The sequence below is a fragment of the Lepisma saccharinum genome, chromosome 22, assembly GCF_977018435.1.
Source record: "Lepisma saccharinum chromosome 22, izLepSacc3.1, whole genome shotgun sequence".
Lineage (NCBI taxonomy): Eukaryota > Metazoa > Arthropoda > Insecta > Zygentoma > Lepismatidae > Lepisma > Lepisma saccharinum.
Genome location: NC_139250.1, coordinates 13,332,889 through 13,404,977, shown reverse-complemented (window position 1 = coordinate 13,404,977; position 72,089 = coordinate 13,332,889). Strand labels below are relative to the sequence as shown.

Here is a 72,089-nt window from a genome sequence, read left to right as displayed (position 1 = left end):
GTGCTTGTATGGAAATAATGTACCAAGGAGGACAAAACAAAATAAGTAATTAGACTTGACCTGTGAAAAAGAGAATATAAAATATATTGCCAATACAGCAGTGATTGACAGATAACATTTTTATAAAAAGGAAGAAAATCCAACAATCCTGAGTAGAGCTTGGAAGATGAGGAAAAATCCTTCTTTTTCCTAGTGTCCGAAGACGAGGCCCAACATAATATATGTTCATTTTGGTTCATTGTAGGTCAGAAAAAGGTGGGTTTTATTTGTCCTTTTTTGCCTTTCTCGGCGTTTTTTTTGGCTTATTGGTCCTATTGTAGCCTTTTTTAGGTCTTAACGGCTTTTTTTTTGCAACTTCACCTTCTTTCGACTACGTTTTCACTGCCCATTCTCAATTCGAATCATCATCAGTACATCACCTCGTAAACATCCTTTCTGTAGTAAAGAAATAAAAAAAAGGAAATAAATAAATATATTTGAACCATCCCTGAAACGAGAGAGAAACATTTTTGGACGACTGAAATAGGATCCGAAGTCCTATTTCTGTAACCCTAGTGTGGTTAGGCCAAATATGATTCTTCAAATATGATTTTTCAAATTATGTTAATCTAAAAAATATATAATGTCTGAAAGAAGATGCATTTCATTCATATAGTTTTTTCGCACTGTGTGTTCCATACCACCAGAATTTTTATTTTTTTTATTCATTAAATATGTAATTAAAACTGAAGTTATTAATTAATTTGGATCACATTTATACGTCCTTTTTTCCGTTTTTAGGTCTTTTTTGATATTTTTAGGTTTTTCTATAGGTCTTTTTTTGTTGCCAATTTATAGGTCCGAGCCATAGTCATGAGCATTAATTAGAAAGGATTAATGTACATATGACATTTGACTTGCCGTGATATCAGATTTCATTGACATTTTGAAATTAAAAACTCAAATTAAAATCTTTCTATTTCATAATATTATTCACTACAAGGGACCACATTTGAGTAAAAGATTATTAACTAAATGATCTCGTCCAAAGGGGTGTAAGATGTGGCCCTTGATTGATTCAGGTTATTTTACTTCACTCTTCTGCTACTTTTGGCTGCTTGCGAAGACGAGGATGAAGGGTGATAGATTAGATTGATGAAGGGACAATCACAGATATTTACGGACGACGCAACACGAGCCCCTCAAGAGGATTACACTGGCAATAAGTCCAGTCGCCAGAGCCTCGCTAGTCTGCAAAATCCAGTCCAGGGTGTACTATTTGTTTATTTGCCATCTACAGAGATAAGATATCTCCAATTACAGAGGCATTGAAACAACATAAATAATGTAAATATAAGTATAAATGAAATTAAATACCACGCTCACATATTACATGGATATAACTACGTGAGTCAAAAGTCCCCGACCACCCCTTATAAAATGAAAGGGAGTGTACATTGCAGCAATTGATCGTGGGGAAACTTTTTGGTGCATATCATGACAACGTCCGCCATCTTGGTGACCGCCATCTTGCATCCAACTTCATTTTTTTTTAATAGGAAGGGGGGCATGTGGGGTATGGTTTTGGGCTAGAATTTCATCAGGAAGTCAGTGCTGAAGTAAATATATTTACACAGAGTACTGACGTGCTAATATATCCATAAATCCACAACTAATTAGGGGACTACAGAGTACATACATAGATAAGATGTGTCCAGAATAAATATAATCATAATAGGAAAGAAATAACAATGAAATATTAATATTAATGGACATACATCCAAACATACATATATCTAAATTATACAGATACACACAATGTATTAATCAATTGTGAAAGTGTCTCTGTCAAGTGTTTCCTTTAGGGCATTTTTATAATCCAAAATATCAAAATTAAAATCAATATTTCGAAGGAAGGTTGATATTGGAGTATCTTTGGAAAGGGTCACGTTTACGAAGCTCAAAACGATTCGATATAGTGGACTGTAACACTACAGATGTTTATGTATATTTAAGTAGAAAATGCTGGCTTGACCAGGACTCGAACCTATGCTTAAACTGCACGTACCGAGAGATGAAGTGCGATGGGACTGAATGCCTTGAGCACGCGCCACCCAGCGAAAATTCACTTAGGGTCCAGTGTTCGAAACCCGCTCCAGGCATGGGTGATCTTTGTTGGCGTTCCTGGATAAAAAAAATAATCATCTCATCAATGATAATCATCGTCGCGCATAGCCAAAAGTGTAAGAAAAGCGACGCTAAATAACAATCATTAAATCAAATCAACAACCCGCATGGAAAGTATAGGTCCTCAAATGGTTGTTGGCTCACGGAGTTCGTTTGCCAAAAGTGTTTAATCGCTATTCATCCTCATCGTCGCGATTAACCTAATTGGATAGGAGAAAGAGACGCCTATAACCAAATTTCAACGGATCAGTTGCATCAGTTAAAACAGGGTTTCTCAACACTGAGGTTTCTCCTGAAATTTTGTTCCTGCAGCAATTTTCATCAAGATATATTTTGCAGTGGAAATACGTATTCTGATTAGTTGGGATTTTTCAGTGTTCCAAATGGAACATGCCAGTGAAAATCAGAACTTACAAAATTAATTTATTGATGTTGGCCTCAGGAAACTTCAATATTTCATTAGACCCAGCGATTGCAATTAATTTAAACCTAATTAAATATTTGTCTACAAGCCTAGACATAAACGAACTATTACGCTTTATGATTATCTTATAATTTATTTGCCGGCCTCCGTGACAGAGTGGTTAGCACAGTGGGCTACGACGTCAGAGGTTCCGGGTTCGATTCCCGGCGTGGCCATGGGTGTTATTTGTGAGTGTCCCTTCATCATATCGTCACCCATCCTCACCTCCGCGATTAACCAAAAGTGGCAGAAAAGCGGAGTAAAATAAATCAAATCAATATCAATCAATCATTTTTTAGTAACTTTTTTTTCTAATTTCAGAGGTACATATTAATATATGCAGTTAAAGGTACTTAGGCCTACGACTAAAGTTGTTGGAATCGGGGAATTTCTAGGCTGCGGAACCCTTTGTGATGTCAACCTTCCTTCCACGCAGTAAACCCTGGGCTGCATTTAGCAGACCAACGAGGCTGTGACGTCAAGACCCGTGGCCAGTATAATCCTCTGTGGTACTTGTGTCGTATACTCTCCATAAGTGTTTGTGATTGTCCTTTATTTATTTCATCTTCTTTCACATAGCGACAGTGGCGGCGATTAGGGGGGTAACTGCCCCTCTACTTTTTGCCACTTTTGCCCCCGCACAGTGCTAAACCTTATCTACAATGGGAAATATACCGCCTTCTCCCCCCCAGGTTTGGCACCTTGCCCCCATAGCCCAACCTTGAACCCAATAGCCGCCACTGCATAGCTTGAGTTTGAGTTGCTGCTTTAAGTCCACTTTATGCACAGTAAGGCTAATCGGGACTGGACCTACAGTATAAAGTGGGATCCGAACCACTTGTGCCTCCAGCGGGTATCGAACCCGGGACCCCTTGATTACAAGGCAACGACGCTACCACTGTGCCATCGGGGAGGCCTAAAAAGTATGAATGAGAACCACTGCTCTAAAATGTTGTCATTTCCCTCCGTGAAGAATGTTGTCATCACTTGTAAAAACATCGTGTGTGCGGACGACAGGTAAAAACGATATATATATAACTAATTTTGTCGCCCTCCGTGGCAGAGTTCTTAGCACAGGGCGACGTCAGGGGCACCGGGTTCGAATCCTAGCCTGGGAATGATATTCCATGTGAGTGTCTCTTCCTCAATTTCATCACATCATCACTCATCGTCATCTTCGCGATTATCCAAAAGTGGTAGAAAAGCTAAGTAAAACAAACCAAATCAAACAATAAATAAAAACCAATTTAGCCCTAGAATCAAGAGCGTAAATACGCCACTGCATCAAGGTGACAGAAATGAACGCCCCCAGTGTCATTCCGAAGACGGTAGACGTCCGCTGGGTGCGCTAATAGTCGTCATAATTTTACAACCGCCGAGAGAACTGTTGGAACCATGGGACAAAGATTTGCCACCAGTCCAATCCGAGGGTCCGCATCGGAAGACAATCAGACGAATTTGCATACCCAGCTTTCGCCGAAAGGTGAAAAATAAAAGAAAGATTGCCAATTCTTTCAAGCCAGCCAGCTGCAGGTACGTACTCATGATGGCTTCGGGTTTCATCAACCCTTTTTTCCTTCGAAGGCGGAACCGGGTATCCTTAAGGATGTCCCAGGACAATGCGGGAATCGGGAAGCAACCCTCCCTCCTAGCTGACCCCTCAGAACGTGAACCCGATTTGCATAAACGCTTCAAATGAAAGACATCTGGGACCATTCCCAAGTGGAAGGGTGATGCTCGGGATGAAACAAAAAAAGAAGTAGTCGTAGAGAGAAAGAGACCTCGCGAAGCAAAGGGTGCGGAAGACGGGTGGGTAAAAAGGGAGGAGGGGGTTGCACAAAAGGGAACGAAGGAATATGCAAATGCGCGGATGACAAGGAAAAGAAGTGGGAAGGGTAGAAAGGATCCAGAAAGGGAGGACACGCTAAGAAAAGGGTGGAGGAAGAAGACGCGAGGGGTCGCTCGTGATAAATATGTACCGAGCCTGTCACCAGCATGCATGACATGTACGCTTCGGTAAGGACTCTGACGGAGAACTTCATGCAGCGTCTCCCCCTAAAACATTTGGGAAAAGTCCAACGATTCTGGACCGTAGCAGAGAATCTTTCTTGGTAGTCTGGAGTCAGGGTGTCTACCAAAACAACAAATCCAAAATTCTTGACTTTTCCTTTACCTATCTTTTCATTCTGTTGACCATTTTTTTCGCTTTTTCTTAACATTTATATAATCTCCCCCTACTTACACACAGTGGCAAAATTAAGAAAATAAAATATTTTTCTTCAATCAAAAGCTCCTACCACAAGGCCGGTGAAGATGAAGACCAGTGATGTGCGTCTACGCGTAAACAACGATAGTCTACATTATACACGTAGACTATTTTATACACGTAGATGACGTAATCTATGTAAACAATATGGCGAAAGGTGATAACTTAGCAAAGGACGTCTTGAAATTAAAAGAAAATTATACTACGTATCAGTTGCTGATGTGTGAGGAGAACTTTTCATACTCTTTCTTCCAAATCCGAACAATTTCTCACCTAGGAAAAACCTAATATAGGAAATATTCTACTGTTTTATGGGGGAAAACAACTTTTTCCTCACGACTGCCATCTGTTGTTTTTTTTGCAAACTATTTATCTTCTTCCATTGTTCATGATAGAAGAGAAGATAAATTCTGTTGTGAATAGGATTCTTGTCAGTTCGTTAAGAACAAATATAGTTAAAAATGTTACTTTCCTTTCGTGAAAGCCTTGAAAATGTAATTTAATGCTCTTTAGATTGTCTACGTAGTCTATGTAAACTACAACCCAATGTAATCTACGCGTAGATTACGTGTAGACAATGCATGTAGACGTAAACTTATAGTGTACGGCACATCACTGATGAAGACTGAAGATTTAATTTGATTTAATTTGTATGTATAAATTAATGCTTCAGACTTCATCCTGGATGGTAAATGTCCACCTTATTTAATATTTAAAGACTAAAATTGATAAACGCTTTAAGTGCCACAAGAATTCAAACACCGTTTTCTACGTTAAACTGTGAAATGAGCCATGCTTTATAATGTGGTAAACGTGAAATGTGGCTGGTAGCCCTCTAAGTAGTTCAAAGGGCGTGTAAAGAGGTCACTAGTGTGCACGTTCTTACGGGCTGATGTGCGGAACGATGCGATTTCCCAACAATTTCGCTTTTGGCACTTACAACGTTTACCACGTCTTTGCAAATCTTCAAGCATACAAGAATGTAATTCTTAAGAAACGTATTGAACAAATCTCAACCACAACTCCATACAATTTAAGATTTCCAATTATTCAATTTTATCAAATCCCAGTACATGTGTATAACAAAATAATTACTATACTGAAAAAAAAACAGCAAAAATTCTTGACCACATGTATTGTTTGTCGATTTTTTCTTCACCTATCTGTTGATTTCTTTACTTTGTTGACATTCTTAACTGTTAGACACCCTACTGTTATGATTTATCAAATGAAAAATAACCTCAAAGATTTATTACACAAAATATTACGCTAGGTAGAGTTATGTCGTTTTTTTTTGGAGATGGAACGAAACTCAAAAAATTTTATTGTTTCGTTAGGTACAGACAGGTTGTGCACACACAACCCAAAACGTGTCAAGCCACAGAAATGCATAAAGGATACTTTTATTAGATTCTGTTCCTTGTGATGCATTAAAATGCATCAATTGGGAAGATCTGACCGGATCATTTCATAGATATCAAAATCACACATTACACTGAAAATTACACTTTTGATTTGTGTATTTTGACACACTAAAAAGAGCATCATTTGCAGTTCATGCACGTTAATGTGTTATTAGAGTCAAAATAAATGTGGTGCCTTCCCGATGGCGCAGTGGTAGCGTCGTCGCCTTGTAATCAAGGAGTCCCGGGTTCGATACCCTATGGCAGCACATAATGCTTCGGATCCCACTTTAAACTGTAGGCCCAGTCCCGATTAGCCTTACTGTACATAAAGTGGACTTAAAACTCACTCCAAATCAATCAATCATCAAAAAAATGTGTCAATTGCCACGTTTTGGGCGCTCTGTGTGTTTTCGAAATGTCACAGAAATCGCAAGTTTGTTGTGTTATTAATGAACTTTAATGTGTGCGCGCCATTTGTTGGACGGAGAATGTCTGATACAACGTTAACTAGCTATTTGTTTTTAAGTAACGAGGTACGAAATTAACTTAGCTTTCGTCGCGTTTTTTCGCTTCACAGGAAACGTTTTTCCCCCTCAGTTTAATAGTCATTGTATTTTAAATATCTGAATTGATACATTGCTTACATAGCAGTCGGCCCCCTTACATCTGTACTTATGACGTAGTTATGTTTGTGTGTATGGTTATAATTGGTTATGTACGCGAAATGCTACAACATTTCTTCACTTTACACTGTAGAATTCGATCATAGCAGAAATGTTAAGCAAATTTCCAAGGAAAATGCTTTTGTCTCAATTCTTGTCCATGAAATAATGTCTTTCGCGTATTTGAATGATGCGAACCGTTTTCTTTAAATGCCTTTTTCGAGCAGGCCTCATATCCAGGAAGGTATCAATTCGGGGTAAGCCCAGGCACCTACCGACCTGTTGGGTAAGATAAGTCAAGCCAAGGACTTTATAAATCTTTTCCTAGTCCCCCCAAAATAGGCAATAGTTAGGCTGGAGGGTTCACATGAACCAACCGATCCTTGTATGATGCGAACTCTTTCCGTATTCACTTTCATAAAACTGGTAATGATTAGGCTGGAGGGTTCACATGAACCAACCAATCCTTGTATGATGCGAACTCTTTTCGTATTCACTTTCATAAAACTAGTAATAATTAGGCTGGAGTGTTCACATGAACCAACCAATCCTTGTATGATGCGAACTCTTTTCGTATTCACTTTCATAAAACTGGTAATAATTAGGCTGGAGGGTTCACATGAAGCAACCGATCCTTGTATGATGCGAACTCTTTCCGTATTCACTTTCATAAAACTGGTAATAATTAGGCTGGAGGGTTCACATGAAGCAACAGATCCTTATATGATGCGAACTCTTTCCGTATTCACTTTCATAAAACTGGTAATAATTAGGCTGGAGGGTTCACATGAACCAACCGATCCTTGTATGATGCGAACTCTTTCCGTATTCACTTTCATAAAACTGGTAATAATTAGGCTGGAGGGTTCACATGAAGCAACAGATCCTTGTATGATGCGAACTCTTTCCGTATTCACTTTCATAAAACTGGTAATAATTAGGCTGGAGGGTTCACATGAACCAACCGATCCTTGTATGATGCGAACTCTTTCCGTATTCACTTTCATAAAACTGGTAATAATTAGGCTGGAGGGTTCACATGAACCAACCGATCCTTGTATGATGCGAACTCTTTCCGTATTCACTTTCATAAAACTGGTAATAATTAGGCTGGAGGGTTCACATGAACCACCCGATCCTTGTATGATGCGAACTCTTTTCGTATTCACTTTCATAAAACTGGTAATAATTAGGCTGGAGGGTTCACATGAACCAACCGATCTTTGTACGATGCGAAATCTTCGTGTTTACTTTAATAAAAAAACAGAATTGAGGAGTTAGCTCCAATAAGGGCACATACCGGTATGTACCCTTTTTATGGAGAACTACTGTAGTCTGTGTAAAATCTCTTGGGTATTTCAATTTTTGAGTATGGTAGCCCTGTTTGAACAAATGAGTAATGAAAATGATTTTCCATGTTGTGTGTTTTCCAGCAGTGGACGGTATATGTTCGTTGTAGTTAGAAGATTGGTGCAAAAATGAGTAAGCCTACTAGTACTAATTCAGAACAAGCATTAAAGGTTTCCAAACTGGGTGGATAGATGGAAGCAAGAAGTAAACAAGGGAAACAGAAATTTAGGACATGCCATACACCTCTGGTGATTTGATTGCTGCAAAAACATTTTCAGTGGTCAAAGGGTGTTGTTTGAAACAGTCCTGGAAAAGTGTGACAGAAGAACAGCAGTGTACAATGCGTTGGACAGTTTATGGAACTTCAAACAAAGAAGTGCAAGATTCTTGCCTCTCCAATTGCATGAGAAACGAACCTCTGAAAACAATGAGCCCTAAGCCACTGTTGAAGTTCATGAACCAAGAGAGCATTGACTGGTTAGAAGTACTACTAGAGGAAAGTGCACCACATTCCCTAGATGGATCCATTGTTCAGGAAATTAGTGATGAAGACAGTGATGGAAAAGGAAATTGAAAAGTTGGAAAATTACAGAATTATATTTTTTTATAACATGTGTGAGTCAGTAATCGAATGTATTCTTGGACACGAGTAGTTCTTAAGACATTACTTGCTAAAATCATATGTATTTTTTTGGTTTCAGTCGTTCTACATAAGAAGGGCATATAACATGCATGCAAAAATTGTACTCCCTCTGTCCCATAATTATAGTCCGGTATGCCAAAATGGTAACTTTTTATTTAGGTTCTTTTGGATACTTGATCGGCCAATTTGTACTGATCCTTGAGTAATAACGTTGTATGACACATTCCCGTGTTTCATTTACTTCTTCTGTATACACCAATGTCACAGTTTGAATATCGTACAATTATTATGGGACAACAAAAAAAAAAGCGTACCGGACAATAATTATGGGACAGAGGCAGTAACAAATCTTTCACAGCTGATTTACCGAAAACTGCCATTTCCCTATTTTTAGAGCTAACTCCTCAATTAAAGATATACTTAAATGTCAGTAAGTTTACATATACCATGTATTTAAAATAAATAATATTCCACGTTCATGTTAAATTAATGCTAATTATATTATTTAAGAAAAAATAACAGTAATTACTTTAATAATTAGACAATGCCTGTTAATTCGTCTTGCTTCCCTTGTGAGCATTCGTGGCGCCACACCGTGATCAAATGGGGAAATACAGCATGACAGGTTACCCTTAATAGGTAACTGGTCATGCCAATTTCTGCTGTTCGTTTCGTATCTGCTTAATTTCCATTGTGAAAAAAACGTTTTCTGTATAATTTCTTTATTTCCCTCAAGCTTTTGTTCTTTACCTTTGTTCCAAAATCATCCGCCTCCCGCGAACTAGTGGAGATTTCTGGTAGTCCGAAGCAATTAACGAATCCATGAACTGTGCATTATGTCAAATTAGCCTTTGTTTGTGCTAATGGGCCGAATCAGATGATAATAAAGAAAGGGAGAGTCTATTGTGGATTCGAATTTCCTCGAGACGGCGTTATCGCGAGATCTTTATGGTATGTTGCCATTCGCTTACGTGAGGAGGAATGGAGAAGGATGGATGGACTAGAAGGAGGTGCAAGGGAAAGAGGGAGGAGCCGAAATGAAGTGCCCTGTTAACTACTTTATTACCCGCAATTACCACTGTTGCCACATGCAAGTCTTTTTTTTTTAAGGGAGGGGGTTCGTTACTTGAGGCGACGCGGTACCTCCCAGATATGGCATGCGATATGTTTTGCTTGTTTTGCTCCAGCTTACAGTTGAAGTTGTCGAGACTGGCTGCTTCAGAAGCAATTAAACTATTACTCTCTATCTATCTACCTATCTGGGCTTTTCCTATGACGTAGTGGTAATGTTGTCGCTTTGTAATCAAGGGGTCTCGATCCACAGTGGAGGCACGTGGTGGTCCCATATTAAACTGTTAAACCGATTAATCTTTCTGTCCTTAAAGTGGACTTGATAAGCAATGTCTATCTTTGTGTATCTATGAGACTCTTCTCTCTCTCTCTCTCTCTCTCTCTCTCTCTCTCTCTCTCTCTCTCCACGTTTCTCTAGCTCATCTATCTTGTTTCTCTCCTTCAGTTCTTCCCGGGTTCGAATCCCGGTCTAAGCATGGTTGTTCTTTGTGAGTGTCCCTTCATTAATTATATCAGTATTTCAGTTTCTCCCACTCCTTAGTCATCCTCCTTCCATTTTCAATTTCTCTCTTTGATCTTCTCACTGCTTCCCCTTCTCACATTCTTCATGCCTTCCTTCTTCTTTCTCTGCTTTTCTCCTTCTCTTTCCTTCATCCTGCACTCTCTTGTCATCATTCTCTTTTCCACTCCCTCTTTCTCATTATGTGCTGGATTTTCTGCCATTTCTTATTTCTCTATCATTCTATCGTTCTTTCATTTCCACTCTCTGGCCATCTTTCTGGTTGTTTTTCTATCACTTTCTCGCACCCTTCATGTTTCTTTCCTTTCTTTTGAATTGTCTTTCCTATCTCTATCCCTCTCTTATCGCATTACCTGCCTGTCCTAATGTTTCTTCACTCTCTTGTTATCATTCTCTTTCCCACTTCTTCTTTCTCATTATGTGCTTTATTTTCTGCCATTTCTTACTTATCTCTAATTCTATCGTTCTTCCACTCTCTGGCCACCTTTCTGGTTGTTTTCCCATCACTCTCGCACCCTTCATGTTTCTTTCCTTCCTTCTCAATTGTCTTTCCTATCTCTATGCTATCGCATTACCTGTCTGTCCTAATGTTTCTTCACTCTCTTGTTATCATTCTCTTTCCCACTTCTTCTTTCTCATTATGTGCTTTATTTTCTGCCATTTCTTACTTATCTCTAATTCTATCGTTCTTCCACTCTCTGGCCACCTTTCTGGTTGTTTTCCCATCACTCTCGCACCCTTCATGTTTCTTTCCTTCCTTCTCAATTGCCTTTCCTATCTCTATCTCTCTCCTACCTCATTACCTGCCTGTTCTAATGTTTCTTATTTCTCTCGCTCTCTTTTTTCCTTGTTCTCGCACTTCCCCATATGTTTTCCGGGTTTCTCTAATTTTCCCAGTTCTCTATGTCTGTCTCTCACCCTTTTCGTTTTTCCCTTTACTTTTTCCACATCTGTCTTCTTCTTCTTACACTTCCCCACTCCCTCGTTCCTGTTCCTTTCTTAGTGTTTCTCCCAAATCTCAGTACGACCGCGTTTTGATGCTACGGCTGGTATCTGGTCAGCGTGACAGCTTTCTCTCTGCACTGAGACCGGTCAGTTTCACACATTCACCACAAATCTCCTCGCGCATTGAACCCATTGGTGATCGATCACATTATTATCACGTCTTAAAAACATTTCGAACCGCAGCAAACTACTATATTCATGATTTTTTTTACTAACGCGTCAGAAGTATTTACATGTGTCTGTATCGTGAGTTAACGAGAACATTCAAAGTTGCATGTAATTAGATGCAGGAGATGTAAAATTAGAGAAAATCTCAGCCGTTTTATCTCAACTTCCTAAATAAATTGGTCTTCAGTTGCTGTTCATAAAAACTGGTGGATTCATTATACACAAATTACATAACTTTAAAATTGCTATTATTATTTGAAAGGAAGTATTTTTCTACAGGAATGGACGTCAGCAGGATTTGTCCTTGGAGGGGCAAGCAAGATATTTTTCTCCAGGAGGGGACAAAACGAGGCATCTTTTAAACCCATCTCGTGAAGGAGGACAATGGCTGAAGGATAGATGTTAAAGAAACAGATATAAGCAAAGAGAGAACTGGGGACTGCTAGATGGAAAATAATACATAATATATTACATTTACTGATACACCTGTAAGAAATACACAAAAATGAAATCGATACACATATGTATAACTACAAATACAAAAAACAATAATAATAGTATAATGATGGAATTCCCCATAGTGACTTGATAACTCTCAGTGTGTGCCGCGACTCTGCCTTTTACTTTACCACTGGAATACACAGGATTGTTTGTGCATGCTTGATTGATTGATTTGGTGTTTTGAGTCTACTTTATGCACAGTAAGGGTAATCGGGACTGAATCTACAGTTTAAATTGGGATCCGAACCACTATGTGCCTTTACAGGGTATCGAGCCCGGGACCCCTTGATTACAAGGCGACGACGCTACCACTGCACCATCAGGAGGCCATTGTTTATGCATGCAATGTTCACTTTATTTTATTTTCCTTTTCTTCCACTCTCGGCCAGTCGCGAAGATAAGGATGAGTGATGACATTGATGAAGATACACTCACAAAGAACATTCATGCCCAGGCCGGAATTCAAACCAGGGACCCATGGCATCGTGCTAACCAATCCACCACGGAAATCCGATGTAATCCTAACGAGCGAATGAGAAAGTGCATAATATTTATCCTGAATAAACTCTGAATAGCTTGTAGATCTATCACCAGACCAAGGCTGGACAAAAAAACATATATTTTCCTTCTGTTGTCCGCAAAAAAGTTCCCAAACACCTGAACAAGACCGGAATGACTGAGCGCAACGAAAGGAAAAACCGAGGAGAATTACATAACGTAAAATGCCCAATCTTCCCATGGTCAGTGCACAACTGTCTAGTATCCTAATGGCAGGGACCCAACGCAGCGTAGAACACACCTGCAGCAGGGCGTGTACCCAGCCATTAGAATACTGGACATTGCCCAAAGGTGCCATTCTCAATTTAACATATTCAACGTTCACAACAACTTCACCGCGGTGATTAGGAATTCATGCAATATTCAGCCGGCTGGCAACAATTATCCCACCCCCCTTGTCCAGTTTCCACTACCTGTTAAAGATATCCTGTTTGGAAAATTAAATAAGGTAAAAACGGACAAACGGTAACAAAAGAGAGCGGAACGTCTATGTTAAGAATGCAAGTGGTGACATCTGCTGACAAGAAATCGAAAGAGGAGGAAGCCAAAATTGCTGCCAACAGAATAAAAAGCATTTTTTTTCTTCTCAAGCTAAGCAGCAAAGGGAGAAATTTCAGGGAACGCCTCCCAAAAACGCTTTCCACCTGTTTCGGGAGATGGATGTGTTTCCACCTGTAACCGCGGGGTGGAGGGAGGCCAAGCATTTTTTGACAAAAGCATTTCCTGGTAGTCCACCGACAAAGCCGATAACACAGGGTGCTTATGTGTTACTTGTCCCCTTTGTTTTTCTGGTGACAGAGGAATGGGTGAGTACACATTTTCCTGCAGATTATTCGTTATTTTATGTTATTTATAATAGTTAACACATAGAAATTGAATCTTACATTTAATTTCCTTAATTGGCATTAATGCTCAAGCTCTTGTAGTAATGCAAAGACAATGACTTCAATAGAAGTAATGCATGCATACTTCCAAGCAGGTTCCTTCAACCTCCAATCCCTTCTCCCTCTATTCCACTCTGCATCCCTTCCCTCTCACGAACTCGTCTACAATCGTCATATACTACCTCCTATTCAATTTTCTTCCACTACCGTTCTAAGAATTCCTTCCTTTTCTGTCGAAATGACCCACACTGTTCTAAGAATTTCTTCCTTCTCTCTCGAAATAACCCATACCGTTCTAAGAATTCCTTCCTTCGCTCTCCAAATGACCCACACTGTTCTAAGAATTTCTTCCTTCTAACTCAAGATGACCCATACCGTTCTAACAATTTCTTCTCTCTCGAATGACCCATACCGTTCTAAGAATTCCTTCCTTCTCTTTCTAGATGACACATGTAATTTACTTTCATTCCATTGTATATCTCCCTTCTTTGACCAACTACTTATTCACTTCACATCCTACCAATTTACTTAATTCCTTCAACCTTCCACCAAATTCAAGTACGAAACACTTTCCAATCCCTGTTCCGCATTGATCATGTTTCCCCATTCACCTACTTTGTAAGCCACTTCAGTAATTCAATGTCCATTTTGGAATATACTTGATTTCCTTACATTCCAATTTCGTCCTTTAAATTAGGCTCATTCCTGATTAGCATATCTGAGTGTAAAGTGAACTCGAAAAAAAAACAATTTTGTCTTCGAGTAAAATTTTAATATAGTAAAAAGCTCCAAATATCCACCTTTACAATTCCAGCCCCTCCCGAAAAAAAAATTCTGCGTACGACAGTGATTGTCGGTGGAGAGAAATGGGCTCCAGAAGTCTGTAATCTGTAATATTTGGTAGTTTTTGTTTTATAACTATTGATGCAAGGTGACCAGACGACCAGATTTAGTCGGGACAGTCGGACAGTCCATTCCTTTTAATGTTTGTCCCGACTGTTTTCAAACTGCAGTTGTGATGAGAAAATGTCATGTTAGCTCACATTCAGAAATGCACCTTATTGTAATAATCATTGCTAATACGTATCATATAATTTATAAATACCATCTTATTATTTTCTAAACATACAATTATCAAGGCTCGGAATGTAGTACTATTCAAATACTTCTGAAAATTGAACATAAACAATGAACACCAAGCTGTGCGCCGTGTGACCGCCTTTGTTTGTACGCGACTGTGTTGCTGATTGTTTGTCGGGTCAGGCGGTCCATCGGCGAGTTCAATTTTTCGTTACTTTAGACCACAATATTACGACTCTACAATTGTACGTCTAGCTCTAGTTGCAATAGCACCATAGCGTTGGCGGTCACATCTGATACTCCAACAGCATTTCGGATCTTCTTTCTCTTTCCTTCATATATTCGGATTTGACCCCGTCCCCCCAAAAGAAATCCTGAATGAAAATTAAATTTCAGATTGCAACTGCGAACCTTTCCAAACATGAAATTCTATCCAATCTTCAAATACAATTTTTTTCTCTTCACGATCATATTTCAGATTGCAATTGCGAACCTTTCCAAACATGAAATTATATCCAATCTTCAAATACAATTTTTTCTCTTCACGTTCATATTTCAGATTTCAATTGCAAACCTTTCCAAACATGAAATTATATCCAATCTTCAAATACATTTTTTTCTCTTCACGCTCAAATTTCAGATTGCAATTGCGAACCTTCCCAAACATGAAATTATATCCAATCTTCAAATACATTTTTTCTCTTCACGTTCATATTTCAGATTGCAATTGCGAACCTTTCGAAACATGAAATTATATCTAATCTTCAAATACAATTTTTTCTCTTCACGATAATATTTCAGATTGCAATTGCGAACCTTTCCAAACAGGAAATTGTACCCAATCTTGTAATACAAATTTTATCTCTTCACCGTCAAATTTCAGATTGAAATTTTAATTTTCTTAATAATTACTATTTTATTTTTGTTTGCAAACATGTAGACCATACTTGACATTGTAATTGAAGAAATCACTCATTGATCATAGGGTTCCTATTTGATTTTCAAGTAAATGTCAAATAGACGTTTTTGACCAATCAAAAATTAACACAATTCTCATAATGTATACAATATGTTGCAAACTGATATACGTAAATAGTGCAAGAAAAGTCTCCCTTTAAATTGCGAAATTGATCGACCCTCCCAGCATTTCGGATCTTCTCTTTCCTCCATATATTCGGATCTGACCCCGATCCCCCAAAAGAAATCCTGAATGAAATCCAAGGCTTTTGGCCTTGCAGCAGTTTCAATCATAGTAATCTTGAAGCTATCCAGATGCAAGTCATCGTTAGCTACACAAAGATAATCACATAATCAATAATTTTTACTTTACTTTATAAATTGTGTGAAGTATAAATAATCTACAGTAATTGTAAGTTATGAATCTTACATATTACTAGGGAGCGGAAGTTGATGAAATGTCATCTTTTTCTGACATCTCGGACACGATGCCCATTAAATATACACTTCGTCTAGAACCCAAAAAGGTAATTTCAAAGTTCATTTTTTGCCAATTTTCAGGTTTCAGGTAATTTTCCCCGGTATTCGGCATTCTTTCGGCATTTTTCTCAATATTTGGTGTATTGTTTCGTCATATTTTGTCACTTCTTTCATTTTGGTAATATTCTTGAGTCTTTTCACCAAGGTGAACATAGGCCTATATTCTTTTTCTTTACAGTGCCACAGAAACACACCACACTACATCACCAGGCAATGATGCGGGAAATTAATGCACTTTACACCAATTCATTCAGTGTATACGACTTTTTTTGTAAAATTGTTTCAAAATTATTCGGTTGTTTCCATTGGAAATCCTCATTACATATTTTAATTGAATGTGCATGTGGTATCATTTGGTGCCTTTTTCTAAAAGCAAGATTGCATTTTGTTTAATTTCCTTTTCATTTCAATTTTTAACCTGAAACTAACAAATTTAATGGTCATTTTTTGCATTTTTTAAAGTCATTTTTCCAATTTTTGAGGACATTCTATAGGTCATATACCTATATTTTTTAGGTCATCAACTTCCGCTCCCTACATATTACACATATAGTATGTTTGGGAAACAGTTTTTCACCTCCAAAATTTTCAAGTTGGAATTGCAGCCAGGGCATAGATGCCTCATTGTGCCTTTTATTTTATCCAATCATCTTTAACTGAGCTGTTATACAGCATAATACAAGCAAAGCCGATATAATATTTCCAACAAGCTTGACTGGTCTTGCGATTCCCATGATTCAACTTTGTTAAAGGGGGAGGAAATGTAATTTCAACCCCAGAGCAACCTGCCACCTCTCTCTCTCTCTCTCTCTTTCTCTCTCTCTCAAAGCTAAATTCATTTCCACCACGTAGAATACTGGAAAGTCAGTGAAATTACCTGAACATTATTTCATTAATATAATTAGGCTTAAATGTATCACGCCGCTACAAAATAAAATTATAAAATAAATATCATAATAGGCCTAATTTTCGTCATGTAAAAGAAATTTGATTATCATGTTGTTACCGTCAGCAAATCGTTTAAATGTTAATTTCTGTCGTTTAATTCGGTCTTTTTGAATACAGCGTTTTCATCTGAGTGACTTAACCTGCGAAATAATTTATGGGCGAATTGATGTAAACTAATGCAAAATTTTGCATTAATGAAGTGTCCGAAATGAAGCTCCTAGTTATAAAAGTTCCACACAAAGAATAATGTTTTGAATGATGGATTTATTACAACAGACACACAAACAAACACATATGTTGAAGGCGTGGTTAAGCTCCGTGGCACAGCACCCTACACAGCCAAGGGCACCGGGTTCGAATCCGGACATGGGTGTTCTTTGTGAGTGTCCCTTCATGAACTTCATCATATCGTAATTCATCCTCAACGTCGCTATTGGCCAGAAATGGAAGAAAAGCGACGCTAAATGACGAAAATCAAATCAAACGTATCTTGAGGGCGTTTTTTCTCAATTTACTTTGTTTTCCTGTGCCAATTGGGTAATTGCCAGGATGAGGATGAAAATGATGATTGGATGGAAGTGAAGAAGACGCACTAACAGATGAATACTCATGCTTAGGCCGGAACTTGATACTAAGTCTAACTACTAAGATTGCGATGAAAGTAAGCTCCACATTTAAAAAAAAAATATCTCACAAGGAAACAGAGATTTCTGCCGCCTTTTACATTTTTCACGCGCCCTCAGACTATATTCAAGTTGTCAGTACCGACTACAAACATATCGTCCACTGTGAAGGTAAATCTTCTATTTCCAATTTTTCATTTTTTTTTTCAGGAGAGACCTTTAAAGTTTGACATGATATATTTATTGAACCTTGGCCACTATTGCGCTGAAAGTTTGTATCAATGCAAAGGCTGATATGTTGAAGCCTCTCTAAAAAGAAGTAGTTGTTTGGTAAATTATTTATGCTGTAATTATTGAAATTTCAGATAGAACACTCGCACCAACAGTAAATTTGATTTGAGAGTTGTTGTTGAATTTATGTTTTAAGTCCACTTTATGCACAGAAAGGCTAATCGGGACTGGACCTACAGTTTAAAGTGGGATCCGAACCACTCTGTGCCTCCAGCGGGTATCGAAGCCGGGATCCCTTGATTACAAGGCGACGACGCTACCACTGCGCCAGCGGGGAGACCTTTGATTTGAGAGGGCCAGTGTTCTATCAACGATATAGAACATTTTAGAATTGAGTATAAGTAGTTTCTCTGTAATGGAGATGAAACAATTTCATTATAAATTTCCCATTCGGTAGCAAAGTCAAATAAATCAATTCAATCAATCAACTACTTTGATTCCACTATCATTCAGAACTTTGTAAGACAAAGTAAGAACAACAAAAGTATGAGCCGAAGTCTACTATTACTTCTAAGCAGCTGCCGCAAGCGACTGAGGTTAGAATGTATCTCACACTCAGATGTCCCTTGTGGTTGATTGAGGGAAATTGTCGTAAGGTTTCATTGGCTGTTGGAGTTTTCATTCTCGTGGCTTCTTCCAGACTTTATAGATGCAACAAAAACACTCTCAGCTTATCAATATTTGTTGTATGTAGGCATCAGACAATATCATAGATGAAACAATTACATAATAAATAGACCATAGCCAAAATATATTGATCTGTTTACAATTTGGAGATAGAACATTTACATTCTCAATATCACTTGCCCTATAAGCATATTAAGGGTTTTCTGGGAACAGTAATAAGGAATCTTCAAGAGAAACAGTGTAGACAGGTAACAAGACAGTAATCTGCCTTTATCCCGAGGTAAAAGCTGTTAATCCGCCAATAGTTTGCCTTAATGGTGAATCATGATACAATTCGTCTGTAAATATAAAACAGTTCGTCGTGTCAGAACCACAGAGAACTAAATGCATCATATTGATTGATGCAGCAGAACGCATCCATTCATGCACTAAGTGTGTTTCATGGCCTCTGTGAAGAATAAGATTCACATTTGATGCATTTTTGTCTGTCGTAAAAGAAACACCAAAGTGCATCATGTGATGCAAATGAGGATATCTTTCAGTCGAGACGCACTTTAATGCATCCGTTGATGCGTTTTGTTTCACCTTGATGCGTTTTGATGCACTTTTCCTGCATCATTTCTGATGATGCACTTAAACGTTTGGTCTCAGCTACATAAAGTCTGTAGCTCAAACCAAACGTTTAAGTGCATCGTCGATAAAGATGCAGGAAGGTGCATCAAAGTGCATGAACGGATGCATTTAAGTGCATCTCGACTGAAATAAATCCTCATTTGCATCACATGATGCACTTTGGTGTTTCTTTTACGACATACAAAAATGCATCAAAATGCATCAAATGTGAATCTTATTCTTCGCAGAGGCCATAAAACACACTTTAGTGCATCAATGGATGCGTTTTGCTGCATCAATCAATATGATGCATTTAGTTCTCTGTGTGCAGAGGGATGTGACTGTAATTTATCAAATTTACAGGCGAGATGAAATAATGTATTTTTAGGAACATATCTGAATGTTAAAAATAGCCAGTAGATACGTGACTACCCCTTACTGCTAAGGATTAGAAGTGGAGATGTCGATTCCAAATAGACCCTTTCATTGTTTATTTACACAAACCCGAGAACATCATTTGAAGTTACGTTCCCCTGCTTCTCATACGAAACATTTGGCCTTGTGTTATATCATTTAAATCGGTGAAGTCACATACATCTTAAAATTAATTTTAGTAAGAATTAATTTTCTTAAATGACTCAAATTCTTCGATATATTCGTCGTTTCGAAGTACTGCCGTTTATCTTTCCAAGAACTATCAATTCAAAACGTACACACAGAAAACCAAATGCATCATATCGATTGATGCACCAGAATGCATCGATTGATGCACTAAAGTGTGTATTATGGCTTCTTTAAAGAATCAGATTCACATTTGATGCATTTGGGTGCATTTCTGTAGGTCGTGAAAGAAACACAAGTGCATCATTTGATTCAAGTGAGGATTTATTTCATTGGAGATGCACTTCAATGCATCAGGTGATGCGTTTTGATGCACCAGAATGCATCTTTTTGGATGATGCACTTAAACGTTTGGTCTGAGCTACAGAGTTTATGTAGCTCAGACGAAAGGTTTAAGTGAATCATCAAGAAAGATGCATTCTGGTGCATCAAAACGCATCACCTGATGCATTGAAGTGCATCTCCAATGAAATAAATCCTCACTTGAATCAAATGATGCACTTTGGTGTTTCTTTCACGACATACAGAAATGCATCCAAATGCATCAAATGCGAATCTGATTCTCCGAAGAAGCTATAAAACACACTTTAGTGCATCAATCGATGCATTCTGGTGCATCAATCGATATGATGCACTTAGTTCTCTGAGTGTAGGAGAAGCCAAGCGAACAATTCGAAAGAGATTCATGGAGCACATGGATAATATCCGAGATAGTAGATCAACAATTGGTATAAGTTAGCATGCATGTTCTGAAACATAGTACATATGTGTGAAGCAGTGGTGCCAACTTAATAAAAACATTGGGTGGACTGAACTCTGAGATTCGATTGTTTGATTGATTTGTTGGTTTTAAGACCACTTTATGCACAGTAAGGCTAATCGGGACAGGACCTACATCTTAAAGTGGGATCCGAACTACTATGTGCCTCCACCGGGTATCGAACCAGAGAGGATTTTGTTTTATAATTTTACGCAGTTATATACGTCGGCTGAGGATTTGACCTAAAATGTATATTTGGTTCCTTGGACAGAAAATGTAGGCTTTTACGCTTAAAAACAATTTCGACCAGTTTCTGAGAGGAAGACATTAATTTTACAGTGGCTGTTTTTGACTATTTTAATCGTAAGTACCTATTTCGAAGTGCCTAATCCGGGAAAATGATGAAAAGTCTGTGGATGGTCTATTTGAGTGCCTATTTTGTATTTTCGATGCTTTTTTGCCTGTCTATTTTGAGAGTTTTTAGTGCCTATCCTGGTAATAACCATCTATCCTACAATACTTTCCTCTTAACAATGTGGCCACGGATAGTGTATATAAAGTAGGGCACTGAAACGTACCATATTAGGAATATAACAAATTATTATGAAATATTTTGATAACAGTCAGTAATTAAATTGTGAGAATTCTTTAAATGTATAATGATAAAACATTTTGCTTTCTTAAGCGCGGGTGTTTTGTTTCTAAAATAGAACAACAGGCAAAGTGATGTGTGTAAGTAGAAGCACTGCCAATTGGGGAGTACTTAAAGAACTAGGTCTAAACAGAGAGACAGTACAAGCTCGGATGAGAGCTTTAAAGTATTGGCTTCAGCTGGCAAGGGAGGGTAACACGACACTGAAGGGTCATTGTCTGATAATGCAAGTAAGAGAAGAAACTACACGGAACTGGGCGAGGGATATAAAAAACATGTTGTACTCTATTGGGATGGGGTGTGTGTGGGAAACGGGAGGTAGGGTAGATACATCAGTAGAAAACCAAATCAGAGAGAGACTGCTGGACATAGACAGCCACGAAATACTAGCCGACTGCCAGACGAAGACTTCACTAAGGAACCAACTGAAGCAAGGGAGTGGGGCAAAGCATGATACATAAATTTAGTAGGCAAAAAAGAAAGTGTTAGCATGGTTCAGACTGGGGGTTGGAAACAAGTAAAAATGAAGCAGGGGAAACGATATGATATTTGTGCGGGGAGGGAGAGACGGACGAGCATCTGCTATCTGCCTGCCCCTCTATGCGAGACAAGTCGGTTAAGAACGTAACAGGGAGGGAAATAATGGAAGTGGTAGAAGATAGAAGAGGAATCATGAGTGAGATAGTGCAACGAGTGGGGAGATATTTGTGGGAAGTGAGAGAACGACAAGGAAAGGCGATAGCAGATACCGATAAGAGCGAAGAAACCGCACAAAGTAACCTTAGCTTATAATATGTGGACTGTGGAACCAGCATTGTGCAATATATATATGTTTGTTTGTTTTTGTTTCATATTTGCAAACAAGTGTCAAAAGAATAACCAACGTGAATCAACATGTAGTGCGTACAGCCAACGGCTCGCACATAGAAGTTCAAATATATAATTTGGGCCACTGGTGTGGAGCATAGTAACATTCTTTTCTAGATCGATGACGTTTCTTGAGGGGGACTAATCCAGATAATGTCCCCTTCAAATACAGAACTGCCCATTATAACAGTTATCCCGACTTTATTCTGGCTTGTTACAAAAAAAAGTGGAAGTCTCCAAAAAAGTCTTTAAAAAACTTAAAAACAGCTAAAGCGAGATAAACATCTCTTCCAGGAAAAAGCGAGCGATGCTATCAGCTTTCTCCTTCCGACATCTTACGGATTCCTTCCTTTTCCTTCTGCCCCAACCTTGCGGGTGCACTTTTCCTGTCAGGATGTGACAGATCTTGTCCCCCCGCGTCAGTCTCCCTTTTGTTATCAGCGGATAATTCCTGTAAGATTATTACTGATCGCAGACGACAACAAAACGACCGCCTAATCTCTCTCCACGTCACTCAAGTGTCCGGTGTTTACTCGGGTTCGACGTTTTCCCCTCACCTGTAAGTTTCCTCCACCCAAGGTGGTGGCGGGTTCGGTTCCTTGTGAATGCGCATCGTATAGTGGTTCGGGTCACACTTTAAACTCCAGGTCCAGTCCCGATTAGCCTATGTGAACATCAAGTGGACTTGATACAAACTTGTAACAGAATGTGCAATTACATGTGCAGGAAAGATAAATCTGCCAAGATGATCCTACAACAATGACACGAATTTATTGTCAAAGGAAACTTCTTTTCGGTGAAGAAATTAACTCTTAGTGTAAGAAATCTACTGGATGCCCGAAACTTCCAGATCTTTCTAACATGAAATTCTATCCAATCTTCAAATACATTTTTTTCTCTTCACGGTAAAATTTCAGATTGCAATTGCGAACCTTTCCAAACAAATTATATCCGATCTTCAAATACATTTTTCTCTCTTCACGTTCGTATTTCAGATTGCAATTGCGAACCTTTCCAAACATGAAATTATATCCAATCTTCAAATACAATTCTTTTCTCTTCACGGTCAAATTTCAGATTGCAATTGCTAACCTTTCGAAACATGAAATTATATCCAATCTTCAAATACAATTTTTTCTCTTCACGATAATATTTCAGATTGCAATTGCGAACCTTTCCAAACAGGAATTTCTACCCAATCTTGAAATACAAATTTTATCTCTTCACGGTCAAATTTCAGATTGAAATTTTAATTTTCTTAATAATTACTATATTTTTTGTTTGCAAACATGTAGACCATACTTGACATTGTAATTGAAGAAATCATTCATTGATCGTAAGGTTTCTATTTGATTGTCAAGTAAATGTCAAATAGACGTTTTTGACCAATCAAAAATTAACACAATTCTCATTATGTATACAATATGTTGCAAACTGATATACCTAAACAGTACAAGAAGAATCTCCCTTTAAATTGCGAAATTGATCGACCCTCCCAGCCTGGACTATGCTTTTGAATGCATGATATTATTTGTGTGTGTATATATATATATATATATATATATATATATATATATATATATATATATATATATATTGTAACGGTCGGATTGACCATTACTGGTTTTGGTATATTGTAATAATTAATTGCTGGCCAGCTACGAGGGTAGGGTTAAGTAATATGTTTCCATGAGTACTTTTATGTTATTATTGCATGTAAGTGTATATTATTGGATTGTGCTTTGCTGGATGTTAGATTCCCCTGTTTTTTATCTCCCCGGTTGGGGGAGCTAGCTGTCTTACAAAGACCGTTTGCAGTGGAATTTTCCAACGCTACGGGGTCCACGTCCACGGACGTTTACCTCGGCTATAAAAAGGCCAGTGGGCTTTAGCTAAAAAAACAGTGTTTCCCCATTGATCGACGAAAGAGGAACGTCTCCTCAAGTTTAGTCCACTTATGGTGGCTAAACTGGATATAATAATGTAGCATCTGGTTATGCCAGCCCCTGTTGCTGTCCCAAGTCCCCTTTTAGAAAAAGCTTTGATTATGTGGATATTTCCGTATTTGATTAACTGATGCCCAAAAAGAAAGAGAGAAGGCGTAAGGAAACGCATTTGTAACGGAATATCATTTAAGCTGAGGATAGGCCCACCGAGATAGTTTTGCTAACTCGGTGGTAAGGGAAGTGCCGATGGTTATGCCATAGGTGCGCAAATATATTGATTTAGAGATTTGGTAATTTGGTCTATGCAAGACACTCATGGAAACGCTCTGTAAAATATGTATATATATAACTACGTATAATAAACCAATATATCCTACGAGAATGTAATAATTTCAAGAACTACGGTACTGTCCATTTAACCAGTTGTATATTCACTTGCTGTATATGTGTAAACGAACCAGGGACATACAAATATAAATTGTTATGTGAACCCCCCCTTTTGTAATTCCGGCGCAAATATAATCTGCTCGCTTGGCACCCAGGGTGAGGTGAAAGGAGAGATTGAGGGATGAAAGTAGGAAGTAATCCAGAGGGCCGGATAGAAACGAGGGATAGGGGGGCCGACACTTTCACAATATATATATCCTTTATTTCATTGGTGTTAAACATTATGGATGCTTATTGAGGATATTTTGTAACTATTGTAATACCGAATGTCAATCATCATAATGACTATTGTTCCTAAATCTGTACTGAGGTATTCTATTAATTATGTTTCAAATCAAAATTAAATAAATAGCGACGTAGTCAGGAGGTGTGCTCGGGGGACTGAAGCTCCTCCCGAAATCCTTCAAATGTTTCGGTGGTTTATAAGCCGGTCACTCAGATGCCCCCCCCCCCCAAATGAATTCTGGCTACGGGCCTGATATGCTTTATGTATATTTTTACATCTTACTGACTCACGTTTCTACATAAAGGGTCCCTGTTTCTTCGTTTCTCCGATATTCCTCGTAGCTTTATAACGTAAAATTGTGGAGAGTGGAAAGATGTGATAATGATTGAAGAAAATTGGATTTGAATCCAGCCTTCCTATTTTTGCCCCGTGCGCGCTAATCTCTACAGAACACGGAGTAGTGCTATGTATTGTTTACATAAAAACTATGTAAATATTTGTTGGTATGTATTTCCGCCGGAAAATTGCCCATTCCATGTGTCATTCCTGGCTCTGTTACTGAAATCAGGAGCACGAATATACGTAAGCCAGTGGCGTATCAAAGGGGAGGTTGGTGGGGGTCAAACCCCCGTTTTGCCCAGTATCTCTAAAATAAAGAACGTCATAGAATGATGACAAATTGAGGGCTGACTGCTAAAAATAGTATACGTAATCCCCCTTTCAAAAATCCTGGGTTTCAAAAACAACTCGTAGTGAAACAAATAGATTTCAACACCTCTAGCAACGATGACGGAATGAGAGAAATTAAAGTTTAGAAAGGACACATTTATCCTCGTCCGGTATAATGGACTCCTCTACTTTTCAAGGTTCTCACTTTTCGGAATGCTTTTTTACCCCTCCTCTTTGCATTTTTTTCCCTGCGAGAAATTCGAAACGGATATGAAAATAGAGACGCACTCTTGTGCGTGTGGGGGGGGGGGGGAGAGAAGTGTGATATTGTGCATGCCGGACAATGACGCACCATGCGTGTATCGCGGGTGGCTTAGAGGTGGGTAAGAGACGCCAGGGGAAGGGGGGACCACTCCATCAATGTCACCGGTTCATAAGAGTCGCTGTCCTCAGTTTCCTGACAAAAAAACGCAAATGAAAAAAATATTCCGATGAGGTGTTCCCTTGAAAGAACCAACATATAGTGGAAAATTCAACACAATAGAAAAATACACGACCACAAACTCACATGTATACTCACAGTTTCATTTAGAACCTCGCAATTTCAAAAAGCTTCTTATTTAACCTATTACAGTTCTCACTTTTATGGCAGTTAGAAAGTTTCACACGCTTCTCCCCATGGTTTGGTTCGTGTGTTAATTAATGCAGACAGGGTTGGAAACTTACCCTCCATCATCAAGCAAGCTAAAAATTATACAGGACCACAGAAATGGGAGGGAGCCTACCTACCCATTTGCCCACCTCCCACAAAAATCAATACATAAACATTTACAATTTGACAATATACGATATATTATTACACGTTATACAAATTTTTACATAATGAAAATCATGTGACGTCATATTTACGAGTCTTCAGGTAAATAATAGAAAAAAGAACGAACAGAAAGTAGAACATTCAACACAATGGCACAATACACGACCACAACCTCACAAGTATATGAGGACTAAAAGTGGTAAACGTTGTAAGTGCCAAAAGCGAAAGTGTTGGGAAATCGCATCGTTCCGCACATCAGCCCGTAAGAACGTGCACACTAGTGACCTCTTTACACGCCCTTTGAACTACTTAGAGGGCTACCAGACACATTTCACGTTTACCACATTATAAAGCATGGCACATTTCACAGTTTAACGTGGAAAACGGTGTTTGAATTATTGTGGAACTTGCAGCGTTTACCAAATTTTAGTCCTCATTTCACAATTTAAAAAAAAACTTTAGCTACATTTACCTCTGTCCAATTCTCACTTTTATGGAAGTTAGCAAGTATCTTTTACACAAAAGACACGTTTCTTCAATGGTTTGGTTCATGAATAATGTACAGTTCTTCATTGCAGACAAGGTTTGAAACTGGCCATTGATTACCAAGCAAGCTAATATTTTTTTTTATTGATGGCAGAGGTGGCCGGTCACCTGCCAATCCGCTTGCTCATTTATTTATTTTTAAAAATCTACACATTATATATATATATATATATATATATATATATATATATATATATATATATATATATATATATACAGGGTGGGGCAAAAAAATGTTACCACCGAAAGGGAAACATACACATTTAATATACCCCTTCAGCCTGTGAACCAGAAATGTGAATACATTTGAGCATTCTGTCAACCATTGAGTACATGACACTTGAACACATGTCTTGCGGTATAGAGCGTATCACTGTCGAAATTCTTTGTTTAAGGTATTGTATGTCCCGCGGTTTTGTTGCGTAAACACGCTCCTTTACCATCCCCCATAACCAGAAATCGCACGGGCTGAGGTCTGGTGGTCTTGTGGTAACATTATTTTGCCCCACCCTGTGTGTATATATATATATATATATATATAAGTCACAATAGTCCTCACAAAAAGTTTGGAATATTGTTTTATTAGACAATAGGTGATAGACAAGGCCTTGGAATGCAACAACACATGGTATCTGTCTGGTGGACGTTTTCGCCGACATATGCCACCAGGGCTATATTACCTATTGCCTAACATAGTAATATTCCAAACTTGTTGTGCCTAATGTAACAATATTGCAATTTTTTTGTGAGGAGTGTATACAGTAGGCGCCCTCTAGTTCGACCATCTCGGGACCGAACCATAGACCGAACTAAAAAATTGCCGAACGGACCGAAGCAATGCAAAAAGGACCACTAAATCCTATAAACGGTACGGCTATACATTAAAATTACTTATATAGTGGTTTAAACCATGTTTAAGTGCATTTTACTGTACAAAAAACAAACTACATCTGGCCTACTTAGTACCGACAACGTGATGTTTTTCTCGTTGTCAGGTGTCGTCTACTTTCTTTACCTTCACTCACAAATGCAACTGTTGATAGCTGGTTCATTAAGTATGAAAATGAAACGAAAAACACAACGGTAAAAACACTGTCACTAATTTATATGAGACAATAAAAAAAGTAAATGCTGTACAGTATTCCTTTTACTGAGTAGAAAATACGTAGGCCTAAGGTAAAAACCGAACTGTTAAAAGATATTATTAGCCTACAAATCGAAAAAAAACTTGAAATTAATCAGTAAGGGCGGGCCGAACCAGCCGAAACCGAACTAGAGGGCGCCTACTGTATATACATGGAAATTTTTATACAATGGATCGTGTGATGTCACATAAATGAAGGAAATCTTTCTCAGAGAAGCCGACAGACGAAAAAATATAAATAAAAGAAGCTCAATAATGATGGAAAGAGAATAAAGGTGAAACGAAACAAAACGAAAGAGAGAACACAGTGATAGAAATAATCAACGAGAGAGGGGCCAAGAAACGATAGATTCTATGGCAGGAAGAAAGGTGAAATTCTAGAGGAGAGAAAAAGGATTACTAATGTAAGATAATGGTAATATATTTTTTTCATATTGTGGCCAAATTGTGGACGGCTGTTCTGGTTTCAGCCTCGGGGTCTCCATTTGCAAAGGGTCCCTTCACTAGGATGGAATATGGTCTGGTCTTGATAAGCTACTGAAATGTCACTACAATATGCAATAACTAGATCTGATGTCAGTATGAATTTGCATTGTTGTTAATGTGGTTTGTTCATTGTCAAGGGTGTATACGTACATGTTTTTCTTTCTATGTGCGAATCATACCATGATTGACAAAGAGCAGCAGTATCATAGTTGAGTGTAAGACAAAGTATGAGTTGAATCTCCGTCAAAAAAAAGTTTGGAATATTGTTATATTGTAACGAGCGTTTCTGCAAGTTACATAATGGGGCGTTGTCTCTGCCAAGAGTAGGAAAGCAAAACCAGGAAATAGGACTTGCGTCACTATCACTTGTCTCGTCCTCAACACGTGTGATACAGACCAGGCCCTTCCTTCCCCCCAAAAGCTATCAAGGGCAAGGTTCCTGACAAGGCTACCTACAGGAAGTTTGGTGGTTTAGCTCAACAAGGCCAGAGCCTTGACCGTGAATATTCTGGGGGCATCCCGGACGATAAGCTCGAGGTCTACGGACCACAAGCCTTCGTCATGGTCAGCAAGGCCATACCTTCCCCCCCAGAAAGGACTGTCAGCTAAAATAACCACAAGGTTGCGGTATACTAAGTTGGGTTGGGGAATTGAGACAAGGACGCCCATGTTAATAAATACTAGGAGAATCATAGAAAAGGGGCTGAGTCCAGATACTCCGGGAGACGACAAGAGGCCGCGCCATAGCTCGCTGCTCCTATCTTAGAGGGTAAGCCTCAACTTAACCAAGTGGTGACACTTGGGACTTATTACTTATAGGAATAGTTCAAGTCACTAAATGGCCATAGAGATAGGGAGTTAGTCTATAATCAATACTGTTAACCATTAGAATAATAAATAACAGATATATATATTAAACGGATTGTGTGTTAATGTCTACCATCTGAGAAAATAGTCCCCCTCGTAACGCCAGACACCCCGCAAGCGTTACAGAATGGTGGAGGTGCGGTTCTCTGCTTACAGCTGAGGGAAGAACCCAGTACCTTGCTACGTGTTTTTACTCTCTCTGTTTCACAGTGGAGCAAATATCACATGTTTCCTGACGAAGGTTTGTTTGAAATTTTTAGGTTTGGTTTGGTGAGGTTGTTTCTGGTGCTTTCTTGGTGGACTGTTGTCCGAAATGAGGTAGTTTGTCGAAACTTGATTGTAGTGTTTTGTTAAGATGTCCGCTTTGTCATTGTACAAAAATCGAGTTGTTTAATGGTTCTTACGCGTCAACAGACGTCTGGTGAACGCAAACCCCTACTTACTGCGACCGTTACGTGTCCACTTCCTGCTTGCTCTGAGGAAGCAATACGTACACCTCTACCTATCGAAACTGACATACTAGAAATGCCTGACCCTCCATCTGCAGCTACTAATTCGAATCCTACCATGTGTTCTTACGCTAGAACCCCGTCTATTCAACCAGAAAATTTCAACGCGGATCCGGGAGAGAGTATATCTGATTTTTTTAACACATATCGGAGAGTATCCTCGATTTTAGGGTGGACAGACACACAAAAGGTCACATTTTTACCTGCGTATCTAAAAAAAAGTGCGTTAGCGTATTGGGATTTAAACCGTGAAATGCTGGAAAATTTCCAAGGTTTTGCACAAGTTGAAGAAGCGTTAACAAAGGCTTTTCAACCTCTTTTACCGGTAGGACAGGCTTATCTTGATCTAGCTGCACGAAAGAAACAACCCGAAGAGTCAATAGAGAATTACTTTTATGATGTGTTGAAAATGTGTAACAAAGCAGATCCGAATATGAATAACGAAGGGAAAATTAATTTCATTTGTAATGGGTTACAAGCGCAAGACGCCGAGAAATTAGTAACTATGAAAGCGCAAACATTGGACGACTTATTAGCCAACTTGCGACTTTTAGAGCGTGCTAAACGACAAGCTGACATTGCTTCGCGATCTTACGCGCAAGTTGTAAAGGGATCAAATCCCGGAGAGAGAACTTTTTCAGGACCATCGGAAAATCAAAAGCGCTATGTGCATGCGATGGAGCAGTCTCAAATCCCGGAAAATCAGAGACAAGAAATTAGATGGAAATCTCATTCGCAGCGAGGTGTAGGAAGAGGCAGAGACTCTACATCTTTTAGAGGTAGACCTAATAGCAGTAACAATGGTAGAAATGGTGATAGGCTATGTTTTACGTGTGGATCTAAATTTCATTTTGCGCGTTACTGTCCCAACAAAGGATCATACCCCTCAAATAATGGATATTCGACCACCCGAGGACGCGGATCTTTTTCAATACAAGGCCGTGATTCCAGGGGTCATAATCATAGGAATTATGAGCGAAATCCTAACAGAGGGCCACGAAATCCTTCTCCTTTTCCAAGAAACTCAGAAAACCCAAACGCATAATGGGAATGCGCCACAGGGGTCGCCTTCGCCCAAGTCAGACAAAACCCCTGAAAGAACGATCGTATCGTGCAGAAAATTGTTCTTCTTTCTCATTAGGAAACGAAAACTATAACAAAAGACCAATGATAAATGTAAAAATTTTTGGGAAAAAGTTTCCAGCACTTATAGACACAGGTAGTACTTGTAGTTTGTTACATTTTGGTATGTTACCTCGCAATATTAAGATTTCTGCTAGAAGGACAGGTTCAGTAACATTGTCTACACTATCGGGTGTTGCCTCAAGGAACACTCCAGTTTGTAACTTTTATTTTTGGATTGGATCACATAAAATTGGTATGCAAATGGCAGTCTGTGCAAATCCTTCATTAAGAGACCGTATCATTCTAGGCGCAGATTTCTTTAATTGTTTTGTTAGATATTTAAACCCAGCAGGAGTAATGTTACGGAAACCTCATCCATCCTTTGTACCGTACGTTCAGGAAAAACACACAACTAGTGTGAGTAATGAGATTCGAACCCAAATACGGAAAGACGACCAATGCAAAAACACGACTACACGATCGCCAACCGGACAAGACTCAGTATACTTACACAATAAATCTATAAAAATACCATCTATGTTCATACCTCCTAAGAAAATCGTCGCATTTGCTTCCAATACTAATCGCGAACGGAAATTGTCTCGCGTAGTTTGCAAATGCCGACTGGAAGTTAAACCGGAAGAAACATCGAGCGCGGCCAGCGATAACCTTCCTTCGGGTAGGAAAAGTATTTCAATGACACATCCTAGTGACGTAGCAGATAAGACTCTCTTCGACGAACTTCCGCGCTTAGAAACGGAGGACAACACGACAGACAGTGAAGCCACACCTAAATTTAAACTTTTCTCTTCGCATTCTGCAGTACTAAAACCTTACGAATACACAGAATTAACTATAAGTTTTTCTTCGTCAGTTCCCCCTAACAAAGATTTACTTCTTGAAGTAAACAATGGACTTTATGACCAATATCGCTGTTTAGTTCCTAGGCTACTCATAAATTCGCACACCACATCTTGTATACCTATTATTAACATGAATCATTTTCAGGTTACTTTTCCACCAAATTGTGTAATTGGAACTTTGTGCAAGCCGGAGGAAATATTTCCTCCCTCTACTTCTTTCATTCAAAACGATTCGCGGCTTCAATATGTAGACGCGATAAAAGACGAAAATCTGAAAAGTTCTTTCAAGTTTGAAGATAAAGACTTTAATGTAGAAACGGACTTAGATATTTCATCAGATATCACAGAGGTACAAAAACGTGAGTTACTGACATTATTAGAGAAATATAAACATTGCTTTGTATCATCTCCTGAACAATTAGGTGTAACTAATGCTTATGAAGTCACTATTCCGCTTACGGATGATATTCCAGTCAGGCGCACGCCATATAGGGTGTCTCCAAAACAACGGGAATTTATAGAATCAGAATTAAAGAAAATGCTTTCTTTAGGTATTATACAGGAATCGGAATCTGAATATGGAGCACCTATTATCCTTGTAGCGAAAAAAGACGGTTCTTGCCGTATGGTCGTTGACTTTCGCGGAATTAATGCAAAGATGAAGGTTCCAAATTACTGTCTACCAGTAATCTCCGATATAATTCATTACCTGAGTGGTGTAAAATACATTTCTACGCTTGATCTTTTCTCAGCGTACCATCAGTTGAAGATTGCAGAAAAAGATAGGCACAAAACGGCACTGGTTACCCCTTTAGGAACCTTTGAATATACTAGGCTACCTTTTGGCTTGGCTAACGCTCCAGCAGCTTTTCAGAGATGCGTAGATAAAGTTTTTGCAGGTTTGAAGTGGAATAGTTTGTGTGTTTTTTTGGATGACATAATAGTATTTAGTACCACCTGGTCAGAACATTTAGAGAGATTAGAAAAAATGTTTCTAGCTTTAGAGCGTGCTAACTTAAAGGCTAAGCCTAGTAAATGCCATTTTGCCTTTGGAGAAACGGAAATTCTTGGTCATGTGATAGGACGAAATGGAGTCGCCACCGATCCAAAGAAGGTGGAAGCTATCAGGAATATTCCAGTCCCAACGAATCTAAAACAGGTTAGATCCTTTATTGGCTGTGCAAATTTTTTTCGTAGGTTTATAGAAGGCTTTTCATTAATTGCTAAACCGCTCACTGATCTTACGAAGAAAGGCGTACCTTTTCAAATAGGGGAAAAACAATTGGTTGCATTTAATCAGTTGAAAGAACGACTTTCGTCCGCCCCCGTGTTGCGACATTTTGACCCGGCGTTGCCTATAGAGCTTCATTGTGACTCCTCAGACCTTGGATTCGGGTCAATGTTGTGTCACGTGATAACGGACCCACAAAATGAAAGGAAAACCATCACCCAACCAGTATCTTTTTGTTCACGGTTATTCACGGGACCCCAGGTTAACTATAGTATTTGCGAAAAGGAAGTATACTGTCTTGTATTCTCAGTGCTTCACTTTCGTCAATACTTGACAGACACTTTCTTCACAGCAGTAGTAGATAGTGCAGGAGCTTGTTGGTTACGAACAGCGAAGGATCTCACCAATCGTTTGGCTCGCTGGAGCATAAGGCTTTCGGAATTTAAGTTCGCAATAAGACACCGTCCAGGACGTCTTAATTGCGTTCCGGATTGCCTCAGTCGCAGTGCTACAAACCCACTAACAGAAGAAGAGCGAGATTTTATCGACCACGGTGATATAGTAGGTATTATCGATCAACAGGTCGATAAATTGGTGAATGAACGAGCAATTGAAATAAGAACACGTCAATTGCAAGACCTTAACGTAAAAAAGATAATCGAGTTAAAGGAAACTGATCCTACCCATCTTTCCGTCCGATATTTCGAACTAGGAAACGGCGTACTATATAGACGCAACGGCAATAGGAAACTGCTAGTCATCCCTGATAATATGGTAAATGATGTGTTATCAGACATACATGACTCCCCATACACAGGAGGTCACGTAGGTCAAACAAAATGCTTGCAAAAAGTAAATGATAGGTATTATTGGAAAACAGCACGTAAGGATGTAATAGATTATGTACGCTCATGTCAGATTTGCCAGGAGAAAAATACACCTACAGGTAAGAAACAAGGATTTCTTCACCCGCTACCTGTCGGGAATATATGCGAATCCTGGAGTTCGGATGTTTTTGGACCAATAACACCTAGTAATGGATACAAGTACATTATATTCGCTGTCGATATGCTCTCTTCGTGGGTAGTGGCTCAACCCCTTAGGAGCTTAACGGCAAAGAATGTAGCTTCATTTTTCGTCCAGAAAATTTTTACTATCTTTGGGCCGGTTTCTACTATTCTTACCGATAATGCATCAGTGTACAAAGCAACCTTGGTGGAAAATATTTTGAGCGAACTCAAAATCAAGCATCTAAATACAAGTGGGTACCACCCTGAATGCAATGGCAAGGCGGAACGGGTGAACCGTACCTTTGCTAATATTTTGAGCAAGTATGTTGCACGTCATCAGAAAGACTGGGTATCTTATCTGAACCTCATCGTCTATGCCTCAAATTGCAGTGCACTTGACGGCATTGGGCTAAGCCCATACGAAATTATGTTCGGAAGAAAACCGACGTTTCCCCTCGAGGCTGGATTAAATTCAAATCCAACAGACCCATTTACTGAGAAATATCGCACACACGCACGCTCCGTACAGGTTTTAGTCAAGGAATTGCATGATAAACGGCATCACACTGCTAAAAACCGCTACGACAGTAAACGAACAGAACCTTCATACGCGAAAGGTGACTTAGTTATGGTATATATGCCTGCCAGGCAAAAAGGGCTTTCAGATAAGTTGAGACGCAAATATGATGGCCCTTACCATATTGTAAATGTTAGAGGAAAAAATGTTTACGATGTAGAAAGAGTAAAAGGCAAGAAAACATTGCGGGTAAACATATCTCGTTTAAAACGGTATTGGACACGTCCAGCACAGCAACCAGAGTAGAGAAAGTTCGTTTTATGCACCAAAGTTAATCGGGACGCCGATTACACGTAATATTATGATAGAATGATTTAGTGGATATTTTAGTATAAAAAAAATTGATTTAAATACTGAAGAACAATCGCGACTCAAATCAAGTGTTTTGATTACCAGGCAGGTATCATCCAAGTGGTAGTCAAAGTTTGTTATTTTATACTGGCAATCAATCAATGTGCAATTGTAGTTCTAGCTCATAGACGAAATGTATAGGTTTCCTAAGACTATATGTAGATGTATTCTTTTTTTTTTTCCTTCTCTTTTTACACTTGTTGGATTATCGCAACGCATACGATTGGCAGGAGGAAAAGACGAAACTTAAGTCCGGACAAACAAGAACATCAAATAGCTGCAGTCGTCTTCCTTTCCCTTTCCGTAGTGCGTAATCAGTAACAATTTCTCCCCCCCCCCCTTCGTTTCGTCAAACTTCGAGCGATTCGCGGTCACCCAGTTATCTCGTTTCCGGTAAACAATCCTCACCGTAGCGACTTTCTGTGCTGAAACGAGCTGCATAAAATTTGCTTCTTTTTATATAACGCATATCAAGTAGCATACTAAAATATCTATGAGCAGTCGTATTTCTGCCACTACGCAATATGTAACAAAGTTATTATATATTTTTTTTCTCTTTTCTAGTTGCCGTATGATATTCCATTCAAATTGGTCACGTAAGAAATTAAAGTTTTTTTTTTGCGCGTGTACTATACGCAAGCTACACAATACTCGTAAATCAGCAAACAAAACTCAAATACAAATGTAAACTGTGTATCCGCTTAATTCGCTTCGATAATCTTAAGGCTTACATTGCTTTATACACGATCTTTTTTTTCTCTGTTGTAATTGCTACATACCCTTGTAGTTTAATTTGTATTTTCATTTCCGTAGTTCATTAAATTAAGGTCAAGTGGAACTCATTGCGTATTTTCTTTTCTCTTTCTTAAATTCTATGTCTAACGGTTATTTAGGAAAAGTCACCATCGAAGGATTGGATTTAGTAATAACGCCTGCAGGACCTCAATTCCAATCAATCGTCCAAGGAATAGCCTCTCAATTGAATGTTCCGTGCTCTAGAGTTTTAGAACCCCTGAAAATTGAACAAATAAACAAGTATCTAGCTGTTTTGTTCAAAACACAGTCGGCCGACAAATTCTTTTCCGATTGTACAGAAATTGCCAGGAATTTTATTCGAATTCATATGAAAGCAGGAATTTACAGGAATTTTTCGCTTGATTTCGGCGATAGAGATAATTTGGAAGTATTACAATTGTTGCAACAACTAAATGAGTTTTTAATACCAAAGGCGCCTTCAGAAGTCCCCACTTCGGGAAAGATAGATTAATGGTTATAGAGATGCAATTCTAATTGTTTAATGATATTTTTAGTAAAAGTGACGTTTTCTTTGCATAAGAATTATAGTGGTACAATTAGGACCATCAAATGGTGTTAAATATATATGTTTGTACCCTGCATACCCTTCGCCAGATATGGCCATTCATGTTGACCATTGGTTATACAGATTGACCACGGAAGTCTTTGAGATTCCTAGTGTCGGAAATATCCGAAATTCAGTGTGTGAACAAGTAGTGTCTGCAGAAATTTTATTATTTATTAAATTTGTGGATAAATGCTCAGGAGAAGCTGAAGAAAAGGACAATTTCCTGGAGCAGTCCTTTCGGCATATCAAATCTTTCATTTTAAAATGCTATGAAAGTTACCAGCTTGACTTCACCTTTGATTGTGAATTTAGTGTCACCTCACAAACATTAGATTTATTTGCGTACTAAAATGAATGGTTCTCCAGATCACCCAGACATGGACGTTGCAAGTATAGACTCAATTTCTAGTCTCACAACGATTCCTTTTGTTTCATCCCCTCTTGCCATGTCAATATCAGAAGAGGATTATGAGGATGATATTATTAATGTCATTTCTACAGAGGACTTTGAGCGTGACTTTCTGCCGGAAGTCCCATCGCTACCTCTACATTTCTACGTACCACGAGCAGTAGATATTCAGGATGCTTTCATGCCTTCAAACCCGGATGAAGAAATTGAATTACTGATATTCGTTTTTCTTAATGTGGATTTCCCGGGAGCATTTGTCGCTGGTGACAACCCCTATGTTGAGGAAGGTCTCAATGTTTTACCCGCGGTACTTCCGCGTGATTCCGCGGCATATTTGTATGTTGTTCATGACATTATCACCTTTTTGCGAGCAGGATTACATAGGTTACCTACTCAACAATTAAGACTCACCTGGCTCGACGAGCGAGCCCGTGAACTACGATCTTTTATTCATTCTTTATTAGGAATTGCTGGAGATTTGTGGACCTTACATACCTTTTATGATTCTGAGGCTGGACTACTCCATTATGTGCCTTCATTCTTGGAAGCTCGAGTGGGATTATATGAGCCGTAATTTCACTTTCCTTCCGCTATGTACATAATGTATATATTACTTTCTATTATACTCTTTAGTTTTAAGTTTAGTTTAAGTTCGATTTGTTCCTTTTTCATTGTGTTAATGGATTTAATTGCCTAGTTATTTTACATTTCCCTAATGGTCAGTTGAAAAAAAAAAGTTTATATTACCGTTATAGCTCTAGTCATTTCAGTATTAGTCATATATTTTTTTTTTTTGGTGGTAGTATGTTAATCGACGTTATGATCAGAATTCTCTTATTTTTATTTCATTCTTATTATATTATTATTATTATTTTTTATTATTATTCTTATAAATACTAATTCCAAGTTTTTTTTTTCTTTCTTATTTTCCTCGTTCGCTTCGGGACGAAGCTTTTTCTGGTGGGGAGAAAAATTGGATTATTGCCGTCACTCACGCATTCTTTAGTTTCAGAATGATCATCCTAACCCTATTTTTATGCTTGGATGGTGTATGGACCATTCCCACTATTAGGCTTACACCGGGAGCCTACTGGCGACAGTTGCCGAAGGTGATCCTATATGAAGGAAGTGTTCCCCTTACCTACATGGAGGATCTTCCAGTGAACAACGTGGTTGACCATTCATTGGTAACATTGGCAAAAACAGGAAAGGTAAATTATGTGGAAACGAACCACGACGCCGAAATATTCAATGCCTTGGACCATATGGTAAGTGAATTACAACAACTATTTTTATTACATTTAAATGATACTTATGTAGAGTTTCCATCACCTCCTGAGAAGTATGACAGAGTTACGCGTGGACTTGGATTAAATTTTATTGGCAACTTCGCGAACTGGTGTTGCGGAATTTTGAGTGAAAGTCAGTTCCATGACATTTTGGTTAATGAGCATACACTTAATTCGGAAATCCACAAAGTTACATCTAGTCTTAAAAACGAGCATCAGCAGGTACATTTATTGAGATCCCAACTTCGCGAACTAATTCAACAAACGAATAACACTGTGATTAAACTCGAATCTCAAGTAGACATACTAAAATCTAATTTCGGAAATAAACTAGTTGAATTAGCAAATAGTGCAAATCGAACGACTCATAACATGAACATATTGGCTTTGAAATCTGTTGTGTTGCACCAATTATTAATGAGCTCGACAATAAATGCCGAAATAAGGGAACTTAGAACTTCTTGCTTCTCACACAAAATTCCTTTATATCTAATCAGGCCACAAACATTAAAAAGAGATCTTAAACAATTGCAATTTACCTTGGCAAAAAATGGATATCAGTTAGCTATCCCAACATCTCAACTAATGAAATACTACACTGTACCTTTGGCTCATTGCTTGTTCTCTCCTAAACAGGTAGTAGTCACATTAAAGGTTCCAATCACGAAAATAGGCGAGATCCCTATTTTAGAAGAATTCCTCACTGTGCCTTTTAGATGGCAAAACAGCACTTGTAACATAATACATCCACCTTTATTTTCCGCCACTAGTACTAATTCGGTTCGACTCTTGTCAGGTACTTTCCTAGCTACCTGCGACCCGCACAATTCTCCAATGTGTTACCTACCGCGTTTTGGTCACGATGCCACCCTGGGCTCTTCGTGTGCCCAAAAGATACGCCAAGGCGCAACTATTCAGGAATTAGCCGCACACTGTATGTATCAATGCTACGAGGGAAGTAATGTTATCGTCACGGAAGTTGCACAAGACCAGTATGTAATCACCAACCCGCCGTCAAAAATAAAAGGCGAATGCAACGGCAGGTCTTTTACGTTAGATACTTATGAAACTCAAGCCGGTGCACTCGAAATTACCCTTCCATGTAATTGCTCTCTATCAATAACAGAAGAAACTGTAATTCCTAGAACCTTTCCATGCTCTAGTCAGACTAGTGACAAGCTGCGTAGCTACCATATTTTGCCCGCTTCATGGGGAAAAATACCAACGATGAAAATAGATGTCTTATTTTCTGGAGGTAAAGCCGCAGAATTCAAACATTTTAATGATTGCTTAGACGCTAGTTGGCCCAAGAAGATACCATTCTTGAAAATATCAACTCAGACAGAGCCGAATGAGGAAAATGACGATCTTAATTTTGATTTGGAAGATATAAAAACTGATATCTCTAACGAGAATCTTTCCAAAATATCATTAAGCCTTGTTTGGAATATAGTCCTTACTCTTGCGGTAGCATGGACAATATATAAGAATAGTCTTATGACCACTCAATTGATTGCACTCAGTCAAATCCAAACCACTGAAGCTTTGGGTACTTCACTGGAAATATTTCATGAATTCCTTAATTATTCTATTGTTATTTTAATTCTAATTCTAATGATATTCATTGTGTATTGGATATGTAAGAAATATGTAAAATGTTGTTGTCAACTCACTCCTTTAGTAAGCCAACCCTCACACGCCACTTCTAGACAGGTTCTCTTCACAAATGACAATACTTCTAAAGTACAAATACAACCAGGAACAGGAACAGTTCCTAAACCACTGCCCCGTAAACTCAATGATGGAAATAAACCCGTACATTTCTCAATGACAGCATGACTAGCCGTCCTTATCTCTACATTACACTCACCCATACTCGTAGATGGCTTAACAATTAAAACCTTCGTAACATCAGGAATCTATATCAACGAAATTGACCCACCTATATTATACGAAACTTCTGTACCACTATTATATCGTCTACAGTACAATGCTGTTTTTTCTGAAATAATTGATTGGGAAGATTTGCCCTCCTCATTGGGAAACACTACGATTACTACCGATCCCTCACTTCAAGGATGGAGTTATTTCCGCATTACTAAAACCCACATACGTACTCTTTTCTTAAAGGAACAGGATATAAACGAAATTCAACATAGAATCCAGAACTTTCCAGCAACAAATTGGGTTAATATTCGAGATCTTACTTTTGTCAATCCACCTCAATTTTTACATATTCTAACCTCAGCATGCCAAAACAGAAAGGTACACCCAGCTATACTACCTCTCAACACTCTCGTATCTCATCTCGATACACTTGAAGGAAAGATAGCTAAATATAATTATACTCTGGCCATCTCCACGACCAATTTAGGGCAATATTACAACACTCCAATACTAGAATGTACCATAGGACCACAATATACCCTAATTGGCCTGAAAATACCAATTATGCGTAAACGATCCAAATTTCGAGCGTACAACATAAAACCCCTGCCATTTCAATTCAAAAACAACATATGCCAAATAACACTAACATCAGATGAAGTACTAATCGATGAATATGAAAAGACGTTTTACGAACACTCTTGTTCTCTAACTAATGATATACTATGTTTTATTACGCCTTACAGAAACATATACACCTCAGAATACAGATGTTTAAAGTCTATATTTACACAGGATGCTACTACTATAGAACAGTACTGCCCACTACATTGTCATGAAGACCCTGTACTTAACTTACCTGTACTATTAAACGTCTCGACCTATTTAGTATTGACACCACCAGATGTGGAAATAACAGTTAAATGCGAAAGCATACTTTTTAGTTTTAAGAGAGATTCCCCTTATGGAACCTTAGTAGTTCAGTTAGGTTGTCAATGTGTAATGTGTATAAATTCTAAATGTTATAGGGCTCAGTTCCCTTGCATTCTCCCAGATCCCACGAAGGCACAAATATCCCAATTTTTACCAATACATTGGGTAAATCACCGCCAAACTAATATAACTAACTATGAGTGTACATCTGATATAATTAATAAACCTAAATGTATGGTTGTCAAACAAATGGAATCACCTACGAACCAGAAAATAGTATCTTTAGTTCATCTTCACATTTGGTTAAGCTTACTGACATGTGTAATGGTCACATTCTTATCATGGTTAGGTTACCGAATCTATCGCAGAAGCCATACAACCCAGCGGAATGCCTCAGTTCCTGTCATTATGCGTGGGCAAAACGATAGACCTCCTTCCTACGAAGCACCGAAATGTCCAATATATGAATGTATCTTGGAGTAATTACCATATTGTTAAATCAAGTCTCAGTTTCAGAGCTATGGACAACTTTACTCCTTTTGATGACTGCACCTGTTCCTATCCACGGGGAGCCACTTCCGAGGGCCGCCCTAGGACCGTCGCCCACATTAGGACGAAACAGGAAGGAATCCTGGGACCCTAAACCATTAGCGAACACAAGTGAAAGTGAATAGTGCAGTGACCAACAACGGAATAAAAGGCAAATCTTAACCATAAACTTTTGAAGAATACTATACTCTTATTATGTAAACTAACTTATCATGTAATTTATATCTAACTCCAAATGGGTCCAGTGACTTGAGCAATCAGATTGTTTAAATACATAGGTAAATAATTGAAGCCTAACCAGTCAATAGTCAGCTTAGATGGAGGCCATCTAAGATAAGGAGGGGCGATATGTAACGAGCGTTTCTGCAAGTTACATAATGGGGCGTTGTCTCTGCCAAGAGTAGGAAAGCAAAACCAGGAAATAGGACTTGCGTCACTATCACTTGTCTCGTCCTCAACACGTGTGATACAGACCAGGCCCTTCCTTCCCCCCAAAAGCTATCAAGGGCAAGGTTCCTGACAAGGCTACCTACAGGAAGTTTGGTGGTTTAGCTCAACAAGGCCAGAGCCTTGACCGTGAATATTCTGGGGGCATCCCGGACGATAAGCTCGAGGTCTACGGACCACAAGCCTTCGTCATGGTCAGCAAGGCCATACCTTCCCCCCCAGAAAGGACTGTCAGCTAAAATAACCACAAGGTTGCGGTATACTAAGTTGGGTTGGGGAATTGAGACAAGGACGCCCATGTTAATAAATACTAGGAGAATCATAGAAAAGGGGCTGAGTCCAGATACTCCGGGAGACGACAAGAGGCCGCGCCATAGCTCGCTGCTCCTATCTTAGAGGGTAAGCCTCAACTTAACCAAGTGGTGACACTTGGGACTTATTACTTATAGGAATAGTTCAAGTCACTAAATGGCCATAGAGATAGGGAGTTAGTCTATAATCAATACTGTTAACCATTAGAATAATAAATAACAGATATATATATTAAACGGATTGTGTGTTAATGTCTACCATCTGAGAAAATAGTCCCCCTCGTAACGCCAGACACCCCGCAAGCGTTACAATATTAAGCACAAGTTTGGAATAGTATTATGTTAGGCAATAGGAGATAGGCACGGTGACATATGTCGGCGAAGAGACGAAGGAGCATTATGGATATATCAGTGACGTGGTGGAGGTGTTTAAAATAATGAAAAATTCGTAAGACTGCACAAGTTCATTCTGATGTTGGACCAACATGCACAAATTCAATATTTATGAAATTCAGTTCGCAACCTTGTGTAAATGAAAGTTTTAGTTTAGGAAGAGCTGTGAATTTTGATTAGATTCGGTTTCATTTTACTTGGAGTAAATATGAGTTTGATTTCCGAATCAGCGGTATGATATGTGCATATTTACGTTTAAAATTACACAAATTGTACACAGGAATGGGATTGTTGCAGGACAGGACCCATCCCTAGAAACGACCGTTTATAGAAGAAAGCTTATAAAACAATCAGATGGAATGTAGTTTTCTTTTCACAGATTTTCATCAAGACTTTTGCCCTCCCCGCCCCAAATCTTGTGCGTATGTCTATTAGTACTAACAGTGTTGAATCCAGCCACTTTCCTCCGCAGGGGCATCATACTTCACGGGAGGAATATCATAGGCATAAAATTATATTACCAATAAAACAATACTAATATTGCTTCTCATATGTAATTAATTTAAGTATAATTAGGTATAATTAACTGTCATCTCAAGACTGAAATTATGAGAGTTAATAAAATAATATTATAGCATGCAATAATTTACATTTACAACAAACTATGACATCTAGACCTTCTACAACATTTCTAAGGATGACATCATTTCCTTGTCTCCCTCAGTCGACACCTTCGCACAAGCTTGAAGCGTATCCTGATCCATCCTATTTCTTAATTTAGCAGTTATAAAAACGGACGATAATTTAAATTCGTTCATTATTTTGACTGCAAATTGTAAAGAAGACTAATTTAGTGTTTATTAATACGAAAAAACACAAAATAGTACGTTTTACGTTAAATTAAAGTGAATTAAAAATCAAAGTGAACGTCGTTACCCGAATATTCTGCCAGGCTACTAAAATTTACGGGGGAGGCTTTTTAATTTCCAGGGAAGATCCCCCCGGGCCACCCCTGAATTCATCACTGCGTATCTGCATTACTTCACGGAATAATTTTATTAGCAACACGTGCAATCAAAATTAGCTTCTGTTGATAGAGAATATGAACACAACAAAAGTCTTATTTCACTGGGGAACTGCTTACATCATCCAAAACTTACATTATACAAGGTTCAAAAAGGAAGACTTTTAGGGAAGAAATTATGGGACGAGCAATGCTTGTTTTCGCAACGTATTAATTAATTTATATTATTAACTTAAAATGAATTTTTACTTATTCTAATACATTATAGTTTGTTGTGAATCTACTTTATGCCGAGATAGCCTACTCAGAACTGAACTTCCAGTGGATACGAATCTCAGAGGGAAACGAACACAGGACTCCTTGATTAAGAATCGAGTACGTTAGACTACTATTGAAAAGAGCCTTATCGAAATGTAAAAAATACAAATTTTGAAGTCAACGCCAAGGTAAAATACTTTAGGTATTCTCATACACGCAAAAAAAGTTGTGTATTACTTGAAACAAAAAAAAAAAAAAAAAGTCTAGCTGAGACCAAATGTTTAAGTGCGTTATTGAGATAGATGCAGGAAATGCATAAAACATACATCAATTGATGAATTAAAGTGCGGCTTAATATAGAAATAAATACTCACTTGCATACTCACAAGTGATGCACTGTGGTGTTACTTTTTTTTAAAACGAGAGATTTGACGGACTTTGCTTTCTGTCTATACTGAAATTTGGATTCTATTTTAGCAAGAACATTAAATATTCATAATAACTGAGGACTAAAAGTGGTAAACGTTGTAAGTGCCAAAAACGAAAGTGTTGGGAAATCGCATCCATCCACACATCAGCCCGTAAGAACGTTCACACTAGTGACCTCTTTACACACCCTTTGAACTACTTAGAGGGCTACCAGCCACTTTTCACGTTTACCACATTATAAAGCATGGCACATTTCACAGTTTAACGTGGAAAACGTGTTTGAATTATTGTGGCACTTACAGCGTTTACCAATTTTAGTCTTCAAATCACGATGAAGCGTGAATGGGTTTGATCTGATTAACTAATAGACAAGTTAATCCATACAACTGACGTTAGTAAACTGATTCTGCAATAAATTAATATAAGAACACTTATAGCAAATAAATCTATAAAAAGTTACATTAGGCCTCCCCGATGAAGTAGTGGTAACGTCGTCGCCTTATAATCAAGAGGTCCCGGGTTCGATCCCCGGTGGAGGCACATGGCACAGTGGTTTGGATTTCACTTAAAACTGTAGGTCGAGTCCCGATTAGCCTTCCTTTGCATAAAGTGGACTTAAAAACCAATGCATATTAAAACTAATATTAACAAAGTGACATTAGTAAAAATTATTCAGTAATGTATTAAATATAAGAACAATTGCACCCTGGACTGGATTTTGCAGACTAAGGAGGCTCTGGCGTCTGATCTCACAGCCATCAATCCTCTACACGATTTGTGTTGTCTGCTGCCATGGCCGTATGCAGGAAAAGATTTCGGGGGGGGTTCACTCATAATTGTTCCCATGCGCATCGCAAGAAATTTGAATAATAGAAATAATAACAATAATAATTATTAATTAATAGTAATTAATACTTCATTATAAATAACTAATTGATACAAACGTATTATTATTATTATTACTGTCATTATATCCTTGAGGAGAGTTTTCTACTCTATCCATCAGAAGTGTGAATATGTAGCACAAATGTTTTTATTATTATTTTTACGTTTCATACAGTGTGTACTGAGATGCACAGTTATTATATTTTGTTATTAAGTTTTAGGTTCCTCAAGAAAAAGCTTTAAAAGTAAGATAAATTTTAGTCATAAAGTTTATGTTGTTTTTGATCATTCACATAAAACTTAATTTTTGGATTTTTGAAAACTGTGGAACCAGTTATTCTTTGGATTAAATGGTAAAACATAACATGGTGCCTGTATTGTAACCTCAATTTTTCGATCTAACGTCATTTTTCTTTGGTTATTCTGTTCGAATACTAACTGGACATTATTTTCGTTATTAACAATAAAACTAACAAACGTTCTGCTATTTTGTAACTTACAATAAACGATGTCAATTCGGGGCGAGGGGGTTCTATGGACCAGTTCGATCCCACTTTCCGACGCTCATATTGTTCCTATATTTACCAAACAACATTATATACAAACACTACACACTATACAAGTATGTCCTTTATAGGACCGCATATAGGTTAAATGTATGTAATATATCGACCGCTGGTTGAAGAGTAGTGAATGTAATGCGCTACGAAGCTGGATATCCTAGGTTTGAACTCTTATAAAGGGGTTTTTAAACCCTTATCGAACAGGGAATTTAAAAGTTGGAACGGGAATTTTGGGACAATCACAAGGGAACTTTCAGTCTGATATAGGAACAGCACTGGAAAGAGGACAACAGAAGTGAAAATGAAGGGGTAACGGGTGGGCTGCGATTCTGAGAATTAAACCCGTTGCGCTCAAATTGAAGAATTCAAAATGTTTGAAAATTCTAGCTCCATCATTTCAGAATTGTCTCGCTGTTGTATTTTTGTGAAACTGCAAATAATTTTTTGAAAATGTGTCAAATTTTGGTTTCTAAACTTCCATTAATCCAATATGCCAGAAGTTTCGGGGTTTGAACCCTAACCCCCCCCCCTCTAAATACGGCCATGTCTGCTGCCCATGTGTGTTTGTGATTTTCGATATGTCAAAAGTGTCAGAAAGACGAATTAAAAAAAAAAAAAATCAATCAATTAAAGCCGAATTAATCTCTACAAATCGCGTTTAGTAAAAATGATTCCATAATCATATAATACAAGAATAATTACAGGCAAATTAATGTTAATAACACCGTTATATTGTAGTATATGACCTGTTATTGACTGGACATTAAATAATAACATTGGCCCTATGGGAAAGTGTTTCTCTAACAATATAACAATGAAGTCCTCTCTTACCTTTATATTACTGTTTTCGAACTATTGGATATTCTAGATTCTTTTCTACCAATATTTAGAAAGATTACTAGCGGTTTACGGAGATAGATGGTGAATAGTTAAAATATTGTAATATCTATAAAGTAACTGTTAGACGGAACTTAAAGAAAATTGAATTTTCCAGAAAATGTTTGCACAAATTTGAGTTTGGCGTTTTGTAGCATAGAAAGTGCGGCTCTTATGTTGTTTCTAATGAGCAGTGCCATCTGTGGCAAACAACATTGCATAATAATACTAAAAATAATAAACAATTGTTGCTTTAATTATACCGCCTTCAGGATAGTGAACATGGCATTAAAAAATGAGGATTAGCGTTTGATACCCAGTTTAGAAATATTTCTTTGGTTCTAGCACACTCTATATTTAAGCCCAGTCCCGAATGACCCACCAGTGCATAAAGTGAGCTCGAATGAGCTTTACTTTTCATGTCGTTATTATCAGGTTTATTTTAATAAAGAAACTATCATCGTGATGACGTTTATTCCGGAACACAGCTTCATCATCATTCTGCTGTTTTTCTCACAGCAAATATCACTTTTCAAGCCGGTTCGCTAAAATTAACTCTCGCGAAATTTACCAACGATTAGAATCGATTTCCTGCTGCGGGAAGAGTTGCACTAAACACCCGCTAGATGTCACGGAGAGTATCTTTTCGAGCACGATAGAATCAACCCAGGACCGAGTATCTTTTAAAGACAAAACCAACAACAAAAATAAAGACAAACATAGTGAATTTTATAGTGTTAACCTATATTTATCTAGTACATTACAAGTGAGAGTCAGGTGTATTAGAGGAAGACTTCTTTCAGTGGATTGGGATGATGTGAGTGAGAAATATCAGAAGCGACGGTTCCAAATGGAAGGTTGGATATAAAAGTTCAAGAATAAGTTACGAGAAGCTACGCTCAAAATATAGGCGCAGGGCACGTCCTACTGCTAACAGTTCGCGAAAATCGGTGTCTCAAACATGCTGATAGCACCAAACTTAACCCTCCTAATCAAATCACATGCATTATTTTGACAATTACAATTCTAATAATACCTACGTTGTTATGTTAGGAGGCCAGGTGTTAACACCTGGATGTGCATCTCACTCCCATTTCCGAAAAGCTTTTATGAATAAAGTCGCGAGTCGGATAAATGGCCACTTATGATTGTAGAAAAGCTCATATTTACGATTTACAGATGAAATAAATATATTTCAGTTATTTGGATCTCCCTTATCGGACAACACTAGGAAAACCTTACGTTCTGACGTCACGGGGGAACGCTTAGGTTAGGCTAAATACCTAAGTTGTTAGGTTAGACTAGCTAGGTTAAGTTCTCTTAGCATAAATAAAAAAATACAATGTATTTATGCTAATAGAAGCAAACAGTGGCGTAGCAATATATTCCGAGGCCCTGGGCTAGATTAGAATGCGACTTTCATTAAATTTGAAATCTCAATGTGTATTGATACATAGTCTCCAGGGATACGTCAGCAGATTATCATATTTAAATAATAATAATAATAGTTTATTTAAAGTACTGAGAACAGTTAAAAGAAAACACCTTATACAGCACTGTGTCACAATGAGTAATATTCAAAGGATTAACACATCTAATGGTTTTTGCAGCAAATCACATCCTATACCTAAATATAATATTTAGGGGAATTCATAATTGAAATCATCGATTAATATTTTTATAAATTCACCACAATTTTACTGATAATAATGATTTTGATTTTTTTTGTTTTATATTTTGGAGCGTTAGCCTATAAGCTATTTTATTTCTAAAGTATTCACTATCAATCCTATTTGACAAAATATATTGTATCAATAGTTTAATTTTATTTTTCTTCTTAAGCTCAAGGTTGTTAAATTAAGTATTTCCGACCACTCCATATATTTTAGTGATATGTAACGTTTCTTCAATTTTCATACAAAGTAATCTAATAAATAATTTCTGAATTGATTCAATTTTCTCAGTGTGACTATTTGCTGCTATGTTCCATAATTCACTTCCATATTCCACTATTGGGCGAACCAAAACTATAAATAGAAATCTAAAAGTTTCCATTTATTAAGGGAAGTGCAATTAATATGAGACGGAGAAATTTACACTTGGCTGAGGTAGCTATATTCTTGTAACACACTGCTGGAATTATCTTTAAACAATGTACTAGGAATAGTATGTTTTTAAAAATGTTCCTCAGGCACTAAGACATTACTGATATATCCTTAAACATCCTAAACATTATTTGAAATAAAAAATGCAAGCTACGAATCTTTAAATATAACCTAAAGTATTTTAATGAGTCTTTCATTGTTTCCTCATTTTAAAATTTGAAGGATGTAAATATCACAAACCATGCCATAAGAAGAAAATATTGAAGGACGCACATAAATTGTCGTTGTTTGGTAGACCGGGGGGGGGGGGGGGGCGCTAAACTACAATCCTCCCTAGGGCGCCAAAATATCTAAGTACTAGAATCTTTAACACAATCGGTTTTAATATCAACAAATCTTGAAACGGTAATCATTGGCTCCATACGTGTGGAATCTTTAGTACAGCAAATTTGACTTTTAAAAATATATAGCCATTTTCACTTTGTTGCACATTAATTGTAGCAGTTAAATTTGTATATCATGACTTACATGATAATTGTGAATCTCGTTTTGTTTTATACGCCTGAAATGTTCTTGTAGTATAAACTATTGACGCAGTGTCGTGACAAGATCATCAGGTTCACGCCAGAAAGAGACAAATTTGGAGCCCGTACAGTCAGATTCTTCCAAGAAATTTTAGTAATGACTTTAATGGCTTGTTGGGGATACACTTACATTAATAATTATACCAGTGTTCGGAAAGTTACTTTTTAAAAACCTAACTAGTTACTTGCTTAAAAAAGTACTTTTCACTGGAAATTTTCTTGCTAACAAATTACACAAAATCGATTACTAATTGTTATAAAAAGAGAAAACTATCGGATGCTGTTTACACAAGGGGGACAATTATGAGGCCACAGATGAACAAACTACAGAAACTAGACACATTTCACAGCACACAAGTGACAATGGCAAACTAACAGCAACAGGAAAGAATCATTCTCCTAATCTCATCTTCCTGTTTCTGGGAAATCCACCCCTCTTCCGAGGTATGTATATCGCTTTAGAATTGAGGACTACCAAACGAATGATGATAAACCTGTTACCCTGAAATGCCTGGAACCCAGAGATTGCCGACTGGCCATGGATAGGAGACAAATTTAGTTCAACAACTTTCTCTCTTCCTCTTCCATTGTTTGCAGGAATTAATGTAACAAAGGATGAACATTTGTAAGTATCTGGTTCTGGTTCACTTTAAAACTGTAAAAGTAAGTGTTGAATCGTTACTTCTATTGGAAAAAAGTAACTCTGTTACAGTTACAGCTACTTGGTTTTAAAAGTAACTTATAGTTACATTTCTTCAAAAAAAGTAACTGTTACTTGTAACTAGTTACTTCCAAACACTGAATTATACAAATCGAACCTCTACCTGTGAATTTCCACATGTTACACCTTATCATTCTTTGACATTTATTTATTCAAAAGAAGACAAATACATCCTTATCCGCTTCCCTGACCTCCTTGAGTTGAAAACAACCGCAAATATTTAAATGCCCCACACCTTGTTCCGTGGCAGTTGGAGGTGCTTTATTGTTAACAATAAAGTTGCCTGCCAGTGCAAAGTCAACAGAAAGAAGAGAATACAAAACAAAGTGCTTTTATTCAAGAAAAGAATAAATGCAAAAAATGCCCAAGGAAGTTATCGTCAATTTTTGCGTAAATGTTTCACATGAGAAATACGACAATCATTTTTACTTTTTCAGAGCCCTCTTAGGCTTAGAGCCCGCCCGCCTGTATGTTTGACGTATTCATTCAAATTATAACGTTAAACTAGAATTTAAAGCCAAATGGAAACAGAATGTTCTAATTTTATTGTCCATAAAGTTAGCAATTTTCATAAATTTTTCTGTTCTATTTATTACATTTTGCGTATCAACCCCTTGCTACGCCACTGGAACCAAACCTCACAGACCTAACCTAACAATGTAGGCATTCCTCGTCTGACGTCAGAACGCATGGTTGTCCCAGCGTTGTGGGATAAGGGAGGTCCCCGGTCATTTAGTAAGAAAGAGCATATACCAGGTCAGAATTTCGTCATATTTTGCCACTTAATACAAAGGATACGCGAGGTTACATAGAGGGTATTGCATTGTCAGACTGGATTTTTGGCATTGAAATAACTATTGTAGGTACCGATAGTTAAGCAACATTTTTTATAGTTTCTGTGCAATGAATTATGTAACTAAACACTAATAATTAAACATTACTACCCTAACAATACTTTTCCAGATCAATAGTTATGTGAACAATTTTGTGACACGGGTAGACCAGATAAAACACTGCCTCTTTACTTAATTAAGAAATTTATTTTAATTTATGTGAATTGTCAAATTATGAAAAATTAATTATTTAAGAAACGAGAAGGTGATTGAACTTTTAGTATTATAGTGGAGCTGATGGGGGAATGTAACGGTCAAAGGTCAAATTAATTGTTTATTTTGGTGCTACGGGTGGGACACAATAGTAAGCACAAGTAAATCAAAAAGTTAAAATAAACGAACAATATGTAAAACACATTCAATACTTGATTATAACACCATTAAGCCTTGTTTCCATGATATGAAAAACTCAATATGCTGACAAAGGCAGAAATTTATTTTATTTTAAAACATAAACTAAACGTAACGTTTCAACCTTCTAGCAAGGTCTTCTTCAGATTCTTTACCAAGTACAAATGAAACAAGGTACAAAAGGAACGAAGAAAGAAATGATAAGGAAAAAGAGCGTGAGATAAAGAGTCCAACCACTTTCCAGATGAAAGGAAATGTTTAGCAAAATCGCCAGTCAGGTGAAAGTACAGATGACAAGGGAAGGCCACCTGCTGGAACGTTCCAGAAAAAAAAACTAACTTATTAATATCTTGTGTCTGGAGGGGAGTGATTTTAGCGTATATATATCTTCCTGTTTTGTACCTTGTTTCATTTGTACTTGGTACAGAGTCTGAAGAAGACCTTGTTAGAAGGTTGAAACGTTACGTTTAGTTTATGTTATAAAATAAAATAAATTTCTGCCTTGGTCAGCATATTGAGTTTTTCAATACTTCAATTTTTATCCAAATGACAATTTTAGATTTTTGACTCGCAAGATAGAATAAAGTTACACCATTTCATTTAATTTCAAAAATTGAGATTCAGGGGTACTTTGACATGGAATGGCCCATAGGGAATTTTCAAAATCTATAAAACGACATTTTTATGTGAGAAACTAAAACTAAAAATTTCTCTTCACTTTCAAAAACTCAATATGCTGACCAAGGCATATGACGTTACTGTGGACTATTAGGCTTACAACCTATTTTTGCCATTATGTGACGTCATTTATCTTCCATTAATGCGTATCGAAAGAAAAGGCAACATTGTAAATAGAAAACTGTCCTCACCTCTTCTGCAACAGTAAAGACCAGGATCCAGTTTTTTGAGCTTGCTTCAATCCGTTCTGAAATCTGTCAAATTTCCCTGTTAAAGATTAGAGTACAGACATGTAAGGAAGTTTGAAAAATGCAACGTGATATTATTTTATAAAAAATCTTAATGATAATTTTCATGATACACATAACTTTGAAACGAAGTTTCTCTGAGAAGTAAAATAAGTAACCGAAGCACACTGAATAAACTTTTATCAGAACAAACCGAAGAATTAAGGAAATGCAAAATTTGAAAATCCTAGAGAATATATTTAGCATGGTGGTTAGGGAAAAGGCCACGAAAGGATTGCTCAGACATGCAAGGCGGTATATGATGTTTAATGTACAAAATGCATATTTTAGATTGTTTTAACCCTAGTTTACCCGTGCCGTACAAGGAACTTATCTACCTGAGGGGGGAGGAGGGTTCAGAAGCCCACCACACATTTCTTATCGCTAAAATGTAAGAAACCACTTTGTTATTGAATCACTCCTTCCTTTGTTGTTTATAAAGGTACAGTTATATAATAATTATAAAAAATTACCACCATTAATAAAAAACAAGAACCAATTACTGCAAGAATGTCATGCATATATTTTAAACTAACGAACTAACTAACTAACTCTCTAGCCTTCTTAAACCTGAAGGTCCATGGCTGCAGCAACACAGGCCTTCCATCTGTCCCTATCTTGAGCAAGATCTATATAGCTACTCTTTTCCATCCCTACCGATTTCCTTTAGGTCCATCTCAACGTTGTCCCTCCATCTTCGTCTTGGCCTTCCTACAGGTCTCTTACCATCAGGTTTCCCAACAAGAATCCTGTAAACTCTTCTTTCCTCTCCCATTCGTGCCACATGGCCTGCCCACCTAAGTCTTCTTGATTTAATTATTCTAATAATATCTGGATATAAATACAAATTATGTAGTTCTGAATTATGTACCCTTCTCCACTCATCTGTCTCCTCATCCCTTTTAGGTCCATATATTTTCCTAAGGATCTTATTTTCAAATACTCTTAATTTATGTTCCTCTTTCAATGTAAGGGACCAAGTTTCACACTCATATAATACTACAGGCAAAATTACTGTTTTGTATATTTTAACTTTTAGTTTCTTAGATATTAAACGAGAAGACAAAAGTTTATGAAGAGAGAAGTAACATTCATTTCCTGAATTAAGCCTACTTTTCATTTCCTCTTTAATATAATTTTCATTTGTTAGTATTACTAATCTGTGGTATTACTCCTAAGTATATGAATTTGGAAACTGGCTCAAACGAGTTGTTATCAATAATTAGATTTTGATTATTACCTAACACTTGTTTACGGCCTGTAAGCATATATTTAGTTTTCTCTTTGTTAACTTCCAAACCTATCTCTTTAGCAGTTTTGAAAAATATTTTAGCATTATTCTTAATTGTATTTATATCATCCCCTAATAAGTCTACATCATCTGCATATGCTAACAACTGAGTCACACTATTTGATTTTAGTCCTTCTTTAGTTTCTTTTACCTTCCTAACAGCATATTCTAAGGCAAAATTAAAGAGCAATGGAGATAATGCATCTCCTTGTTTTAACCCATGATGAATTGTAAATTTGTCAGACATATTAATACCCACACGAATTTTACTTTCTGTTTCACTGGTGCATATTTTTATCATACTAACAAGCTTCTTAGGTATTCCAAACTCTACTAATATATTATATAATTTATCTCTTTTGACCGAATCATATGCTTTTTTGAAATCAATGAATAGCTGATGGACATTTTGATTATATTCCCACTTTTTCTCAAGTGTCTGTCTGATGTAAAAAATTTGATCTGTAGTTGATCTGTTACGTTTAAATCCACATTGATAATCACCTATAATTTCATTAGCATATGGGGTTAGTCTTGTTAAAAGAATGTTAGACAATATTTTGTATGTTGTTGAGAGTAGATAAATTCCACGGTAATTATTGCAGTTCATTTTATCACTTTTTTTAAACACAGGAACAATTATGGATTCTTTCCACTGTTGAGGGATTTCTTCTTTATTCCATATTAAACAAATTGATTTATGAATTTGACATATTTACGAATTTCCACCATATTTAATTAACTCAGCTGGTATTAAATCAATGCCAGGTGCTTTGTTATTCTTTAGCCTTTTAATAGCATCTTTAACTTCAGTCAAGTTAGGTTCTGGAACTAAAGGTTCTGCTGTGTGTACTTCATTTACTTCTGATTTATCTCCTACATGGACATTTAAAAGGTCATTAAAGTAGTTCTTCCATCTATTTAGAATATCGCTTGGGTCAGCTAGAAAATCACCGTCTTTATCTTTTATCAAGTTTACTTTCTAAATTCATTTACACCTTTATATAAATCTCTGGTCCTCCTCCGTAGCCGAGCGGGTTAAGGCGTTCACTCGTCTTAAGATCGTTCGCTGCGGGACGGCGTAGGTTCGAATCCGGCTCTGGTCGGAATTTATTCGGCCTACGTATAGGGCCGGTGGCAACCCACCATCGTGAGGAAATTAGGGAGCTCCGAGTGAGTGAGCGTAATCCGGTCGAGACGACCTACTATAACGGCTGGGGATACGTCGGGCTGACCCCCCGACTATTCCAATACTGGTTGAAGATCTCCACGCGGCGAAGGAAAGCGCGGGAGGGAGACCGGCAGTCGGTAGGTACGCCTAGGCCCTTCATGGGCTGTTGCCCGACGGATTATTTATTTATTATTTATTATTTATATAAATCTCTGATATTTTTGTTTTTGCTGTTTGTTTCAATTTGGTTAATTTTACTTTTCAAGTAGTCTCTTTTTTTACTTCTAAACGTGCGGTTAACTTCTCGCTTTATTCTATTATAATTGCTTAGATTTGTACAATCAGAGTTATTTAACCACCTAAGTCTAGCCTGATTTCCTATTTCTATTAGATTATGACATTCATTATCAAACCATGGCTTTCTTTATCTTGGTTTATGGTATCCTATACTTTCATTAGCTGCTGATTCTATTGCATTACGTATGTGCTCCCAATTCTTATTTACGTCTGTTTCATTTATATTTCCATCATCATTTAAATCCTGCAAAACATCAAAACTATTTGACAGTTTAATTTGGTAATCTTTCTTAATTCCTTCATCAGAAAATTTTCCTGTATTAAATTTTATAATTGCATATATTTTATCATGCAGTAAACCTAAAAAAAATATTAAGTTTGCAATGCTTTTTGTTTATATAATTGAAGTTGTATATTAATTATAATAACTGCAAGAATTACCATCAATTACCAACCAATTGCAATGTCACACTTCCATTGGCTTGACACATATCCTAAGGGGAGAAGGGAGGGGACGGCTGATAGGCCCACTACGCAAATTTTGTATTTTTATTAAAAAATGTTTACAGTTAAAAAATCGAAAAACAAGAGGGGGTGGTCCCAGCAGCACCCCTCTCGGATAAGCAAGTTTTAAAGCAATTGTTCACATTTTCGTATCTATTATTTTGAGAGGAGGCCGAGTCAGGATTCCAGGACATTGCAAAAATTCTTGACACAAGGAGTTTACAGCGAAGAGTAAAATGTGGAAAGAAAAACTGGGTGTATAAAGAGTGAAAGAATGGTTGAGTGAACAAAGAGAAAGGGACAGAAGAAATACCAAACTATCGAATGATTTGGGAAAACGGTCGCTTTTGTAAAAAGAAAGACATATGGTGAAGCGAAACTGGACAATTAACATATGCCTGTATTGAAATGAAGAGAACTGTTGGTATGTATTTATTTCTTGAAATTTCCAGTTCAGCATATGCCATTTCAAACCGGAAAGAAACAATAAATGAACAGAAGATCTAAAAACAAAGAAGCCTTCATGTTTTCCAATATTATCCCCCAGTTCTTCCACTGAATTACTGGTTTATAATCCGTGTTGTTTGTATATTCCAAGAACGTCTGTGTATTATTGCAGGTGTCTATGTTGAGACTAAAAATGCCCAGTGAACTGACTGGCCCCAGTCGATCAAATTGAGCAGACTCCTCCTCAAAATCAGCAGCTGATCGGTCCGGATGTTCCAGTTAAATGTATAACGTGTACTAAAAAAGAATTACTGAAATATTTTGCAGAAAAGTGGTTGCTTGTCGATAATCGCTTCTTAGAGAATGAATATTAAATCAACACATGCCTACAATAAACGTGTTCTTTAACAGTAACACTTAAAGTACTTTCTTTAAAATAGGCTATTATTGTTCGTCTTTAAAAATGAAAATAATATAAAGGGCATGTATTATTGGAGAAAGGTTGGAAAGTTAGGAGACAAGGGTAGAAGTTTGAGGGGGTGGGGTACAAATGGTAGAATAATGTAGGCCTATTGACTGCCAAAAAAAACGGAACACTCCCTTTACGCAATTTCAGGAATCTCAGAATTGTCTAATCGTGTCAGTGAGGATGAGCGATGGTATGATAAAATTGATGAAGCGACACCCATGCCCTAACCGAAGCCGGAAACTTCAATGGAGAGATTGAGAGTCGACCACTTAACTCTCTCGACCACAAGCTGCCTGTACCATATATTGAAAAAAATCTGCTCTGGATTTCTGTGTGGGTGGACATGCCAGAACTGCTGTTCTCTAACAAACATTTCAAAACAAAATTTTTAAAAGTAGGAATGTGTTGTTTTACGAATGTTGTTTAAAAACAAAATACGTAATAAAAGCTATAAAAAATTTCATCTTTCGCATCAACTAATAGCAACTACTCTTCTCACAAAAACATATATAATTCTTCGCTACATGTATGAACAAGGATTATTTATGGTGCAAATGATAATGCTAAATAATATAATAGTAGAATGGTCCGTTAAAACGAAGAATACAATTCATAAGCTATTACTGTCTTTCCACACTAGGGGAGACCGGGGTAATTAGAACATGGGGTTATTGGAACATGTTAATGTAGAATAATTTAAAACGAAAAGACTGGTGTAATAACATTTCATACCTATGTACCTACACTAAACCTACATGCAGAAAATTTGTTATTGGAATAACTACACAAAAGTAAGTTTTATTTGACTTTTATTATACACCTGCAAAAAATGATGTGACACATGTTTGGTGTTTCTCTGCTTCTGCATATACTGGATGTGAATGAAAGAACCCTTGCAACATTTTCTTCACCCCTATAATAAAACATAAGGTCACACATCTTTTCATGTGAGTTTGGTTGTCTATGGGCAATTTGCCTGGTTTTTATAAGCAAAGTTCTTATTACCCCAAAAATTTCTGCAAAGGGGTTATTAGAACATTGCGTAATTTGCTTGATTTTGCTTGGGGTAATTAGAACAGTCATGGGGTAATAAGAACATCTTCTTGAAATACCATGAAACGTAACTACTTTTGGAACAACCTGCTTTTAGACTGGAACTGAACCAATCCTGGTGCTCGTTTGCCGAAGTCTGTCTTTGCTCAGTACATAGGGAGAGTGTGGTCTAGGAGTTTCAAGAAATCATACCTAGTGTCGGGATTTAAAACTACTGGTCTGTTTCCACTGGATAAATCCATGTTTCCATGTGAAGAATTTGACCCCCTTGCCCTAGCACGATTTCGTAATCAAAGTCAAGAAGACATACAACCTGGATCAACAGTTGTTGCTGATGTTCAGATGACTCAGAATTCACGAAATGCCTCCACTGACATCCCACCAGGAGCAGTTCAAGATCCAGTAAACATTCACACTGCCAGCCAACCAACCACTCCTTTCTCTTCCATTACTTCAACAGCAATGCCAACGCCTTCAGATGTTGAAAATGTTCTGAATAGAAGTACTACACCACCATCCCAGTATCTGTCTTTTGAACAATTCATCAGAGAATCTCTTAGTAAACAACACAGACCAAGCGGACAAAATCCAAGAACAATGTCTAGTGGTAATCTATCAAGAGTATGCCTTTCTGATCAGTATGGCGAAATTCTAACAACTGAAGATGCTATGCAGCGACTGAAAGAAATGTCTACTAGGCCTACCAGTGCCAAAAAAAGAAATCGCCCTACTCAGAAAAAAATACCCACAGGACAGACCAAAAAAGACAAGAAAAGAATGTCCCTTCAATCCGGCTCTACTTCTTCAGAAAGTGAAATAGACCTATCTCTCAATGATGAAAACAGCACCGACATTGAAGATGACGTGGAGCCACAGGCTGAAAGTGAACCAGGCCCAGCAGCTGAAAATCAGCCAGGTTGTTCTGGTATACCAACTGTTCCAAAACGGAACACAACACAGGAAAACAATGAGGAAAGTGGTAGGCCTAATGAGGCCGATGAAGAATCAGAGGATGACGATGTAGGCCTATTCAAACTGGAAAAGTACTACGCTGTATATTACGAGCGAAAGTGGTATGTTGGTGGAATTATTAAAATCTCCAATGGCCAGTCTAAAGCAACGATCAAGTTTCTGGAGGAAAAAGAAACTGGCAAGTTCGATTGGCCACGAAGACCCGATGTTGAGGAAATTGATAGGAAGTTTATATTTTACGGACCTTTGGAGTTAAATGGAATCGGTCCATTTACCCTTCCATTGTATGACATCATTAAGAGCAAGTATGAAGCTTTCAAAAAAGAAATCAAACATTCAAATCAGTAGATCTACTGGTGCCAAACTGACAAATGTTAATATGGGTCAAGTGTTCTTTGGTGTAGCTTTTGTCATGTAGCCTATATTTTATGGTTTCATATATAATTGTTTTTTGAGACTGATAAGCTTAATTTCTGTATATATTAGTTTCTCACGACAGTTAAACCTGTTAGTGTAAGTTATCTTAAGTGTTTTTAGAAGTATTAGCACTACTTGTTACAAATTGGAGTAAGTTTTCCTCCAAAAAAGATGCTTTTTTTGTACTTTTTCTAATTGATATACTAGATTGTACATGTAACTATTAGAAGTTTTTCTTTACTACATTGTAGAATGGCCTGTAACCTTTCAAATAAATCATAGAACACTGATTTTCATTCACACATGTTTGCTTCACAGCTGGGAAATTGAACTTTATGAAAAAAGACGTTAACTTGGGATTTTATTTAAACAAGCATTGATAACTCCAGAAGAAGTAGAGCTATTGTGTTCAAATTTGCAGGATAAATGAGACATTTATATATGATGTTTGTATTACCCCAACAGCAATCTAAAGCTATTCAGTTGAAATTTCTAACTTATGTTCCATTAACCCCAAATGGGGTAATTGGAACAATTTTATGGTGTCATGACAATTTTTTTTTTTTGGACGAGTATTTGCAATGCAGGTATGGTCATTATTTTTTTCAAAAATATACAAAAGATGTCCTTTGAAATGGTAGAAATTTTTAAAAAATCCATCAGTAACTTTCTGAGTAATTTACAGTGGAACTTCTACAGGCTGTTTCCTGTTCTAATTACCCCGGTCTCCCCTATATATTATATATATTATTATATACACTAATACATATATCGCAAAGCTCGTACCCTTTCCCTGGTATGTCGACCACTGCCCGCCACTGCTTTGCAAGAAAAATTTGCACGTTTACAAATGCTATGATGTCTGTCAGATTGAGAAGGTGATGATCTATTGCACTTTGGCTATTTGCAGAAAGGGCGCGATATACTTTCCTCCTAATATGGTTGTATTTCCTCCCTTCCCCTTTTTTAAACGTAACAAATAGTGGTGTAGGAAACAGTCACCTTCCTGCACTTTATTGTGTGCATGATACTATTATTTGCAATAAAGTCAGCACAAGTCTTGCTAAATAGAATATCCAGTACCACTTCATCTAAAACAATCATAATTTTAAGCCGAGGAGGAGTACACGACAATTATTGTTGTGTTCGCTACACGACAGAATAGCGTAGTTTTATATACCTCACAAATTCTGACAATCAAAATACAAATGACGGCTATTACTTAATGTGAATATATCTATAAATACATTTCGGGTAGAGAACATGTCATGAGGCTTCGACCTTGAAAGCAAGGCTTATTGTTTTCATTGGGTATAGTTTAAAACGACCTACACATTTAAACGTTGAGCAGAGTTCACTGTAAACGTTTACCTGAAACAATAACACTCAGTTAGCGAAGCTATTGTTTTAAAATTCCTCGAACGTGTTCTGAATGTGCTTACCGTAAGTAGGAACAGAACTGTTAACGTGCTTCATGTAAAATTTGTCCTTTTTACTTTGTTTTAAATCGATTACATGCACAATAACTTGCTGCTGGACCATGACAACTCCAAACAGATTACGAACATTGATTTCCCTGAATTTGATCGTGTAAACCCTTATTCGTCCTTGGCTTTAATTGTGAAACCCCCATAGTAGCATTACGAAGCTAGGCCTACATGTATTAGTAATACAGTTGCGGACCTTTTTATAGGGAGCTTGTGTATCAGCAGAGAAAATGTCACTGCTGTGGCGCTAGCTGCAAAGTTAATGCATGCAGTCTTGAAACCAAAACAACTGCTAGTCAACTTTTCATAAATTGTTCTCTACATCACAATTTCATTTTGTAGTGGCACGCGCTTTTTTTGAACTTTGAATTTTATTGATGATAAAGATAATAAAAAGTGGAAACGAATTGTGTAAGAAATCAAACAATATTTGCGAGTATTACTGCTGTATTTGTCTGATTTTACGTCATTTTCAACCATTATTGGTTAACCGTGAGGATAAAGATGAAGCATGAAATGATTACATGATCATGCTTACATGAAATGCATGAAGAGCGAATTAGAAAGTGTACGAAAATTAAGAACTGGATATCGGATCAAATTACAGTGGTAAACTTTATGTAGTGACGTATAATCGTGTAAGGAATTCTGGATTTGAGAAACGGGTAAGTAAGTATTCCTGGAATTCCTTGATTCTCCTGAAATGGAATATTAAGTAAGGAATTCTGGATTGAGAATTGTGGAAGAATCCTGGATTCGAGAATCGGTTAAGGATTCTTGGATTCGAGAATCGCATACTGAATTCTTGATTCGAGAATCAGAAAAGGAAAGCCTTGATTCGAGAATCAGAAAAGTAAATCATTGATTCGAGAATCAGAAAAGTAAATCATTGATTCGAGAATTAGGTAAGGAATCTTGGATTCAAACATAGTTTGAAAATATAGTTCTAGACGAGACCAATCACGAGAGAGCCTTCTGCATTCCCGCGAGGAGACAACAATGTACAAAGTAGTGCCTCAAGGAAGAATTAGCCCTTAGGTTAAGAACCCCAGCAGAAGTGTTATTCGCGAGCCGGTTTTGACTTTCGTTTCTCACGATTTTGACACTTGCAGCGTACAACATTTTAAGTCTGGCAAACCTTATCAGCAGGGAGATATTACACCCGTGCGAAGATGGGTTCAACACACAACCACAAAGAACAGACCGGTGTCTTGAGCCCCGAGTAAGACATAAAGCGGGCACACACAAGCTGAGGTCTAGGAAACAAAGGAGTTTTACGACTAAAATTATCTTTAGGGAAAGGCTCTAAAAATCTTAATTATCCAACTCAACAGGTTCTGTTAAGGTGTACTTTATAAAAAAAAGTTTAATAGCGTTGAAAAAACACCAATTTCATCACCGACCACACATGGCAAATTAACGTTAATTAGGCATTACCTCCGTCGTTCACTTGTTTCGTTTTGTACATCTTACGTGCACGAACATGGACTGTTTTCGCCACCTGTTTTTCTTAATTGTTTCATCGCGGCGTTGTAAAAATCCCCAACACACTGAAATGCCAGGAAAAAGTAAGATTCAAGGACAATATGAACGAGATATGGTCAGCGAACGAAAGCTTATCTAGTTTCTACAATATTGAATGATTATCTTATGCACTATAAGCAGAAGTAACGAAATCATCGTTTAAAAATTACAAAATATGCGTTTCTCTATCCTAAAAACATGTTACTGTAAGATCGAAACAGAATCTCAAATAAACTCTTCAAGCTAAAACAGTTTGAAAGAAATGTAGAGAAACTTTAAATTTGTACATGAACTGATACTGATTAATCATTAAAGAAGAATTAATTTTCTTGAAGAGTTTATTTGAGATTCTGTTTTGATATTTGTGGAATAAAATGCTCATAAATTTGTAAAAATATAACCCTAGGAATTCAGCATCGGAAATAAAGTATCTTGTAAAAATGCAATAACATCGAAAAATCAAATAAGAGACGAGAATGACGGTCACACAGCAACAGCGTGTACAATACGTCATATGTTCGTACGATGTGCAGTTTTCGAATATTACAAGGACACCAAAGAAGCAATTGCTTCTGGTTTTCCATTACTTCCAGTAGTAATTGAACACAAGCAATTGCTTAGATCTTCCAAAACTTTTAGCAAAAGATGGAGTTGCTTCTAATCTTCCATTACTTCCAATAGTAATTGAACACAAGCAATTGCATAGATCTTCCAACACTTCTAGCAAAAGATGGAGTTGCTTCTAATCTTCCATTACTTCCAGTAGTAATTGAACACAAGCAATTGCTTAGATCTCCCAACACTTCTAGCAAGAGATGGAGTTGCTTCTAATCTACCATTACATCCAATAGTAATTGAACACAAGCAATTGCTTAGATCTTCCAACACTTCTAGCAAAAGATGGAGTTGCTCTAATCTTCCATTACTTATAATAGTAATTGAGCAGAAGCAATTGCTTAGATTTTTCAATGCTCCAAGCAAAAGATCGAATTACTTTTTATCTTCCATTGCATCTCGCAATAATTGAAGTCTGAAGAAGCAGTTACTGAAGACGTTACCGATTCGACATTAGCACGTGTCTCCACGTCTCGTCACATTGTGATATTTCTATCATGATTTTTGTTCTTGCAAAGAGAAAAAGGTTGTTTTCTGAATAACCAAAAAATAGTTTCTGTAATCAAACATTTGTTTGAAAGGGCGAAAATAAATTGTTGTTCGCGCACTAAATGTTTCTCCTGCACATTTGTTTAAAGTTGCAAGATATTTTGTAAAACCTACCAATTTTTTAATTTAACGTTATAAAAAGGAACTTATTGAAACTTGTTTCGTTAATTCAAATATATCTAATTTTTTTCTGTGTGATAAATCGTCTGACTTTGCCGCACCCAGGTGGAATAGTGAGTGACAAAAACAAGAAGGAAGACTACAAGAACCCTTTTTGATTGATCGATTGATTGACTTACTTTATTTTACTTTGCCTTTTGTGCCACTTTTGGCTAATTTGCGAAATTGGGGATGAATGATGATATGATGAAATTAATGAATGGACACTCACAAACATCCATGCCCAGGCCAAGATTCGAACCGGGACACTGGCGTCGCAGCGCGATGTGATAACTACTCCGCCACGGTGGCTGGCAAGCCTTATTGATTGTTAATGGTTTGGACATGAGAATGGTGCCTTCCTACATATGTACACACCAATAACTGGTAATGAAGTAGTTCCTTTTCACCACTATGGGCCTCCACCGGGTATCGAACCAGGGAACCTTTGATTGCTTCACATAAGGGTATTTTTGTACAGTTTGGCCTATTAGTAGCCGAAAATCGTCCAGCAACCTTTGGTCCTGTCGTGCTACTATCCCCTCATAAATTTTCAGACCCACTTTTCCACAGGAGGAATTTGAATTGGGCTATCAATTAAGCCTATCTCCGAAACTAAATTAATCCTCTCACATGTACGAGCAACTGTTCTCGTAATATCCGAAGGAAACGAAGCCCAGGTTTCTCGAGCGGTCGGGGGCACAATAAACATGCGTGAAGTGCCACACACGCGAACAAGCCCGCCAGCACGTATGTGGAATTATAAGTACCAGAAAATTGAAATATCTAATCGGCCTCTCCAATTAGTTTGCAAAGATGTTGAGGAACCGTTTTTTTCTGTAAAAAAAAGAGGGTATGACAAGAATTTATTAACACAGGAAGAACATAAAGTAAGGTTTTCCAGGAAATTTCATTTGAAGGACCCCACCCAAGTGACCAGACGGTTTCAATTAATGATTCCGCACAAGGTTTTCCATTATGTTGAAAAAATTGTAGCGATAGAAGCTCTGCGTGCTAGTCCTGCGGTTTCCGTGTAATGGATTGTTGTGTTAAGGTATATCCCACCGTATTAAACACGCAAATATATTGAAAGCTGGCCTCGTCTCTTAATTATGTTTATCTCCACGCATCGATTTCTGGAACATGTTAGCAGCGGAATAATTGCCCGGCCATTTCCATATCAAATTTATTCCTGTACATGTACTCGTCAGGTGATACCGTGGACGCGACTTGGCAGCTTCCTGTCCGTGGATACAGCAGACAAAAGGGATTCAATCTTGTGTGATCTGATATGGTCCGTAAAGAGGTCTTCATTGCTGCGAATCCACTGATCTCGCCTGGAGTTAACGAGATTGGGATCCCTGGAAAATAATGAGCACGTGAGGACATGTATTTTATCTTCCTCAGTCTCCAGAGTTTGTTGAATCAAAGATACAACCGGTTGTTCTGTCCAGTTGTTATCAGTACCGGCTTCTTCAATTATTACGAGATGCAATGTAATGTCTAAAACAACTCAATCCTTTCCTAGAAGTATTGAAAGCTCTAAGCAATTGCTTGTGTTCAATTACTACTAGAAGTAACGGAAGGTTATAAGCAACTGCATCTTTTGCTAGAAGTATTGAAAGATCGAGTCATTTGCTTGTGTTCAATTACAAGTAATGGAAGATTAAGCAACTGCTTCTTTTGCTAAAAGTATTGGGAGATCTTAGCGATTGCATCATTTGCTAGAACCATTGGAAGATACAAGCAATTGCTTGTGTCAATTACTGCTAGAAGTAATGGAAGATTAAAAGCAACTGTTTCTGTAGCTAGAAGTATTGAAAAATCTGAGAAGCACTGGTATTATCCATCATAATTCTATTCATTATACCAATACATCATAAAAGAATTTTCGATTGCATATTTTGCTAGAAGTATTGGAAGCTTTATGCATTCGCTTATGTTAAATTACTATTAGAAGTAATGGAAGATTTAAAGCAACTGCTTAATTTGCTAAAAGTATTGAAAGATCTAAGCATTTGCTTGTGTTCAATTTCTATTAAAAGTAATGGAAGATTAAAAGCAACTGCTTATTTTGCTAGAAATATTGGAAGACCTAAGCGATTGTACATTTTGTTACTAGAAGTATTGAAAGCTCTAAGCAATTGCTTGTGTTCAATACCTACTAGAACTAATGGAAGGTTAAAAGCAACTGCATCTCTTGATTGAAGTGTAGAAAAATGTAAGCAGTTGCTTGTCCTCAGTTAATACTAGAAGCACTACACTGTTCTAAACATTAAACCACGGAGGCCGGTTAAAATCTAAGCAATTGCTTATGTTCAATTACTACTAGAAGTAATAAAAGGTTAGAAGCAACTGCTCTTTCAACTGCTTCTTTTCCTAGACGTATTGGAAGATTTGAGAAATTGCTTGTGCTGAATTACTACTACTAATAGTAATAGAAGATTAGAAGTAATGCTTTTTCAATTATTGCAAGATATATAATTGAAGATTAAAAGCAACTGCTTCTATTGAGATAAGTATTGTGTTCAATTTCTACTAACAGCATTGGAAGATTAGAAGCAACTTTTTTTTCAATAATGGGATGTATAATTGAAGATTAAAAGAAACTGCTTCTTTTGTTAGAATTTTAAGATCTAATCAATTGCTTGTATTCAGCTACCATTAGAAGTAATGGAAGAACAGAAGTAACTGCATCTTTTGCTGGAAGTATTGTAAGATCCGAGCAATCGCTTGTGTTCAAGTTGCATGAACAGTAACAGAATATTAGAAACAACTGCTTTTTCAATTGTGAGGTAAAAATTGAAGATTAGGAGCAACTACGTATTTTGCTAGAAGGATTGGAAGATCTAAGCAATTGCTTGTGTTAATTTACTACTAACAGATTAGAAAGCAATGCTTTTTCAATTAATGCGAGATAAAGCTAATTGAAAATTAGAAGCAACTACTTCATTCGGTGTAAGTATTGAAAGATCAGACATTGCTTGTTTTCAATTATTACTAACAGCAATAGAAGATTAGAAGCAACTGCCATTTCAACTGCTTCTTTTGCAAGAAATATTGGAAGATCTAAGCAATTGCTTGTGTTCAATTACTTCTAGTAATTAAAGATTAAGAACAATTACTTTCTAAAATAGAACTAGAAGCAATGAATGAAAAAAAATAACTGCAACTTCAATTATTTGTAGAAGGAATTGAAGATCTGTACAGTTGCTTGTGTTCAATTACTTAATAGAAATAATAGAAGTGTAAAACAACTACTTCTTCAATTGTTGCTAGTAGTAATAGACGAACTAAACAGTTGGTTGTGTTTAATTACTACTACAATTACTACTAAAAACAACCGATCCCTCAATTATTACTAGAAGCAAAGAAAGATTAAAGGAACAATTTGTTGAATTACTGCTTAATATAAAAAATATTAGAAAAATACTTTCAAATAATGCTAGAAGTAATGAAAGCTTCAAAGCAACTGTTTGTACAAGTACTACAACAAACAGTGGACATGTAAGCAGCAGCTTATACTGTCTGGCTTTTTCCTATTGCTTTGAAAAAAACTTATAAAAATTCTGAATATGTGTTTTCATAAATTTGATTACATAGATAACCCAACTTGAGAAATTAAAATTAGGAAAATATATTTAGTTAATTAATTAATTACTGCCCTCAACAGGAATAACATTTCCAATTACAGCAAAAAGTACAAACATTAGCATACATACAAACATACTTAATCGATAATACAAGTAATCAATTAAATAATCAAATTAACGAATAGGTATCCTTCACTTGTCTCTCACCATACAAGAACAAAACTTGTGCAATAATTACATAAAATATTGAATATATACACATGTATAATTGCAGGTAAAGGAGATGATAAAATATTGGTACCAAAATGAGTACAATGTAATTGTGATTCTGGTTCTTCTACAATATTTATAAAGTCTGAATGGCAATGAGAAATGTAAAGTCGTAAGGTTTGGTTATTAATCCTACTATACTAATCATACATTCTACTTAATGGACTACTCTCATATTTCTTATTTTTAGGTTGTTCTGAATAGCATAACTATTATTCCATGGAATGACACTAAGGCTGTAAAACATAAATTAACATAACGAAAAAGATAATAAAACTTCAATAAAATATATGTAAGTTGTAAACTTCATTTCCGACAGTAACGATTGGAAAAACATGTCCACAATAATATTCTTGCTGTGAAAAAAGCCATAAAACTCTAAGAGTATTCCAATTTACAAATAACACTACATAACATGAATATTGCGAGCTAATATTACAAACATGTAACTTTGGAAATTACAATATATTAAAGCATGTGTTAATTACGTTTTAAATTCGATGTTTGGTTATGACTTATTACCCCATCACCTAAAAATGGCCATAACAATACAAATAATTTTTCTTCAGCTAATTTGCATAGGAAGAAACGATGTTCTACAACAGTCTCTCGGTCATAAACATTAATATTTATACTCAATATGAAAATGTGTTTTAACCATAAGTTGTGTAGTAATTTATCCTTTACGATATCCATTTAGAATCATATTCATATACTAATTTGTTGTTTGATGCATGTCCAAGCAGAAAACATAATTCCACATAACATAAATGTTTGCAGCTATAAGAATAAATTACAATTTGTTCAAGATTTGTGTAATAGTTGTATCATATTAGCTTTACACTGAAGAATCACGTTTGTGAATTGCAAAGCATAAATGCAGAAAATTATATGCATAAATTCAATGCATTTAGATGTTGTTGGCGAGTGCAACTTTTAATACGATGCATTTCATCTCTTACATAAATATTTCACTTTGTTACATTTGAAACACTTTTTGCATATTTAATTATTTTTTTCTGTATCATTTACTCTGTTCGTTTCCATTCTTCAATTCGTGTCTCTTGTCTTACCTAATTATGTGAGAAGTTCTCAAATCCAATTTATTGATGAAATTACTAATATTTTTACAGAAACAAAATTAGTGCCTCGTGGATTTATTTTATGGACAAGAAATTCTCTTGAAATGTTACTTACATCTGTTAATTTATTGCTGAAATCCTTCAGATGTCCTCTAACACAAATGTACGTTTGGCAAGTTATTCCTGAAAGTTTTACAAATTTCACTGAAACAAATGTGCGTCTGGCAACATATTATTGAAGTTTAGAAATTGCAATAAAACAAAAGCGCGTCTTGATATTCATTATTGAAGGTCTTAGGATTTTTATAAAACAAATCAATGTCTGTAAATTTATTACTGGAGTTTTTAGAAACTTCTCTAAACGAAATGTGTGTCTAGCGTCGAGAATTGAACACTTATAATACACAACAATTCGAATTTTCCAGAATGTTTTGGATCCAGAAAATCGGGAAAAGAATTACTGAATTAGGGATCAGGACACATCCGTATAACGAAATACGTGATCTGCACAGATGGGTTAGTGGTAACGCCGCCGCCTTGTAATTAAAAGATCCGGGTTGGACATTAAGTGGAGGCAAATACTGGTTCGGATCTAGTCTCCATTAGCCTCTCAGTGCATAAAGTGGACTTAACAATAAATTCAAACTTACAGAGCAAGATCAAATTAGATCTCACTTCTGTATGGGCGGTGGAGGACTCCACGTTCCACCCATATTCTTATTACTTGAGTTTTGATTACAATACAGTGCAGTAAGCTGTTTATCTGACAATTATACTCCATTAGAATATAAGCCGAAAACAGCGTCCATGGTACTAGATGTGATGACCACCCAATGAAAAAGCCACTTGACAGGCCCCCACCCTCAAAAGGCTATTGCGCCGCATATATTAGATTTTTAATAGGCAGTATATGCTAATTTCAAGCGCAATAGATTTTACATACAGGTATTTCAAAATGACTCATCATACAAATGTTTGTATTTATTGTATTTAAGAAGATAGAGTAATGACATACCCATAGAGTAAAGAAATGATTGTGATAGAGAAATGTATTTCTGCAAATCTTTTCGTGGAAGAGTAGCTATAAGCATTTGGGGAAACATCAACATTACTGAAGATGTTAGATGTAAACGGTACGAGAAGAAAAACTAAGAATTTGTAATTTTGCGAGCGTCAAGTGAATACTGCTTCTAAACAAATGAACGCAAGTCTAGAACAGCAAACTAGATAAACAATACGTTTTAAGAGAGCCATATAGGATTATCGAAAATATCTCCATAAGAGAAATGTAAGAAACAAATCACAAAACCTTGATGGCTATAGATAAGAAACGGGTTTATCAGTACCTAAGAAGTGATGGATATGTAAATCTACACCTAGTTGTATTAATTGAAATATGGGCTTACAATGACAATTTTCATTAAGCAAGCTGCCCACCCAGCTAAATATAATGCATTAGCCTTACATGATATCAATTGCAATGCAAAATAATTAAATATGTGCTTTATTTTCTGTGAGACCAAAACAATGGCATATCAAACTAGACTTACACGACACTGATTGTAATGCAACATTGAAATACAATATGTTCTATAGTACCCAAAACAATATATTACCAAACTTTAATTCAAGTGCTGAAACGTAAATATCCTCCTGTTGTACATAAAAAGATTTATATGGACTGAAAATGCGTTCAATATCGTACAAAGTAATGCGAGCATATATAAAAAATGCAATTAATTTCAACTAGCATTCTCTATAACTCACAAGAATATTATAATAACACATGCATTGTCTATTGTAAAGTTTTAAAATAAACATAGAGTACAAAACGAACGAACAGAATACAGATGTACGGAACATCATTCAAGTTATGTATTTATGTACAAATCTAGCGTGTAGTGTTAGCCAGTATACGACAGAAGCCTTACGTGAGTTATTTTCAATACTATGTGGAAGTTACGTGAAAATTCAGTATTGTATACCTGGAAGTTTGTTCGAGTATTTATTTATTTGACATGTGATTTTTTGGAGTGACGAACAATTTTTTTGTTTTTGTTTATTGAATAAGAGGAGATAATAACAACACAATTTACACCCTTGGCTTCCCAGTAATGGACATAGCCAATCAGAATCGGCCCTAGGGAGGGGTAACTCGGACACTCGCCCTAGGCACTGCGCCAGATAAAATTAGTTGTTTGTGTGCGGTTACGAGTTTATAGAACGCTGGTGCTTTCAATTAAGCAATTAATTTTGATTTGTCCTGACTTCATGGATTGTTTTGACAGGCTTAAAAATAAACCAAAAATTACAGAAATCATATTCTAAAAAGGTACTACATGAAAATAGTGTTCAAGCATTTCAATCAAAAACAGTTAATATACACTGTTCGTTTAATTAGATAATTAAATCATGAAGTGCAAATATACTTTATATGACTAACTAACTCTCTAGCCTTATTAAACCCGAAGGTTTATGTCTGAGCAAGATCAATCCAATCTTTTCCATCCTTACCGATTTCCTTTAGGTCCATCTCAACGTTATCCCTCCATCTTCGCCTTGGCCTTCCTACAGGTCTCTTACCATCAGATTTCCCAGCAAGAATCATACTTTATATGAAACAATGTAATTCACTACAGCGTCAAAATTCAACGAAAAGTAAACAGAACACAACTATGATAGAGAATGTTACTGGTGTAATGATGCGATCATTACTTGAGGACTAAAAGTGGTAAACGTTGTAAGTGCCAAAAGCGAAAGTGTTGGGAAATTGCATCGTTCAGCACATCAGCCCGTAAGAACGTGCACACGACCTCTTTACACGCCCTTTGAAGTACTTAGAGGGCTTACAGACACATTTCACGTTTACCACGTTTGGTCTGAGCTACAGAGTTTATGTAGCTCAGACGAAACGTTTAACTGCATCATCAAAAAAGGTGCATCCTGATGCATCAAACGCATCAACTGATGCATTGAAGTGCATCTCGACTCTAATAAATCCTCACTTGAATCAAATGATGCACTTTGGTGTTTCTTTCACGACATACAAAAATGCACCCAAATGCATCGAATGCGAATCTGATTCTTTGAAGAAGCCACAAAACACACTTTAGTGCATCAATCGGTATGATGCATTTAGTTCTCTGAGTGTACTTGTCGTTGGCTAACTCCAGAGATTCGAGGGACAGAGTGTAGGCCGGCCCTGTCCAATGAAAAGCTGCATAAACTAATTATTTTCGGTCTTTTTGTCCTTAAAATCTCCATTCCTCGAAAGTTATTGCTGTTAAGTGTCTGCGGAGAATAGCAATTTCACTCTCAGGTGTTCCAACAGGTGCTAGAGGTGTACGAGGGCAAGAGGACGTGTGAGGCACCTTTAAATCTCTTCCAGAGGAAGATTCCGTTCTCCGACACCTCTCATTAGAATTCAGAGGTCGTAGGACAGCAAAGGGCTTACGGAAACACCCATTCAATACTAACGAAATTCCAACCACCCTTCCTTCGCTGTTTCTACTCATATCTGTTCTCTTTTTCCTTCAAGAATAACTTTCTACGTCTTTACTTTCCTTGCTTCTGTGTGTTATTTTCTCTTACAACGATCCTAATATTCGAAGGCGATTGAATTGAATTGAAAAGTATTTTTATTTACTACAGAGCGAGATTCAGCCTTGGGCTGCTCTGCCACCTAACTCTGGTGAATAAAAGTTACAATACATACATTTATAATACTGAAACCAAATATATAACAAAACATGAATGAATTTTACATAAATGAAACATAATAAAATTATAAGAGAATACAATGACAGATACATTAACACACACACACATACATACACACGTATACATACTAAATTTCCAAACCGATACTAAAATAGCATGCACACAGGTTGAAATATTCG

The 72,089-nt window shown here is 37.1% G+C and overlaps 1 long non-coding RNA gene across 1 annotated transcript; it reads right to left on the bottom strand.

Moving 5' to 3' along the window:
* Window positions 1-27,857: 27,857 nt before the first annotated feature.
* LOC146004768 (uncharacterized) lies at window positions 27,858-60,453 on the bottom strand. The gene is made up of 3 exons (XR_014443963.1): window positions 60,354-60,453; window positions 52,195-52,270; window positions 27,858-27,935 (listed from the first exon to the last, which is right to left on the bottom strand). It is a non-coding gene; the product is annotated as an uncharacterized LOC146004768 (long non-coding RNA).
* Between the last annotated feature and the right edge of the window lie 11,636 nt (window positions 60,454-72,089).